The 72089-nt window shown below is 32.5% G+C and overlaps 2 protein-coding genes across 3 annotated transcripts in view; one reads left to right on the forward strand and one right to left on the reverse strand.

Annotated features, from left to right (window-relative positions):
• Window positions 1-1937: 1937 nt before the first annotated feature.
• On the reverse strand, window positions 1938-36066 carry LOC123696000. 2 transcript variants are annotated; one of them, XM_045641980.1, is made up of 6 exons: window positions 35807-36066; window positions 7332-7453; window positions 5581-7201; window positions 4455-5227; window positions 3978-4107; window positions 1938-3141 (listed from the first exon to the last, which is right to left on the reverse strand). In XM_045641980.1, exons 2-6 carry the CDS (start codon window positions 7417-7419, stop codon window positions 3093-3095), a joined length of 2661 nt encoding a protein of 886 aa, XP_045497936.1. In that variant the 5' UTR covers window positions 7420-7453; window positions 35807-36066; the 3' UTR covers window positions 1938-3092. The 2 variants fall into 2 exon arrangements, with proteins under 2 accessions (XP_045497936.1, XP_045497944.1); XM_045641988.1 differs by lacking the exon at window positions 35807-36066 and adding an exon at window positions 25967-26152.
• A 33643-nt stretch (window positions 36067-69709) lies between these two features.
• Window positions 69710-72089, forward strand: part of LOC123696066 (NADH dehydrogenase [ubiquinone] flavoprotein 2, mitochondrial-like) — a 4379-nt gene continuing 1999 nt past the window's right edge. The window contains exons 1-2 of the mRNA XM_045642072.1: window positions 69710-69829; window positions 71408-71595. Of these exons, the coding sequence (XP_045498028.1) occupies window positions 69713-69829; window positions 71408-71595 (305 nt within the window). The 5' untranslated portion in view covers window positions 69710-69712. The remainder of the gene's footprint in view (window positions 69830-71407; window positions 71596-72089) is intronic.

The raw sequence follows: 72089 nt of genomic DNA on the forward strand, positions 1-72089 counted from the left end.
ATGTAATCACACATCCAATAAAGTTAGGTACCTATCTACCTACGTAATAATGTACGTTATTAATTATTAAAGGTACCTACACAAAGCCAAGTTCAATTTATATTGCAATATAATAATATACCTTACTAAATTGCCCACCAATAATACGGTGATATTTTTATTTATTCCACAGATGTTGTACGACTCAATAAATGTAGATATACATATGAACAAGGCACGCGATTAAATAATGTCCGCTTCCGGCCCTTGAAATTTCGCTATCAATGACTCGCACCGCGCACGCGACTACAAAAAGTTTTTATCAAAATCTGCTAACGAGAGTGAAAGTTTCACATCGCAATCGGATTCAATCGAAGAAGCGAGAAATCAGGAAGTTATGTGAATCAGATGATATTTAGCGATTTATGATGCGGAACCTATTAACTAGTAAAGCATTAACTATATTATAATATAATATAGTTATTATGTGCTATTAATAATGATAATAATCGTCGCGTCGTTTTATAAGATTGAATAAATAATTGTTATCGTTTTCTAGCGTATCTGGTCACAGATATGTGATTTAAGAAAACACGTTGTTCAATTACCTACCTAATGTTTAGGTATACGTAGGTATGTTTATACTACTGTAAGATTTGCTATGCTATTTAAATTTATAGGTACCTTAATTTATGCTACTTTTACAAACTTCTTTTGCAAAGCTCAAAAGAATTTTTTCTTTTTTCATAGTATAAGTTTTAACTTTAAAAAAATAGATAGGTTATGTATGTAGGATAGGTATCAAAAATAATATTGAAGACCTTTTAAGATTAGATAATTAATACGGCGGATTTACTCGTGTTTACTCATGTAAAACCTTTAGGTAGGTACTACATATTATTCTACCTGTATGCAAGTACGTCAGTTTAGGTAAATATTATAATATAGGTATTAAAATGTTGTATATGTATTTTTTAAGATTCAGTGCCAAATATCATCCTAAAATTATTATCAACATTTTTTGCGTAAAAAGTTAACAAAAATGTATGAACCATCCATCCATCTTCACAAGTTCTTCAAAATATTAGGTAGACCTACCTAATATTTTGAAGATCTTGTGTACCTGTACATAATAATATGTAATACCTATTAGCACAGACTAATAATAATATACTACGTTACATACAACTATTAGCATTTCTGTATTTGTGAATACTGCTGCCATCTATGGGAATTCTACTGCATCATGCATGTCGTTTGTCTACTTACTTAGTACATACTACATACTTTGATAGTTCCACGCACAGTTCCACGGGTTCTAAAAAGTTTATTAGTTCACATATCTACATCTAGATGTCACTTTTTTCAAATTGCTACTGAAATCTTTTCTTATAATAAGTAATTTAAGACTGAAAATTCTGTTTGTTTAAACATTTTAATCTCAAGAACTGCTGGACTGATTTCAAAAGTTACAGATTATATTATAAGGTATAGATATATAATATGTACCTACCACGACACCACCGCACCACGGGCAAACCATGGGCGAAGCCGAGGCGGATTAAAAGAGATGAGAAAGACAATTAATGTACATAAAAATCAGGGATCACAATCAGGGTCACATTTTATCATTATGATTGCAATTTTGACATACCTAAAATAATATTATTGAAGAAAAAAATTAATAGACCTACGGTCTATACACTGAGGATACCTAAAAAGAATGACGTCATATCTTTATTTCTATTGAACTATATTTTGTGTTATTTATTACGTATTAAGAATTAAGAAATCTATGTTTAGAAGGGCATTATGTGAATTAGGTACTTGTTCGTGTTTTCATGAGAATTATAGCTTTTCTTCCAAACCGACAATATGCATTATGTATTATATTGATTCAGGTAATTTTATTGTTGTTGAAAATGTATAGTGATATGGGATAAAATAAAACAATTCAATATATTTTATATAGTTTATGAACAATAATTTGCATTTAATTACAATAATATGTACAAAATAAGTGGTATAAACAGTAATATTCAAATCTATAATCTATAAAAAGAGTGTAAACATGCGCTACTCCAAATAATTGTATAGTCAAATATAGTTTATCGAAGTTATATGAATAAATATGTCGCAAAATGATTAATCATGCAATTAAATAATTTATATACAAATATTCTGGCTACCTATAGTTCAATTAGATGAAAAATCAATAAGGAGTTTACATCATAGTCTTATTACATAAATCAGATCATATTATTGCAAGATTTCAATAAATTTCGTTCTTTCTATGCTGTATTGGTATAATTTTGGAATCAAATCGCACTATAAATTCTTATTTTTCTTGCATGAGAATATAATTTTGAGTATTGCACACAAATCTTAATACAAATGTCAGAACAAGCTAAGTTACGTATATTTTATCTATAACGTAGGTACCGAATACAATTTCATACAATTAAATACATAATATACAAGTCTAACTTGTGCATTTGCTATATCATTAGGTATACATTAAGACTGTACTATTTCATGCTTCATTTTACCTAATTAAGAAATACAGTACGTTATATACAAAATAAAATACAGCGGTACACTAGCTAACAGTTTGTCAGATATATTTTGATAGTTTAGAAAAAATTACATAGACAATGTTAAAGTAGATTTAAACTAACAATATCTTTGGAATTATTCTTAATTAAATTGTTAATTTGTGTGAATTTGAAAGATAACTAACGATAGTATGTCAGGTACTGAAAAAACAATGTTTTGATTGCATGGTGCTTTCTAAGAAATGTTGTACGTAACAAGAAATCGGACCTATACATATTTTTAATTGATGGCACTTTAATCTTCATTATTTATTTCATTATGTCAGTCTAAATGTAACGATGACCTTTCTTCGGGAAAAGGGAACAGGAAAACCATTTTATCTATCTTTCTGGGCTGTGTTTGTCAAAATTCCCTTGCTGGTTACACGGAGGAAATAATAGCAACTCCATTTAATAAAGAAGTCAAGTCATGGTGCACTTGTGGAATTTGTTTTCCTTGTAATGCCGTTTTTCGGCACATTGTTTCTAATTGGTTCTCGAGGACTTCTCTTTTGTCGTTCAATCATCGTCATTGAGAAGATCTGTACAGGATTTTGCTTTAGCGGACCTGCAAAAGACGAAAATAACATTAACACACATGGCAATGTTTATCTATACTAATATAATAAAGCTGAAGAGTTTGTTTGTTTGAACACGCTAATCTCAGGAACTGCTGGTCCGATTTGAAAAGTTCTTCGGTGTTAGATAGCCCATTTATATAAGGCTATAGGCTATATAATATCATCCCGCTAAGACCAACAGGAGCGGAGCCACGCGGGTGAACCCGCGGAGACCAGCTAGTTATTTATATAAGGCAATTACTTTACAAGTTGTACGTTGTCTCTTACGTTCTTACTAGAAACTTTACATTCATATACTATATACTTTTATGTAGGTTTGAATAAAACTTGAAGAAATAATATGATAATACAAAATAACAATTAATTGCATTGATTAATTGACGCAATAACCAACAATGTATGTGAGGTTACAGAAACATTCGTACCTATCGTGTTATAGTACTTTGCCCTTATGAAATCATATCATTTGTATCGAGGCAGTTTTAACAATTTATTATGCCTAGAATAAAATTGTAATAACTGAGTAGAAACAAAAAAATAAGATGCATATGGAATGTCGAACGGCTCTCGTCACAATGCAATGGAAGCTAACAAAATCAAGTTGCATTAATGTATAATTATAACTAAATAATTTTTAGTGATTTCATGTTTTACGTTACTTTATCTATGAGTTTAACAAGTTTGTAATCAAAAATTAATATAATTTTAACTTGTATACATGTCTGCGCAGTTCCATTATTTACAAATTCTTTCATAGATGTTAAAATTTTATTTGAAAGTAATAACTTAACTCAATAGATAGCAAACGAAGTAATACACTTACTGATTTGTTTTCACTCTGCGGCATATTCTTAGCTCGATGGATCCGTTGCGAACTGCTTTAAAAAGGGCCAAAGCTTCAGTGTGAGCTAGCTCATGGCATGCTTGCCCATTCACAGCCAACACCTCATCACCTGGAAATAATATTATTTCTATTAATATCCACTTGTACATTACTAGATACTGTATAATTAATGATTTATAAGTATGTTTATAGTAATGGTGCAATTATTACGCATTCATGAATTGAAACTTTAACGATAGAGAATTAAAGTTTGTTTACACTCGTCATGTTTATATGATATTTTAGAATAATATTATGATTAAAATTCAACAAGGAATATTAATTTAGTTAATTGAAAGATTATGGTACCCGTATCTTTATCTAGAAACGACAATGCAACTTCCGATCCTTATCAAACGTTCAATGTTTTAAAACATTTATATGAAATTGTTGAACTATAATATAAAATAAACGAACCTGCTTTCAGTCTTCCATCGTCTATTGCTTGACCCTGGGGTAAAATACTTTTTATGAAGATGCCAAGAGGACCTCTTGGAGAGTCTCTACCACCTACAATTGTAAATCCTAAAGGTTTCTTGCCGTGTCCTTTTTCAAATGTAATCGTATGATAAGTATGTGTTGGTGCTCGCGGTCGACGGGGTAAAGTGCAAAAGTTTGCAGCATTAGGGGTTTGTATTTCATTGTCGTCCTCATTTTTCACTGGATTAGTTTCTGTCACTCCATCGGGTGTATCAACGTCCACTATATCACTAGCACAACTCAATGTCAATCCCTCCTTATTGGAACCACCGTAACTAACAACTTGCCGGCGCAGGAGTTTGTTATTCATGCTGCTGTAGTTCGCGTTCTGTCCTTTCAGGAAATGTGAATGCGTGACTGGCGCGCTTGCCGTTTCATTCGCCGCTGATAACGCGCTTCGATTATAAGCGGTTTCATCCTGGGACTGATGACGCAGTATTCTGACGTCATATTTATCGACGCCTCTTTCCTTCCCTAATATAACAGCATTCTCATAGTCGACTGAACTCTCGCGCATAAGGACGTTATTTCTATGTGGGGGTTCCCGTTGTCGCGCTTCTATCGATGTCTTTTCTCTTTGTCTACAGATGACAATGTCTATCTCAGATGCCCCCGACCGCAATGCATCTTTGGCTTCAGACATAGTTAGATCTCTCAGTCTTCTACCATTGACGTTGAGTAATTCATCGCCGATTCGTAACGAGCCTTCCCTGAAAACAAGAATTATTTAAAATAAGAAATATTTATCATGTGCAGATTAAAAACCTAGCTATACTTATATACTTCCAATTCTTTATTTATTATTGATCTTAGTGAACTTGTAAACAGGGACCATGTGTACGCCACTATGACTCATTCATTGGATGTTGTGTATAATGAAATAAACAGAAATAAACTCCACAATTAAAAATTTTATATGATACATGAAAAATACCGTGATTAAAGAAAACTGAATTGAAAACAAGGTTATTTGTTTTAATTATTATATTAATTATTAGGATTAACGCTGATCTTTACTATAATTAGTTATAATTTAATAAAAAAATAAAGATAGGTAACTTACTTTGCCGCTAAACCTCCCGGAACAACATGTGCTACTAAGTAGCCTACGTGCCCCTCATCCGACAGTTTTGTTTTCGCAATAAATATGCCTAATTCGTCTATCGGGCTATTTCTCATTATTTTCACAACTTTAAATTCCGCTTGTAATTTGTTAGAATTTTTTATTGGCTTACGACACGGGGGAATCGGCGGAATACCACAATCGCCTTGACTAGCATCCCTTTGCCGCATTTTTTGTTTCTCGGTTAACTGAAGATACTGAGGCTCGTCATTATCACAGTTCTTTGGCATTCGCCTTAATATTTCTTTACGATCTAATGATAATGCTCTTTGGGAATTCCTTGGTCTCGGCTTGGGAACTTCATTTCTTTCCCTACTCCTTCTATGGGAAACCCTAGCTTTCGCGTAACTTTGATCTCCCGATACACTTCTGCTATGAGATGGAATTTGGTTATTTGTTTGTGATGCGGAACTTTCACAGCGTGTTGATATTCTATCATTCTCGAATAATGAAGATGCTGCTGATTCATTTACTAATATACCAGAATCTGCATCTTCACAGTCGTGGATCAACACGTTTTCATCGTCACAAGAAATATTGAAGACGTCATCGTGGAACACAGAGTTCTGACCCTTTTGGAATTCATCTAAACCAGGTAACGCGCCATATGAAAAACTCCTGAGTTTGGCTTTAACACCACCTCGTTTTTTACGACTTTTACTATTTGCACAACTTGACTTTGATCTATTTTCATTTGCACTAGCTGCCCCTTCTTCATCTTCCCCATTCTGTCGATAAAGTTTTGATAGAAATTTATTTGTAGATGATTTCAGATACCTATCGGACATCGCTCGTAATTTGGCAGATAAACATGAATTCGGTCCAATTGTATCCTTATCATCTTTACTCTTAAATTTATCAGTCTTTCTTTCAGATTTTATGGCAATTGTTGATTCATTATCGTAAGGTTCATAGTCGTCATTAAAAATTTGATCACTAGATTTAGATAGTTTTGTTACTGTCTTTGGAATAACATGATAGCGGTCACATTCTGAACCTGAGCTATAGCATCTAGTTCCGCGGTTTGTAAACGATTTGCCTTCTCGCCAATTACATTCGATAGGGCTTTTGGCATAAAAAACCTCGTCGTCATAATTTTGCATTTTGACCCATGGATTGTGATTTTCAAATTCATTGTGAGTTTCAGGGTATGCCTCAGCAAAACGACAATGAGTTACATCGTCCACATGCCCAAAAGCACTACATTCACTACCAGATGTAGATGCGGCATCTTCGCCATGTCGAAAGGGTCCATTAGACTTAAAGCAGGACAGTTTCGTGTTCTTAACTTTATCCAATAATGGATTTCGTCTTTCTCTAAAAACCATGTACTCTTTTTCTAAAGAGCCTCCGCGGTTTTTGCGACTAGAATTGCAACTTTCTTGCAGTGAAGTGGGGCTGTTTTGCAACGAAATGCGTCGGGTAACTGGTGTTTCTCCGTTGCGGTGACATGGGTGCGGCGACTTTTCAACTATTATAACTTGATCGCTTAGATTGTAGAAGTTTGTCTCCACCGAACTGCTGCTACTTTTTCGATTGGAGTAGCGTACCGGGGATATATCTGTAAAATATTAAACATATTGTTAATTAAAAATTCAATAAGTAAAAAATAAAAATTTTGTTTCATTTCTTTATTTAATAAGGTTATCATAGTTTCAGACAATATAAAGATTCATTTGCATAAATCATACCTATTCTAGACCGCCGCGTGTTTCTAGGTTCCGTTTCAGGCGATACGGCAAGCAGCCGCGGCGGCTCACCCTTTCTGAACCACCGCATTTTGAAGATTATCGCTCCATTTTATAAAACTTCACTGGAAAAAAGAAAAAAAAATGTTTTTATTAACCTTTTCATATTAAAACATACTGTCTTATTTACTCAGACATAAAAGTCCTAACTTAAAATTTTTGTAACTACAACTGGATTATTGTTTCAGTAGGTGTAAAATATATAGCAGCTGTATATAAAACAAAATGTTGGCATTGTTAAATTACCAGTATGTGGGTTTCTAACGTTGAATTTCACAATACTTCGAAATATATTGCTAAGCGAAACTTGTACAGTTCAATGCTAAATCTTAAACTAAATGATTAAACTCATAAAGGCCTTAATAAAATATCGATTCCAATGTTATTATTCGCAAGAAGGAATGTCGTTTGCCTACAGATTGAAACAAAACACATAATTATGCATTTAATATACAACTTTTTCTGTCGTAAGAATTGAGAACCGTCGATATAATCACGTAACAACTCTTAACCTTGCTCGTGACAACAGATTATAATATTGTGTAATCGATTCAAATCATTTCTTAGCAATCTCTCTTTCTATTGCGATATCTTTATCGAGCATAAAACCCAAAACTGAGAAAACATTTTAGGCTGTTTCATAAACAGTTCCCTTTGGCTTGATTTCACTAACTGTGTGGGTTAACCAATGGGTGTCATGATATTCTGTATGACATACCTATATTTTGTAAATAGCTTACTATGTATATTATAATAAATATGTAGGTAAATATATATTTATCTGATCAGTCGAATATAATCTTATAAAATATTTATCCAAAATGTTAATTAAAAATAATAATGGTTTAAAAAAACTAAAAAACACGCTTTTTATAGAAAACCGAACTAAAAAATAGAAAATTTTATCAAATTAGTGTATTGTCATCGGTCCTCAATAAATCTACAAAGTTTAAACGAAATCTGGCCGTTTAAAGTGGGTCAAAATCGCGCCCAAAGAAGTCGGTTACAAACATACAAACATACAGGTGAAGCTAATATAAAACGTGTTATATGGGTATGTTTAGTTATACGCGTTAATATTCGTACATATATTATTTGTCAAATAAAAAACCAATATTCGAGTACAAACATCTTGACCGTTTAGTGAACCTTCCCTTTTTATAATTGACAAAAAATATGACCGGTCTCGTAAGTCGTACACCTCAGGTACAGAATCAACGACCTTTTGATCTAAAGCGTCCCTGGCTTGCGTCCTCAATATCATAATATAAATAATTTATGAATATTGCGATGCATGTCGTTAGCGCATATTCGACTTCGGGTTATCAAGTGTTATGTCGCAGAATATTATCAACAACTTTGATTATTTGCATAATTGAGTTCATTGTATCGTTCAAGTATCCTTTATGTATCGATTTTAGGATGTTGGCGTCAACGTTGTTCCATAGTAACGTTTTGATTTTCTTACACCTATACTGAATTTTTTCACAAGTATTATGCATACGATATTCAATTACGTTTATATTACTTTTAATAAAAAGGTAGCATTTCTTGGTATACATATATATAAATAGTGTTTACATTAGCAAATTTATTTTATAAACAGGATAGCGGACTGTCCTTTAAAAATAACTTTGACATTATCTTAATTGAAATTTGAATCCATTATAAGGTTGATAAGGAAAATGGTCGTCGTATTCAGGTAGTTTGTATGCGGATTACGGTATTTCCTTGTGTTTCTTACAGCGAGGAAGTGACAAACGGAAGAGCCTATGTGAATACTTACAAGCCAAATTGCGTAAATAGCATTACATGTACAGAGCCATTTGCAAATGGAATTTGAATTACAAAATGCACTTACAAGTCAAAGAGCACTTAGGAAATGTTTGTGGTGGCAAATCAAACACGCATTAAAGTTCATTTGCTTACATGTCTTTGAGAATATCCAATCAAATCAAACATGTCTATTTTCAACACGTATGGAATTAACGATTTGGTACAGGTATATTTGATACGGCCAGTTGAAATTGTAAGAAGTATTGTATTATGTACCTACCTAATAATAAAATTGAAAATATATTTTTATACCTTATTATGTATATTGTATGTATAAAAGCCCTTATCTTAAGCTTGTGTGACACATAACAGCATCAAGTAGGAACATCATGAATTCATGTTTTTAAAATAATGATAAGGCATGATAAGTAAAAAATACGTATGTTTTGTATGTTTTACATTTTGTAGCGGTAAGGTGATGAAATAATTATAAGCACGACACAGTTTCATTAATATTTTTCTATGTTTATTTTTAATTTTAATTTAAGTTATAAAAGTAAACCGAATTTGAGCCTCATTTTTAAAGCTACAGAAAAGCATGAATACTTGAATAGATAGCAGGACTAAGGGTTCCTTTTTCCCACTTAGGTAAGTGCTGAGTTCCAAAAAGGAATAATTCTAATAAAACTCTGAATGATTCTCATTAAAATTTACAAAAATATGCAAAACATTTAAATTCAGGTCACAGTTTAAAGTACTAAATGCTGTGGGTTAAAGTTCGTGTTATGTTTTGCTTTTAATGAAATGAAATCGTTCAATGTTTCTATCCGTTCGTGCAATTTTTCCAGATTGGATAATGTAAACGTTTTTGCATAGCTGTAGATAGATGTAGATAGCGTCTTCTTATCTTTATGTAATCAAATTGCTTTTATAAGAATAGGGTTAGTCATGCCAGTTCCAATATACTGACGACATACATAATCTATAAATGATAATAATTACATATTATATAGGTACCTAATTATAAAAAAACTAAATTATAATATTATATAATATATTTCTCAGTTTAGAATAACATCTTTCTATTCTCTGTCTGTTTTTTATTAGTTTGATTGAGCTAAGCTTCCTGCGGCTTAATTAAATGGGATTTTCACTTTAAGATATAGAACAAAATATTAGTTTTTTGTTCGTATTCCCACGGTATGAAGATTAACGCGAGAATAACCGCGTCAGCGCGTGAACTTCCATGCGAACGTCACGTCTAGTAAATAAATGATTTATGTAGGTACTTACTACGAATGCCTTACTTACCTACTAGATGTTCGAAAAAAAGGGAATGTGGTAACTCAATAGCAAATTTATATTTTCTCTATGGTTATTTAATAATATCAAATGCTTCAAACATAGTCACATAGTAGAGGGCGACAGTTGAGAGTATTTGGTCAAGTGCGTTGGAGAAAATAAAATGGCGACTATGATTTATATAACTTGGATAATCTGGTTTTGTCCTGGTACTGGATATCCTTCACCGATTAAAGGACATCCGCCTATTTTCTCGGACCTATCACCTAACGCATCCTAAGGCTTAATTCTGTATGTATTTAAATACACAACTGACGAAAAGTTTTAGGCCTTATGAAGCCTAACTATAATGTACATATAACATATTATTACATAGTTTTAATAAACCAATATCAATGATAAAGAAAATTTTAAGAGTAGATACTGATAACATCGATAAGAAGAAAAGATAAAGATAAATAAATGGCTGTAACTTCAATCAATTAATGTAACATTTAAGCTAATTAAGTTAAGATACGTTACCTTTAAATTCGCTTGACATTCTTTATTGCGTAGTAAGTGCTGAAAATACTCTTATTTTAATATATATCATGATTTATTATATAACATAGCAAAATGAGCAAACAAGGTTGTAAAATATACTCAATTTGGCTAGTTACCAATCGTTTAATCGTATATGTGCTCGCCAAGGATGTTATTCCTTGTATTGTGACATTATTTTTGTATACATGAATATATTTGCCATACGTTTTCCATGCGACGCGACGGTCGAAAATATTATGGATACAAGTCCATTTATATGATAGAGATTAAAATATAATCTTCTTTATGGGATATAATATGATAATATTATGGTAGGTATATAGAGAATTGGAAGTATATTTATAGATAGGTAGGTAACTAACAAAACATGGACTAACACCGGGTGTTAGTCAAGTTAAAAAAATAAAACTATTTCATACTACCTAGTTACCTACTGCCTACGAATGGCAAATTTTATAAGTTCAAGAAAAACGCACATAACATCCAGTTATTTATACACCTTATAAATTCTAAGCCGTGGCAGCACACTGGCAGACCCGCAGACCCAAACAAAATACAATTGAATCGTGCATACATTTTGTTTGCGATACTTTTTTGATACTTTTACATTTACTGCGAGTGAAACCTCTATATTTAGAGTATGCATCACGGGTAAATGTGATCAATATTGAAGTCACACAGTAAATACGTTTTTGAATACAAATGTGTTGTACGGATACAAAATCTTCATTTAGGTTAACTCTTTCCACTTTATTTGCGAACGAATATTTTAGAAAGGCTTGACACGAAACTCCCTTAAGCTAATCATGTAAAACCATTGATTGACTACCTACCTATATACTAAACTTAACACTATCATAAAGTCGAAACGCAGTATAATAATGTTATATGATATTTACCTAACGTAATATATTATCTAATACCAATTTATTGATTAAGGAGTCACTTACACTCGTTAAACTTGACAGGAGCTCTTCTAAACTAAAATTATTCTATTGCTAAATAGGAGATAGAGATTATAATATGATAATACCTATTTATTTCATCTAAGATAACGTGGCTTAAATTTTATTACAATTTGTAGATTAAAGTGCCGAATATATCTATAGTTTATTATCATAGTTTTATGATAGCTTATTAATATAAAAGAAGATAAATACTATAAAACAAAAACAACAATAAATACGTTGCTAGATTAGCATTAGATCTTTACTTATTCCTCCTGTATATAAAGAAATAATACCTGTATTTAACATCGGCGTAAACAACGCTGGCAGAATTCAGGTCGCTTAATCCGTTAACATCGGCTCGTCTTCATGGTTTAATGCATGGAATCGATGTATTGTGTGCTATGCTCATAGAATATGCAAAACTTTCGCCGGCACGTCGAACGAAAATTATAAATACCCTTTTCCTCTTCCTTTACATTTGTCGAGGCTTACGTATATAAACATTTTTCATTTCCGCATAGATACCTCGTTTTGCGTATCATCGTTCGTAATTCAATAAGCATGCAAATTGAGGAATTACCTCTTTTATTAAAAATCTAAAGCCGTGACTATAATCAAGAATCAAGATAATAACTTTATGGTGAGGCGCGGGCGATGTTAACGAACGTATTTTTTATGTGTTGTAGCCACAGGTTGTAGCACAGAACATATAAAACCTCTTTTATATTATGTTCTGTGTGTTGTAGGATATTTTGTTATTCAAATAAAAAGCAAACAGCAAATATAAATTAAGAAATTCCCGAACGGTATTCTTGTTTAGCGTTATTTTCATAGCAGGTTATGTAGGCTTAGAGCACGACTAATAATGGGTAACAGTTACACGGAATATAGGTCCGTTTCAACTGGTTATATTTTTCTTTGAAATCTTGATGGGATCGCTAGTAGATACGAAATTTAGATCACTCTGGTTGTAAATGAGATAACTTGAAGTAATTAGCGGTGTTTTTGCTCACTTAGATTACAATCGTGACAACTTGGAGGTCAAGGTGCGTCATTCTGGTGCTTGGCTAAGATTAGCAATGACGCATCCATGGGTTTAACTAATAAATCAAATAAAAAACGTATTGTTATAAAAAGATCATTTATGATACGTCGGACAGTGAAAAATGTTTGGAAGAATCTACAAGAAGAAGAATACATTAAGAAGGTATAAAATTTACATCAAATTTTTAACCAAAATTTCCTATTTTCTATTTAATTGAAAGAAATTTCTAAATTATGCGAAAAATACAATAAAATCTTAAACTAAATTTATGTTTGGTGAACACACCCACAGGGTGAACACTGAGTACGTATAGTTAGAGGTACCTATCTATTAAGACCCTATATTGTAATCTTCTCAGTAGAAGGTACATCATACTTGAGTCACATTAATAATAATTAATACAATTAACACAATAATAAAATATTATTACCCCTTTGTTGTCTTATGTTTTACTACTTTGTCTTACTGAAGGTTCTCACTAGAATTATTTATATGTATATTTTTATCCTCATACGTCTTACTCTTCATATAGAAGTAGTTTATTAATACAATAAATAATAATATATAACCTACCTTTAAAGTATAATTAGATATTTAATTAGATACCTATCTTTTAATCTGCAATTTTTTTGTATTTTAAAAAATCCAAGAACAACACTAAACGTAAAACATTTCTGACATTCTAATAAGACACCTATTTATTCGAAATCCCTAATATAATGTAACATATCTCAAACTCAAAGCACATTAAATTAAGTGTTTTGGCTCTGTAAAAAGTATTCACGAGTAAATTCAATAGACTACCGAATGGGCAAGCCATAAAGCCTCTGCGAGAATTCACGTGGACTTTTTCTTTAGCCCTGCTCGATGCGGCAGCATTTCCATTGAAACTTGCGCATTGTGCTTCGCCTCAAAGAACTAAAAGTCTATACTATACTGTATAATGGCCAAAGAAAAAACTTTAGTTAAAGGCCTGTAGACAATTCATAACAGCCTGAATTATTATTAAAGAAAACTGTAACTTAAAGGAACTACCTATGTCCTGAGGGCTAAAAATATAACTAAGGGATAACAAAATTTCATCAGTGTAATGTTTTAGAAAGTCTCTGTAAAGTTGTGTACTTATTGACTTTTTGGCTTTTAGAATTTTCTCGCAATACAATGCAAGTACGTAGATTTAATACAATAACACAGATTAACATAGTCTTCTGAGGGAACGAGGGAAATTTAATATGAAATAATATTATTTATGTCAAATTCAATACAAAATACTGTATTAAGAAACTGTGTTAATAATTTACGAGGAAAAAAAATTCTTTTAATCTATTACGAAATTACTGAGTTTACTGTTGAGCGTTGATTATAAAATTATTATAGTACCTATCACAACAATCACTATACCTATAAATAAACCAGTTGTGTACACGTATTTCAACATAAAAAGCCAATACCCATAAAACGAATTTTATAGCTCCAGGAGAATACGTTTTCGGGGTGAAAAGTTTTTACGACCTAGGTTTTTGGTAGTCATGACATTGTCGACTATTTTATGCTACGTGCAGAATAAAGAAGTCAATCACAAACGAACTTAAAATAAAAAAATCTTTATTTTTATTTTTTTCTAGAACTTCGACAGAACAGAATAAGGTTGAGTCAGCTTGCAATGTAATTCTCGTAATAAGAATGATATTTATTTCATAAATAAATGTTTGTTGTTTTTAACACGTTTACTGCCTTATTGTGAAATATGAGTACCTACCTACATATTATGTAGGTGTACTATTATGTCATGCGTTTTCTAAATTTTCTCGTAAACATTATAAATCTTTGAATTAGCTTAAAAACAGAATCAAGAATTTTGACGTCGCGCGTCGCGATGAAACAGTAATTAACTTAAAAGCCGATTACTAAAGTTCGTAAGTTTTGGGAAAGTTTGACTTTTGACGAAAAAGGTCGGTGTCATCGCTTAGATCATTCGACTGTTAAGGGCCCATGGACCGAAATTCATGTTTCTAAATCATGTTATTTTCAGAGAAATCATCATATTTAAAATCCTAAAAAAATATATAGTACAGATAAACGTTTGATCTAGTGGAATTTTTGGATAGAAACACAATATTAAATATTTAACTCGATAAAAAAAAAATCAGAAGTAGCATCGATTTTGAAAGCATTTTCAGTTTTATGCGAATTAGGGAAACGCTATTTTTATGTACATTTCATTTACTAATCAGGTTTTACAGTGAAATTTTTGGATAGATTTATAATTTAGCCCCTATTTTTTTTTATATAAAATATAATACGTAATATGCGACTCGCGCGCACCACGCCAGTGCCGCCAAAGTCCAACCGGACGCCATCGAGGGAGGACCTGTGCTAGTTTTGCTCCCGACCACGTTGTAGTCGCCGCTCGTATAATTAGAACCGAGCGGCAAGTAGGTACAACGGCGAGCACGCCACAATATAAATAAATCAGTAGTTTGATTTTATTACCTATCCTAGGATTGTAGGTGTAAATAAATTAACTTCTTATTCTATACTATTAACACGTTCGCGGACAGTGCAATCTTACAGGTTGAAGCTAATGAGACACTACTTTTTTTCATACATTGCCCAGGGGCGTAGTGTAACAACACATGGTTAAAAAACCATATGATATGACAGAACGGATATAGGCGTAAACGTCGTAAGCACTCAGCATCAGATTCATAGTCCCCCAAATGGGTCTTGACTCGATTCAGGGGTAGACGCTGCATCAAACAGGTCTTGAAGACGTTTTTGTTCTTTTTCGAACGAGTCTCGAGACGCCATCTGCAAAAATATTCGTTACAAATTTAGTTAAACAAAATCGTGTTCACAACATAAATATGTTGTTTACAAAAGCAACTAGACTTGAATTAGTATGTCCAGTATGAGTAAAACAATTAAATTACGTTGGGAACAAAATACTCACTTTCTAAATAACAATTGCGCGCGAAAAAATGCAGCGACACGCGGGATCACCGCAGCGGCGCAGTACTCGACTAACCGTATGCAAACATGGCGCCCACGGGCGTAGTGTGCGCGGGAGAGGGGTATAAAAATATGAATGTGTGCGTGGAAGTACCTTCCTTTGACGAATTTTTGTAAATAATACAGTGACAGTACAAAAGTCGTAATTATACCTGTCAAGACAGTACAACATGCCATTCTTTATGATAGTATGAAAAATCGCACGGCGTGTGGCGTACTGATTTTATGCAAGTAAAAACTGATACGTCGACAGACGTACTGTCGTAACACTTTTAGCTGTATAGACGCCTGTGTTCGTTACTGTCCGCGAACGTGTTAAACGAGCAATATTTGAATATTTATATATTTGTTTGTAAATACAGTGTGGAAATTTTCGATGGGCCCTGGGTGAAAGTACCAGAAATACTAGGAGATAGCAAATTTTGCTGAAAGGAAACATTCCTTTATTTTTAAAAAGAAATAGAACTGCATTCAAAGATTTTCAAAAATTCATTTTCTTCGACCGGGAATCGAAAGAACTAAAAATGTAAAAAAATAAAATTTTCTATTTTATTCTTCAAAAATCAAATTTCAAAATCAACACAAGTTTCATATTACAATAATTATTTGTAAATTTAAAATTATGTTTTAAAAATTACCTTGCCTGAGATCCTCTTTTTTATAGGAATAGCGATTAGCGGCAAAGTTTTGAAGTACTAGTAGGAAGACTATTATGATGTTGGTTGATCTGTATGAGTATGACAAATATTATTTTTATGAAACAACAATCCAAGATGGCGCCGACGAAAATTTGACTTTTTTTTGTGATGGGTGTCATTTTCATGGTTTTTGGGGTAGCTATTAACGAATATGAGGTCAAAACTATAATCCAAGATGGCGCCGACGAAAATTTTACATCTTTTCGTCATGGATGTCATTTTCATGGTTTTTGGGGTAGCTATTAACCAATATGAGGTCAAAACTAAAATCCAAGATGGCGTCGACGAAAAATTTGACTTATTTTCGTGATGGGTGTCATTTTCATGGTTTTTGGGGTAGCTATTAACGAATATGAGGTCAAAACTATAATCCAAGATGGCGCCGACGAAAATTTTACATCTTTTCGTCATGGGTGTCATTTTCATGGTTTTTGGGGTAGCTATTAGCGAATATGAGGTCAAAACTATAATCCAAGATGGCGCCGACGAAAATTTTACATCTTTTCGTCATGGGTGTCATTTTCATGGTTTTTGGGGTAGCTATTAGCGAATATGAGGTCAAAACTATAATCCAAGATGGCGCCGACGAAAATTTTACATATTTTCGTCATGGGTGTCATTTTCATGGTTATTGGGGTACCTATTAACCAATATGAGGTCAAAACTAAAATCCAAGATGGCGCGGACGAAAATTTTACATCTTTTCGTCACGGGTGTCATTTTCATGGTTTTTGGGGTAGCTATTAACGAATATGAGGTCAAAACTATAATCCAAGATGGCGCCGACAAAAATTTTACATCTTTTCGTCATGGGTGTCATTTTCATGGTTATTGGGGTAGCTATTAACCAATATGAGGTCAAAACTAAAATCCAAGATGGCGCGGACGAAAACTTTACATCTTATCGTCACGGGTGTCATTTTCATTGTTTTTGGGGTAGCTATTAACCAAAATGAGGTCAAAACTAAAATCCAAGATGGTGCTGACGAAAATTTTATATATTTTCGGCATGGGTGTCATTTTCAAGGTTTCTGAGACAGCTATTAACAAATCCCCAATATAACCGTCGATAATTTGGTATATTTTTCTTACAACCGTTTACATATTTTTCGAGCAGAATTCAAATTCTGTGGAACTGTACACAGATAATAGCCTTTTGAAGTGAAACTTCTTTAGACGCATTGAGAGTAAAATTTCAAGATCGCGTTATGGTAATACTGTCACGTTATGGAGCAAGGCTTGGTGATTTTGGTATCTATAAATCTCGCCAAAGAAGTTTCACTTCTGACACGTTATCTCGGCACACACGCTCTTTATTATTTTATTCTCTTCGTTTTAATGTTTTAGATGAACTTTATTTTAAAAAAAGTTTAGCGAATATTAACATGATTGCCACAGAGTTACGTTTTATTATATATTATATAATTACATTTCTAAATATGCATTTCAATGTTCTTTAAAATTGTTTTTAGAAAGACTGTCTACAAAACTGTAGTTGTAAACGTTTTTGTTATTTTATTTAAGTTTACTTTAAAGGAGTAAGAAAAATATACCAAATTATCGACGGTAACATTGGGGATTTGTAAATAGCTGTCTCAAAAACCTTGAAAATGACACTCATGTCGTAAAGATGTAAAATTTTCGTCGACACCATCTTGGATTTTTGTTTTGACCTCATATTGATAAATAGCTACCCCAAAAACCATGAAAAAGACACCCATCACGAAAAGATGTCAAATTTTCGTCAGCGCCATCTTGGATTTTGATTTTGACCTCATATTGGTTAATAGCTACCCCAAAAACCATGAAAATGACACCCGTGACGAAATGATGTCAAATTTTCGTCGGCGCCATTTTGGATTTTAGATTTGACCTCTTATTGATTAATAGTTACTCCAACTCTTTGAAAATGACACCCATGACGAAAACATTTCAAATTTTCGTCGGCGCCATCTTGGATTTTAGTTTTGACCTCATATTGGTTAATCGCTACCCCAAAAACCACCCACATTTGCTACTTAGGAAAAGTTCAGATTTAAAGATATCATAGGTAATTTGACGAATATAATTTATTTCATTCCGACCGTTTCTCGGAATAACATACATTTACTAAGAAGGGTTTAATATATTGCCGGTAACATAATATTATGATGTATGATAATAATTCATAATTCATAAAAAAGTATTTTATACATTTCTTAAAAAGCTTCGATATTGTATACAATAATACAAATCATTAATTGATTATTATTCAAATTGTTGTAAAATAGTCACACTTTTTTAAGTTGGTTGAATACACTAACATACTTATTACATACTTAAATATTCAATTATTATTTTGCCTTTTTTATTTGTTTTACTTTTAATTATTATTACCAATATTTTTAGAAGAAAATAAATTAATGTATCCAGAAAGAGAGTTTCATTTTAAACTTTAAATGTATTTATAAAATAGACCAATAAACCAGAAGCGTTCTTTATGTTTATGTTGATTCTACAATAAAAATGTTCGATTCCATGATATTTTTATTTCTAAGAGCAAATATTTTTACGAGAAATTAACAATAAATTATCTTTTATATTGTCCTTTCAGAAAAATTTGCTATCCCTAGTATTTCAAGAACTTTCCTTTCAGGGCACATCGAAAATTTCTACACTGTATATATACAAACAAATATATAAATATGCAAATATTGCTCGTTTAATGGTATAGGATAAGTAGTAAATTTATTTATTAACAACATTCCCACGATAGCAAATAAAATCGAACTACTGATTTATTTATACTGTGGCGTAATCGCCCGCCTTCATAGGTCACCGGAGTTCATGTCGCGCCGGCTCCTGCGCAACGCGGGCGCGAGAAGTCTCAGTGCCTAAAATGCCTAAACTTTCTCTATAAGGGCCCCTTAAAATCTAGTTAGTATAACAAAAAGAATAATGTCTTGACAAGCAAAGTAATAATGAATATTCATTGTTTCGTAAAGTTTTTGTTTGGTAAATAACATTTGAGTCGGGAAATTGTCGCATAAGACAAGAACATGAAATATTCACTAGCCGCTTTGTTCCTTGATGAAGAAACTTCTCTGTAAATATGGTCATTTGCAACATAAAAGATTTTCAAAGTGTAATAAGAATGGAGGAAATTACTGCTGTTACACATTATTCAGGTTTTGAAGTAACATCTTGCAACACGGACTGTTATATTATATTATTACTAACGGTCCGCCCCGGCTTCGCCTGTGGTACATATGAAAAATAGATGTTGGCCGATTCTCAGACTTACCCGATATGCACAGAAAATTTCATGAGAATCGGTCCAGCCGTTTCGGAGGAGTATGCAGACTAACATTGTGACACGAGAATTTTATATATAAGATTTATCTCATACCTTACCTATTTATACAAATTTATATTTTGTTATAATTTACTGCGAGACTATATATGTAGCTTTAATAATTTACCTGAATATTTAACATTTTTATCAAAATATTTATCAGATCATTAACATGGCGTACCTACCAAACTAGTAATTGCTCCACATTCCGAACAAGAATAATAACTCAGCAGGATTATTTCAACCTGCAAGCTTTGACAAATTGTAAGAAAATCGCAAAATAATAAGTTTGAAGAGACAGCATCGAAATTAATGAGAAAATCCGACCTGCGTAGTTTGCAGGATTATTAAAAACAGTATTCCGAAGCATATTTATTTATGAAAATAAATATCATCCGAAAAATGTTGGATGGATCAGTTAATAACTGGTCCATGAATATCGCGGCATATCCTTAAAATTATTTTATATTTAAAGTAGATGTTTATCGCCTAATGTACGTAGGTATAATTCATTCGAATAATGTATTGGAATTAAAGATACAAAATAAACAGGCTCATTTTAATTTGTACAAGTGTCAACATTCTCAATGTAACTGGTTTCAGCGACTATTTCGACAACTGCTAGACCACCTGGCCACATAGCTATGGACGTAGTAGGAATATTAATTGTATATTTAATCGCCTATGCTGTTATAGTTTTTATTGATTTTGGTTTTTTGTGAAGCGATCATAGACGCGGATTCGGTATTTCCACCTGGTTGAGACATCCTTTTATTTTTAAAAGAAACAAGTAATTGTGTGAACTTGTTGTTCGCTTCTTGAGTTATGTTTTAATCATCAAGGACTATTGGAAGATATATTGTATAAGAAATATAATAATATCGACTGTACCAGTTGATATGCATTGCAGATAATATAGGAGTTTTTTAAATTATGTGTTCTACGAAATACTTATCAAAAATAAAGCATATTGCACTAATTATATATTAATTAGTCAATTATTAACAAATAGGTCGACAATACTAATGGTAGGTATTTCTAATTATTGAAGTAGTTATTTTACAGTATTATAGCTACATATGATAAGTCTCAAGAAAACGAAGTCTCTAATAGAAAATAATGAGGTTATAATAAAAGGTACAAAGCAGGAAAATATGAAAGAAAGACCACAAAGAAAAGTGAAAACAAATATCGCAAACAATACCCTAACCGATGTGTGGTATTGTTAGGTAAATTGACTCTTTCCGTTTTCTTATTACAATTCTGTGTTCATTTTTCATAGTTTACCTAGCCAATTAGTAAATACTTTATATTACACGATGAACTACTGATCAAATTTACTTACTCATACTTTTTGGTATAATAATTTATTTTTCTAAGTATGAAGTAAAATAAACTTTAAAGGTAGGATATTAAGTTATCTTTTCACTCACAGATTAACTGGAAATCGTAAACAAAATTATATTCAATAAATTAAAAATTTCATTTGATTTTTATTAATGTATTTTCCTACTATCAAATGAGATGCGGTTCGAGAAAGCCTATAAAATTGCTGTCACCGATTAAATAACAAGCATTTAATAGGTACTGTAAAATGGAAACTTGAGCATAATGATCTGTAATACTTGGAGAAAGCTATAAATCTGTACATATAATAAATCTGTAGAAGAGTCAATTCTGTACATTGAAAATATTGAAAAAATAAATAGCAGGAGGTGTTACTGGATCGATACCAAACCCAAATATGTGATTAAAAAAATTTTTGTCTGTCTGTCTGTCTGTCTGTCTATCTGTCTGTCTGTCTGTCTGTATGTGAAGGCATCACGTGAAAACTAACGGTTCGATTTCGATGAAACTTGGTATAATTATACCTTATTATCCTGGGCGTAAAATAGGATACTTTTTATCCTGGAAAAATACGGAGAAAAAAATTAATCTTAATTTTTCAGTTTTATCCATAGACGTTGTTCTGTAGAACCGCGAACACACGTTGCGTATTATCATAGGCCTAGCCGTATTTGGGTACAATAGATATTTATAAGATGTCATTGTCAGAGTTACTCAACATGGATAAACCATCCACGCGAAGACCGACATCCGCGCGGACGGAGTCGCGGGCGGAGGCTAGTATATAATAGTTGGATAACGTTTGCTATATTTCGATTAAAGTTCAACACTCTGATATATATCACGATAAATGAAATATATACATTTGCTTAAGATGTATGAGTATTGTTGAAAATTTCCGAGACATTTTAATGATACAAATTACAACATTAATAATAATTTAACAGCGCAGTAATAACAATTAATAATGTACTTATTACAATTTTTATTTCTTTGTACGAAAAGTGATCAACTATACAAGATACAGGTGTATTCAAACCAAATGCAATTATCTTTATATTTGATAACTAAATAGGGAGGACCAAATACCTAATAGATAATAATATAATATGTAGTAGCAATAGAAGCTAATCTGTAAGTTGTAAATGTTTCCTTTTATTTTCCAGTTTAGTAAGAGTCAAGGGCAAAATATTAGACTTTGGTAAATTATTAAAACTATAAAATAATGCAACAATAAACTTGTTTCACTCACGCCTTTTTATGGCTTTATTTCTTTAGACATATTATCGTCTGGTCGATAAGGTCGCTAGCGTTATTTTTTGCCACTCCTAAGTAGTTTTTAGAAAAACGGCAGCCACAAGCCTGCCATCTCGGCTCCGCATACGCTCAAAGCAAAAAGCCATTTGAATACGGAGGATTAAACTTGTTAGCTGGAGATGAACCTTGATTGCGTAAACTGCAAGAATCTTTCCGCAAACGAGTTTCATATATAAAAACGTGGTATAATATGTAAACATCAAAAAAGAAGTCCGGCAGACGTCACCGGTCACGCAAGGCCGGTTTTATTAGTAAGTTCATGCATACTGCTTTATTTACACGGTCCAACTGAAAGGAATTTGTCATTAGGTGATATTACGTTATTAATCACGTTGAACGTTGAATGACCGCCTCTTTTGCGCAGTGGTTGAGTCGTGAGCTAAGAACCAAGAGGGTCCTAGGTTGGCTCATTTTCAATCGAAGAATAGAGTTACAGGATACCGAAGCTTATCACTTGTCCGTAAACAGTATTGTTTTTAAAAACTCTTAGGATTTCACGATTAGTTCACTTCAGGGTCACTTTTCACTGCTACTAAGCTGTCGTAAACTCGCATTTACTTGTTCTGTGATATGCTTGACAAGCAATAATCGTAATAAAGCGTAAAATATTTGTCAAGGATTGTCGCCGGCCTATTCAATGGGCCGAAACCAAGGCAAACTTGCGGTATCGTAAAATAACTTGTAGTTGATATTAATTAGTAACCAATGCACTTGCATGGTAATTATTTAATGAAAAAAACCTTTGATATTTTATTTAATGAGATAGGTACAAAGACTACAAATACAGTGATGGGTATTTTCCTCTTAGAAAGTGTACGATATCCAATTAAACTTTACTTTTTTAATTGCAACTGATGCGATTATTTCATTAAGAAGAATCTTACAAGAGGAATTATTAGTGCGTGTGATTATGATCGGTAAATTATTAAATTTTCTGCTCTTGTTATTTCATTGAAACGAATTGTAGTTAATAGTGGTTCAAGAAATAAAGTGGCACTTGAAAGCAAAGACTAGCTGTAATCAATGTTGTGCAGTATTCATTACATATTATGCCGCCGTAACTATGGAGATTGTAAACAATGCAGTATCTGCTGCTAAAGCTAAAGGTAATGACGATAGCATAGCAACAAGTGTAGCGATTTATATAAACGTAGGTACTTGTTCTATATAATCACTACTTCAAAATTAATATGAGTCAAAATTGAAGGGAAGCAATGAGATCATAGCAAGCACATTTATGTTAGAAACAATTTCAAAGAAGTTTCAGACAACCGCAGCATCTAATCAATAACAAGAAATTAAATAACTACCTATATGTTATAAAACAAAAAACAAATTGAATCAATATCATATTAACTATGCAAAGATTTCAGAATTAATACGTAGGAATGCAGCTTCTCTTTTTGGAGTTCAACGATTCATTTAAATGAGTCCTTCTAGGAATATTTATTCAAATAAGAAGACTTGCAAAATTTACCAATGGCACTCGTTAATTTAGTAGTACTATTCTTATCTCGTCTGCGTTAAAGTTTTACACTGAAATTTAATCGTGCACAATTAAAAATCACAGTTAGGTATGCGTGGACTTAGATGTGGTTTTATTTATTCGTTCACATGATATCCATTTCCCATTAATATTAAATTACATTAATTATAAGTGTACCGGTGGACAGCCGCATTGTTTTATTGTGATTGGGATTATGAATCACGAGCGATGTGTCAAGAACTTGATTGACACAGATTTTTGAGGTTAAAATGTGCCTTTAAAAGTATGGAATAATTATTTTTACTAGTGTATTTTATAGATAGATTATAAGATTGTTATATTGGCGATTTAATTATACCTTGGAAAAATGTTATCTAATCGAGAATTTTAAGTTTTCGTTCATAATCCAATTAAATGAAAGTGATACCTTCGAATCGCGGTACGCACTAGCATATTAAAACGAGTTTCTATCCCTCCGAGACTACGCTAATAGGCTGATTTTCCTTTATGTTAATCCTCACTTACACCAGATTTAACCTTCACTATTTAACCTATTTTACCAGCAAATGGGAATGTAAGAAGCTAATGATAGTATTACAAATTTAATATGCAGGTAGGTAGTTTATTATTCTTATAATAATTTGTTACAATTTTATTGTCAACTCATTACGGCTAATTTAATTAAGGAAGTGCCCTTGTAATCAACTTCGTGTAATACACAGCTAGTAAAACAGTAGCTAGGTAGATACATTACAGAAAAAAGTCTGTTCTTTTGTATCAGAAAACGAATATTTCAAAAATACAGAATTTCTCTAATATAGGTAGGTATAATATCTACCTACTGTTTCTTTAGCATATTATCTCATACCTATAGTTTAACTATCATTATTATCATATTACGATCATATAATATTTTGTATCATTACGATTTAGGTAAAACTGTACATTATAGGGCGTGGAGTTGAGAGTCGACAATTTTTTTGTGGTTAGCTATTGTCCTATGGAACCCAAATCTGAAATTTCACACCAAGGAAACTTTTAGTTTTTGAGTTACGAATTTTTGAAAATCGGAACATTACTATAGAAAGTTACTCCATCTTGTTTTTGTTACGCATATTTATTATTTTGTCAATGTCAAATTTGGCGTAAAACAATTCGAGACGCTCCGCTCGCTGCGCTCGCTCCGCTCGATTGTTTAAAAAAAGTCTAACATAACCTAACCTAACTTGTTTCGAGTTCGGAGAGTTTTTTTTTTCGTAAAAAGTTAAACAAAATAAATTAAGTGTCAAATTTGGCTATTCATTTCACGTAAAACAATTCGAGACGCTCCGCTCGCTGCGCTCGCTCCGCTCGATTGTTTAAAAAAAGTCTAACATAACCTAACCTAACTTGTTTCGAGTTCGGAGCGTTTTTTTTTTCGTAAAAAGTTAAACAAAATTAATTACTCTACTTAATGGTTAGAAATGTTGTACTTGAAATGAATCACACTAAGCAGGTACTGTGTCAGGTTGACATTGACAAAACAATAAATATGCGTAACAAAAACAAGATGGAGTAACTTTCTATAGTAATTTTACGATTTTCAAAAATTCGTAACTCAAAAACTAAAAGTTTCCTTGGTGTGAAATTTCAGATTTAGGTTCCATAGGACAATAGCTAACCATAAAAAAAATTACGACTCTCAACTCTACGCCCTATAATGTACAGTTTAGCCACGATTTATCTTATTTTATTCTTAAACTGAAATAAAACAATGCATCCTACCTACCTTGAAAAATATGAAAATTATTTCCCCAGGAACGTTAATTAACACTAAAAACACGCACGCAGCACTCAATATCTTATCACTACACTGTTAATTGTTTTTGAGACAATTCTCACTCATCAAGTGATCTTAAAATTGTAAAAATGGTCACTAGCGGACGTTTACTTCGATCAAAAGATTGGAATCAACTGAAGTTATTTGACGACATCGCGACTAGCGAACAATGTCTGTTGGGAAATTATTACTGTTAGGCATACATTGCAGCTTGTAATTACTTTGAAAATTATTCATGCAAAGAGGAGCAGCAATGGATGGGTTGAAATCAGAAGTCTGTGTGTACTGAATAAAATGTTATGTTGAGGTGAGATTCCTTAATCCTTACACATGAACGAATTCGATTTAAGAATTAGATTATAACGCCTAGGTGAAGTTTGATCTCCTGCGGTATCGTGGCGGAAAAGCTAATCGTGGGAAACATTTTCTGGAATTCTACCACCCGAGAGTTATTTTCGTTTAAACGTCCTTATTTCGGCTATAAATTTTAGAAATGTATAAATTGTTAAAATTGATTTTGAGATTAGAAAATTTTTAATTTAACAATTGAAATTGACTTAAACAATCAACCTAAAACTACATAGTAAATACCTAAGTAACTGAAAGTACTGAATATAAAATATAATTCTTGGTTTAATTGATCTTTTAATGCCCAATTAAAGGATTCAATCCATCCAAAAATATATAGGTATATGACTAAAGTAAGTACATGCATACAATTTATAATTACGAAGATTGATGTCAAATAAACTATTCTCGGTTTCTGCGCATTTCCTCACAAAGTACATTCAATTTGCATGTCTGAAAGCAAACAATTAGTAGCGTCCATCTTATTTATATTATTCTATAAACAATCAGCCACCTGGCAGTGTATAAGTTGGTTTCGTGAGAAAGTATACAATACGATAAACATATCGTGTTCAAAGTGTTCGAGCAATACCATAACGGATTTATTGTTTCCTTAATTTGAACTCTTCTTAGAATCTTTGTATGCACAAACTAAGAACGTGACTTACGAAGTATTGACCATGTTATTAGCGAATTTTTGTATTTTTTACACGTAACGTAATTTTTTAATAAATTTTTACGTCTTTGGAATAACGTTATTCCTGTCTGGTTTTACATGTACGATTTGTTGTGCCTGTAAGCTATTTCGAATTTTTATGTCAATTTCAGAAAATCATTAATAACAATGAAATTCCTTTCTTTTTCAATTAAGCGAGGAAAGTAAATAAATAAACATGATAACGTAAACGTCGTGAATTCGATTCATATCGGTAAAACTGCCTAAAAAGGCTTACCTACGTAATTAAAAATTTCTAATCAATACAATTTCCCCGCGCTAACGCCGATCGTATGGTAATTTGCAAAGGGAAGTAATATGGAAACATGCATGTAGGGAAAATGAAGGTTCATCGAGTTATACTCACGATTGAGCTGGGTCACTTCCGGCAGGTCAGGGGAACGGATGGGAATCCGATTATCTCCATCGACTGGGCTCACCCACCCATTCAGCCTTATTCTATAAATATCATTGAGCCTGTGTAAACGGTGCTACCAACAATGACAACTTTTATTGCAAAGTTAGCGACTTTGCAACTTGGACATCTGACGCAATTTCCGCTCGAAGCCGTATGAAGTCGGACAAAATATACACCGCCTCTACGTTGATACTAGGTAATGATATAGTCATGCTTTTCACGTCATGTAGAAAAATTCTTAGTAAAGGTGCATACTTAATTCAAGGCGTGTTTCTTGTTATTTGGTATTGATTATATTTATCAGTTTTACCCTAATAAGGATAGGGAAATTAGCTAATAAATTTAACCTTAATTGAATTCATATAATACCTCTAATATCTTAATATTTCCTCGACGACCCTACAATCAAATGCATGCATATACATAAGACCTTACTATACGAGGGCAAATATAACGGTGAACTGAATGTCTATTCCATTTTCTTTTCAGTATAATATAAATTAATTACATTCGTCTTTCAAGAGGTATGACGCAGGTCTATTTTAGGTGAACATTACATTGTAATGAAACACTGATGTAATGCTGTAACACGTAGTTTTAAGTACTAGGCTGACCTATTTCTCCAGGGTCTATACTTACTCGGTATAATGTGAGTAAATATTTACAATAGAGCAAAATAATAAAAGTTTTATATAACGTAGAACTTTGGTATAACTAATCATAAATTATTTACTACGGGGAGAGACTAGTATTTTGGAAATAAAGGGTGGAATTAACGATGTTTCACTATTGTTTCTTCTTACACATAACAACAACGTACGTTATTCCAAAACACACAACAAAGTAGAAATAATTCCAGATTATGACCGTTTAAGACTCAATTAAAATTGGCTTTTAAAAATACTATCAATAATTCGTAATACTTAGTTCTTGATTGTTCTGGTAATATGATTACCGATTAGTTAATGTATAAATGACAATGACAAAATGATAGACACCTTTCACTGTAGGCACTTTTAACGATCCATTTGAACCGCTTAGCTTGCCTAATTGATAAACGCGTAAGTCTTAACTGAGAAGGTGAGCAAGTTTATTTCTCTTGGAAAGGTATTGCGTGCTATATTATGACATGACTATTAACTACATCCACACCTTTATATATTTCAAATCTTAAACCTGTTTAAAAAAAGACGAAACGGCATTGCAACTGACTTTTAACAGCAATGTAATAAATTGCGTTCAAGAGAAATGTTATTTCTTATTGTAATACCTATATTTAGAAATATATCATTCGCCCGTCAAAGCCTTCTTAAAATCATGCTGAAATATGGAAAGTTATTTTTAATGATATTTCAAAAAGTATCTTTAGTACTGTACAGGGAATATTTTTAATTAAGTTTTCTTAAAATAAACGTCGGATTGGAAAGCTCCAGCGGCGGTGTTTTGACACCTGCTCCACGTTTCTAGTCTGGAAATAGAGTTCCTAAAATTACGTCTATAATAAGTCTTCCAGAAATCGCCTTACGTCTACTCCCAAGTCCCAATAGACTCTTGAGAAACATCGAGAGTCAGCTTAACGAGGGTCATGATTGATTAATCACCTTTGACATGTTTCAAGTTGATTTCAAAAGATTTTTATCATTTATTTTGTTTAGACTAGAACAGAACACAATTAAGTACTTTAAACTAAAAGTGAAGAATTATTTTATGGTAAATTATCTTTAATCAACAAAAACAATATGAGCGTCTGAAAGCAATAACTTTATATTTCGGTTAACTGATCAATACAATTTAATTTCCTATTCAGCTTGAACACTCGGATACCATACTACTTGCTCAGATCTCTGAAGATAGATATCCGATTAAAATGTTACTCAAATAAAAATTGTAAAGGCGTTTTAAGTATAATGACAGGTATTTGTGTAAATATTTCTATGGTACGCAATGAAGCCTTCGTTTATACGCGACTGAACAAATCGGGGTCTATCAATATGTCGAAGAGCATGTCGTAGACGTCGGTCCTTGACCTCTCAAGGTTGTACGCCTATCATACCTTTTCAGGTTTATGTGTGCGTGACCAATTATATTATAATTCGTTTTATATTTGGATGCGGGAATGTTTATTGTGAATAAACTCTTTATGGGCTCTCGCAGACTGCATTGACATCGTTTTCGATTATCGAAACGACTCCGCAATTTATTATGCGTTGTTTAATGTTTTCATCGTTCATATGACCCAATAAAAATGATGATGAGTATTTATTAATTCAATAAATCATACTTATCATTTTTTGATGCTAAAAAAAAGAGCGTGAAATGACACGATCAAAATAAAGTTGTAACTATGTTCAAGTTTATGTTTGTTTTGTATTCATTATTGGTGTATATTTGACCTTATTTTTAAGTTATATACCTAGTTAACATCTTTATAGGGAACATATTTAGAAATTTTTAACGTAGATAATAAAACGATTGAAGATCATTGTTTAATCAAGAAACGACAAACTTACAAGACAAATTAATTTCTTTGTGAATAAATTATTGAACTAATAAATGTATGTATACAGTAAATACAACTTTATTACACACTACCATTGCCCAGGGAATAGGAACAGATAAATGTTACAAGACAACTTGTGTAATTTCCTTTAACGATTTGAGAAGCTACTCACTTAAAATATTTACCATATAAGGTTTGATCGTGTATTTCTGTAAAATCGTTTTCCAAGTAGACTCATATGATTAGTCATGAAGTATCTATATTTTAAAATTACAAAGTTCAAATAGTAACAACGTGACCTAACTATTGAAGTATTCGGAAAATTTGATAGACACTTAGAAATCTATTAAAAGTAAGTTAGAAGAAATAGTCGATGGAATACAAATTGTGCAATCAAAGAAATTGGTGACTAATTTGTTAAGTGCAGCGAACCATCGTGGCGTCAGTTCGTCAGGCTTCATAGTTCACGTCCACAGATCAAAATAGATTCCCGTGATTGAACATTCAGAATGTGTTAGAGACTAAAAGAACTTTGTGATGTTTATGAATTTTGATAATTATAGCGGTAATATTCAAATTCTTCAAAGACGTTCCTTGGCAGACACAGTTATCAGATTTTGATAACGAACAAGAAATGTAGATTTATAGAATCCAGTATGTAGCTATGTACTTTTTATTTATCATTAAAATCTTACTTAACCATTTTAATTGTAAAACAGTCTTTCTCTAAAACAATATTAATTTCAAGCGGAGATACGATCACAGCCTATCTCGCTATAAAACTTTGATGAGTTGCCCAATGAAATTAAATAACATAGCGGTATTATATCAGCTTCATAAAACAAAACCATCTAGAAAGGAAATGGTGGATACTTTAACCTTTTCAAGTAATAACACAAAGCGTGACCACGGCGACCACTCGACCGAATATAACGAATTAACCATAAAAAGTGTTTAAGAGAATCGTTTTAAATTCAATTTCCTCAATAGACCATCAAAATGATTTTTAACAATTAAAGTCATTTAAAATCAAAAGTTGCAGACGTAAAAAATATAAAGAACAGACAATTAATTAAGTAACAACTAACAAGCAACCTGAATGCGCGATTGCATAATCTCTAACAATGGATTAATTTACAAATTTAAAGTAACAATTAAGTTCTCATCTCTACCCCACTTCGAGATTCCCATAAAATCATTTCTTTTAAATGATACCATGTGTCATAATAGCGTGATTCCTATCTCGGCTATAAACGCACGGAACTAATGTACATGTGACTGAACCTCAGGTGTGGGGAAGGAAACTTGACAAAGTTCACTGCTCCTGACGCTCTTGTCTACACACGCCATTGTGAAATCTGCTCTATTACCTAACACGTAAATCTCTTTTACATTGACGCAATAGTGGTGTTTCTACAAAACTGGAGACAAGACCACCGAAGTTGGACATTAAGATGTAATTAAGATTGAAAAATTTGCACTAATTCTGTTAATACCATATGGGAATATTAACTAGATACTTAGCCATAATATACATTCTACAAATATATAATGTTTTTGCCGAGTCGTGTTCTAAAAGCGGTTCCTAGAATTTTTTGTGCGCAAAGCAAACAAGGAGACGTGTTTGTTTCTCGATAGTGAGTGAGACTTATGGGTCACCATTGAAGCATCCAAAATAATAATAATTAGCGCGGATGAGTTGCCAAGCGTTTTTAAAAACTTTTCTTTTGTACTGATAATTCATCTCTTTATATTTCTATTTAACGAATTGTCAATTATTTTGGGTTAAGGTAAAAATATTTTAAAATTAATATTAAATATTCATCCTAAGTATATCGTTAACTTTGTTCTTAATTCAATACAAATTTAAATAATAATAGTAGGTGTACCTATACATAATATATTTAGCGTAGTAATATTATGCGAAGTTATTCATAGAAATCAAAGCAGTACCACTTTGCTTACGTATTCATTTTTGCAGGTGTCGTAAGCATGTATCATGTATGGGCTCTAGTTGCGCCAAATGTGACATCGTATGTAATGTTGCTAAGTACCTAACAGGTATCTAGGTTGCGAGATATTTATGACCAATCTTTTAGCGACTATTTTGGTTCCTAAATACAGGTCGCCTTATTTTGATGTCGGCCTAGCTGACGCTTCAAATTATGTTTGAGGAAGTTTTTTTCAGGGAGGTACCTATGTAAAAATCTCTTTAAATTTTTTCCTGACACATATACATTTTTCAATATTTTTAGTTTTTTTTTGTGGATAAAGCTTGAATTATTCGAACTCAACATGAATTGCTATAAATAAACATAATATATGTATATGACAATTGCAGCGGCAGTGTTGAAAATTAAGCACCATTAAGCTTTTAATTCATTTTGTTTATTATTAATTTAAAATCAAATTAGCAACACATAAATTCAGTTCAGAATATATAAGTGTAATAAATAGGACAACATATTAAACTATTTAAATCATCACAACCTGCTTACTTATTTAGCACGTTAATTAGCAATATTTTTGTTATGCAAAATCTCCAAACGTCAAGTGCTTGTGAAATTTTAATTATAGTACAAAGTAAATCCATGTAGCGTTTGTTCCCATTGAGGCAACGAACCGCAACCCGGTCAGCAAACAGACCCAGTGAATTAGCGCAATATTTATAACTGCCGACCCCGGCCAGGTGCAAACTCCACAGTTTTTGTTCAAACTCCACTGCGATGGGGAAAATGAAGCAAATACACCCATCCTATTATTCTGAAAGTTTATTTGTATGTGTATTTAATTAATGGTTTTGAATAATCAAAACGATTCTGCAATCAAACGTTTTGGAATAGACAAGGGTAGCTAACAATATAAGTTACCAGAGCAAAATTAATTTAATGTTCGAACAATGCCTTTACAAATTAGAGCGTTGATTGACTTTCCTTTAAACTTGTAAAGGTACTTAATCATTCTTCTGTACTATAAAAATATATTATGTGTAATATTTCTCGTTCCCGCCAAAAGCGTCATTGTACTGGGTTATCAAAGCGCGCTTTCGAGAAAGTCGCATAAATCAGCCCTTCTCTTTGTCTTACTGCCGATCCTGACAGTTTGTATTCTGTCCGTAAGCGACAAGGGGAAACGCGGAAATTGCTAGAGTACTACGCAAATTTCGCTGGGCGCGTCGATTGCCCCATTCTAATTACTTACACGACTGTCCGGTTATATAACTGCACATAAATTATTGATTATGTTCACTGCATTATAGTAAAATAATAAACGACCGATACTGTTATTGTTGTGGTGTAAATTACATGGGATTTGCAGTAAATAGAGCGAATCTAGTAGTGAGCATTTGTTATATATAAAGTAATTGTTAAACGGTTGTTCATTGCCGTACGTGACAATACGTATCGAAAATACGTAGTCATTATCTACAATTTTTTAATGTGTTAGAAATATTATCTTTACCGCAACAACCTACATGAATACATGACACCAAAAATATAGATACTTGCTTAATAGTCCATTGAAATTTGAAACGTTACATTTTTTAGGCCAAATCTTAAGTTTTTTAGAGGACGCAATTTTATTTTTTGGATGTGTAGGGAGGTCAGTGTGAAGCTAAAACCAAGTTTGTGGGGTCGCCACCCTTGTCCCACGGCCGTCGGCCACCATCTTGAATATAGTGGTTGAAATGGTTTTTACGATATATCACTTAAACTATTTATCTGATAAAAAACATAGTTAGCATTATTTATTGCAAATTAAATTCTCTACAACTTTAGTCCAGTAACTTTTTGTCGTAGAACTATAAATAAAAAAGTTATAAGCGAAAATGTTCAGAAATTAGAACTATTTATATTTTTCGATATTTTATATTTTATCATTTTACGAAGAAATTGTATCAGACCAGTTTTGTAGATTGTTTTTCGAGGAACAACTTTTATTCACAAATTTTTTTAATAACGTCAATAGCTATGATTTTACAGCGCTCTGAAGTGAGTACTATTTTTCAGTGCTATTAGCTATACATTTTAATATGTATTATATGTGTGTACTAATAATAATTTGCCATCAGTAAATTTTGTTTTTTCTGTTATAATAATATTTTAATAATTAATTTTGCAATATTATTAATAATTAATTATTGACTCTTTTCCCCACCACCCAGGAGGTAAGAGTCTGGAAGCACGTTTTTTTTACGTCAAAAAGCAAGGCTGAAATGTTCTGCAGTATGCTTCCATTGTTCTGGAGTCTGGGAAAAGAGCCAATAGCCAATTTATGTTTAGTTTTGAAAGCGTTTCTGTGAATATTTTAATTTATCAATTAACTAAATAATAAATTAACCTGATTTTATTTGATGCTATAAAACGGATGTCACCAGGACATTGCCTCCTCTTATTATTCCTTGAGGATAGATACGTCAACATATATTTTATTTATTATTTCCCTTGCTGTCTTAAGTCGAACTTGGTCGAATATTGCTCAGAAAGTGTTATCATAAATAACAGTCCATAAATAGGGTACTTAAATATTTGTTATAGATAATGTCTAAACCGTAAAAGTCAATATTAATTCCGGTAGACTGTTTATTTTTATAATCGAGTAGGTAGGTATGTACAAAACTGGATCATCCATTTAGTAAGTAGGTAAGTACCAACTGTAGGTAGATATGTATGTGCCGCTACTTTTTTATACTTAACGTTAATATTAGTAAAAAGATTTCACTGGATCTTTCTTTCATGTTTTCTATTAAAGTAACTTTGCCTTGAGAAGATGAAGCGAAGATTACATTATAAATTTAATTGATACGAGAGTGGCGATATTCCTTGCGATAATAAGATTCCATGCTGTGAAGTCTAATGAGAAAATTTGCTAGATATATTTTGAAATATCCGTGTACTGCAGTAAGCTTGTACGTGTAAATAAAGGTAGGTACCTACCTATAAAATGTAAAAATAAGGATTATAGGTACCTACCTATCACCTTTTACTTTTTCTTCTCAATTGCTAATATCTACAAAGTGTGACAAAATAGGTAGGTAGGTATGTATTTAACTATCCGTTTTTCAAAATTTTACAATTTCTAAAGACATTCTATGAATTAGTATGATAGATCAGTCGGAACTCGGAACTCGGAAGTTACAGGTGGAGCAATATTGTGCTATCTGTCTAACGATCTAATAAATATTAACGAATTTTACTTTGACCGTTGCGAGTGCAGTCAGGCGTAACTGGAGTTACTGGACGCATTCGAACCCCTAGTTTATCTTTTATTCTTTACCACATAATCTAATGCAAAATATTCCGATAGTATTATCTAATAGATAATTAGGTAATAAATGTTTTTTATTATTGAATAAAATAAGAATTACTTTACCTTATATCTTATACCTATCAATGCTAATGTTCTCACTACGTCTTATAAATTACACATTGTTTCCTCTTCCTGCATGAGATCTATTTCACAGCCTTTAAAGTGCAACGGTAATTAATAATTAAGTCGGTACAGAAGTTCTTGTATGTACAGTCACGGCAAAAAATAATAACAAACTATCTGACAAGGAACAGGTTCAGCAGCGGATGGGGGCGCTATAGTTATAACATGCGAAGCTTTTATTGTGTTATAACATGGATCAAAGAAATAATAGCTTTACAACTTGTACGTGTTGTAATGACGCTATCTACTATAAAAATAACGCATAAATTTTTACTTCTTCTATGTAGACTACGCCATAAATAAAATAACGAGCGAGTTCATTGTAGTTTATTAGAAAAACACTTGGATATGCAAACAGAAATAAACTTCACTTACCTCCGCTAACAGCAATTAGTGCACCGGTATATCCTCCGCACACAAACAGTATTGTTGCTGGGATACAAAAGTCCACAGAATATCAATATTCGTACACTTTCTGTTAGTTTTTAATTCAACAATTTCGTTTTTAAATTCGTATAACTAGGCACTTCACTGATGACAAAACGTGTGCCGAAGGGAACAACTTTAATCACGTGCGCCGTGTGAATGAGACGTAAGTATGGTTCGATCGTTCGTTTCCGACTGATCCGGGTCCCGGGATCCCAGTCGGTCGCCACTCGCTGCATACGGCTGGCTGGCGTTTGTTTCGCCGTCATTCGTTCACGACAATGAAGCTTTGAGTTCATAGGGTGGATTAATGCTTCCGAACTTTTAGTTGCCAGCCCTGATGCTCGTTACCACTTTAGAATGTGTCTAATCTTCTTCGGAGAAGAACTTGGATAAAATAATGATATGTACGCTACGCGAATCAAAGAAGTCATTTTTGTTATTATACCTAGGTACCTACCCTATTACTGGATTGATCAAGAGTCAATTATCCCATTGAGCCCCAAGCGGCCCGATCGGTCCACGACACGAATAAAATATCATTTCGATAAAAAAAGATACAAAGCCAAAAGACAACTAAAACTTTTTTTTTGTCTGTTTTAAATATAGAATACTAGCTTTCCACCCGCGGCTTCGCCCGCGCAGTCAAAGAAAAACCCGCGTAATTCCCGTTCCCGGGGGATTTCCGGGATAAAACCTATCCTACGTACCGGGGAAAAAGTAGCCTATGTCCTTTCTCGGGTATCAAAATATCTCTATACAAAATTTCATGCAAAGTGGTTCAGTAGTTATGGCGTGATTGAGTAACAGACAGACAGACAGAGTTACTTTCGCATTTATAATATTAGTATGGATATACCTACAAGGACTACAATTATTAAACTTACAAAATTTTGGAACACGTTCTGAGCAATCGTTCTGAAATCTAGCTGTATTTAGCTTAAAAAGTTTTTGCTATACATAAGCAGCTCATTCGCTCATTTCACAAAATGCCCAATTATTTTTAAGAATCCACGCTACGTTTAAATAAATGCCTACCTACAGCGCTATATAAAGCGTACTCTGAACTGCATACTATTTAAGCGACAATGCGTGTGGTGAGTGCACTTTTCTTACTTGCACATGTGCATCGACGCAAATCTTTATTGTGACGTCATTGTTCTTGGCATATGCATTGCACATTGATGCGTATACACTATAGAAAACACGTCAATGCTAATAGCTATAATATTGAGCTATTTTAAAGGGGAACAATGACCTTTCAAACAAACTTGGACGCAATAATGGACTGAGTCTGTGAATATCTTAGCAGAATTTTGGTAGAATATAAAATCATCTCATCGAGTCTCTTTTTTTTAATATTATAAACTTTGTCCTTAAATAAAATACCTACCTAGCTCACAGAATTTCTAAATAAATTTATTTACAAAGTTGTAGGTACCGTGTACGTTCTTTATAGGTAGTTTTATATTATCTGTGATAATTGGATCTAAAAAGAAAAAAGACTATTTTGTTCCAAATTTAAACTCGCGACGCGTTTTTAAATCAGACGAAAAAGAGGGTCAATTGTTGATTATTATTTTGGTGAATTTATACCTAATTATTGATAAAGAATTTATAAATACTGTCATAATTGCCTTATTTAAGGATATTATGACAGTATTTTTTTTCCAAAAAACTGTTTTCTATAGATTGTTTGAAAAAGTGTTTGTTGTGGTATTTATGATAATTTTGTTTTATGGTTTTACCACTATCAATTTTTATCTTACATAGATTTTTGTTCTCCAGATGCAAGAATACGTGAGCAGTACAAATAAAATTGTAAGGTATGTTTATTTTATTAATCTTTTGGTGTGGATTTAAACGGTTTGTTGACAAAACCTAATCGTATAATGTATAACCATATCGGTTAGTATTATCAGTAGTTTTATCTTAACCTGTCACTGGTATATTTGGGTCAAACCATTGTGTAAATTGCTATGTGATTTTTTTTGAGTTATGTTAGTAGGTAGCTGATAATACATTAAACGTATAGAAGTTAGAATTGGAGTAGTGGATATAGTGATGTTCCGTGTCCCATAGGGGGGGGAAATGCATCATGCTCATGTACCTAACATGTTTAATTGATCGACTTTATTAGGGAAATCTTTATGTTTCCTGCTAGACAGAGACCTTTTTGCCTCGTCGCCACTGAAAATCGAACCCAGTACTGACTACTGACTTACTGAGTGGTGCTGGGTTCTACGCTCACGCGTTAACCGTTGTACGATGTGTAATTAAACGGAATAGAACATAGTGATAAATGTTATACTGTGACAAATGAAAAAAAATGACTGAAATTCTATGAAATTCAATATGGCGGCAGTTCTGGCGCGCTCTAAAAGCAATGAAAAGGAAATCTCTAATGGATGTGCCATTCACGCTGCCCAAATGACTGATGGTGTTAGTTTTGCATGAATGCTAACACATCAAATCTGAGTTACCTAGTTATTTTTAATGTAACGTTGTTTTTATAGATAGCACGTTTCGCATTCAAAATAAGTGAAGAAATGTACCTAAAGCTCAAAAATAAATCATTGATTGAAATTCCATAAAATTGAAGATGGCACCAACTTTTAAGTGTTTATCGATTGTTGAACCATTATTATTAAATAAGTTTCATATTTTGAATAATAACAAATGCTTATATATATAATTTATTACTATAGAAAGACAATATAGGTTATCCTTTAAACTTTAAAGCCTCACCTATTTAGGTCCTACCATATTGACTTAATGAAGTAGGTTCATTATAAAACATAACATGTTGAAGCACATTATTAAACTTCACTTAGGTACCTACTAGTTACTAGCATTACCCGTCTTGCCTGTGTCAAGCAAAAAACTTCGTAACAATGTAGCCTACCTATATACATATGTACGGCTATATCCACATTTTGTAATAGAGCATAATCTGAACTTTTAGCTAACTCGCGTTATAATTACTGCGCATTTACTATTTCAAACTTTATAATACTTATCTCAGCTGTCATGTTGTTAAAACAAAATACTCCAAAGTAGCTCGGAAGAAGTTCTCAAGGAGTTAAATGTGCACTCGTTAACCTCCACTCGTCTTAGAGGACAATAGGCTTCCATGAATGGATGGGGAACAAAAACGCGGATGCTTTGAGATTTGCCAGCTATAAATAATTACTTGGGCATGTTGTAGCGGGGTTCATTAGATGTGAATCTGATTATGTTTTATAAATTGGATATCTTTTTCTTATTGACTTGCTGATGGGGATTGATGAGAATGCAATAATACTTTTCTATATGGGAGAAGTTCTGAAAAATCTAGTTAGAAAAATTAAACTTAAGTAAGGTTTCTTCTAAGTAGGTCTAGGTTTTCAGCGGCCGCAGCGCGGGGCAATGACACAAGCATATATACCTATGCATAGTAATTGCTTTGAACACTCTAAAAACAGAGACTCTATAACACATTCATTATTAAATGTCAATAATATCCCACCAAAAACATTTTCATGTAAAATGTTGCCAAGACGAGCCCATATGACTCGCACTGTCAAAAAGTTATCAGATCTCATGTAGAGCGAAGCTTCTAATACTACACGCCCTAACTCTACAAGGCCTAACTTCACAAACTCTACACATTAGTCAAAATATGTGGCTTGGCCATTTCGCTACAATCACATCGGCGCGGCGTAAGGTGAAAAATTAATTCACTGTGCATTACTTTTGTGTTATACAATAGTTCTTGTAGTAACGAACGGCCAAGCCACATATTTTGACTAAGGTGTAGAGTTTGTGAAGTTAGGCCTTGTAGAGTTAGGGCGTGTAGTATTAGAAGCTTCGCTCTACATGAGATCTGATAACTTTTTGACAGTGCGAGTCATATGGGCTCGTCTTGGCAACATTTTACATGAAAATGTTTTTGGTGGGATTTAATTTCTTTTTGTAAGTTGTTTGTAACAAAATTTTATAAGTATGTCGATTAAAGTTTTAATTTTTTTTTTAACAAGGAGTACCTATACATATATATATATCTAGGGGAACCAAGTTTTAGATTATTAGATTAGACCTCTAGCGTCATCAAAATTTAATTTAAAATTACAGGTCTCATACAAACTCCCATCCCCTAGTTTAAGGGGTTGGGGGATGAAAGTTACAAGTTTTATAATTTTTTTGTTGTTTGTGTGCTAATACTAGCTTACATACAAAATTTCAGCTTTCTAGGACATTAGGAAATACCTTAAGAATTTTGATGATCATCAGTGAGTCAGTGACGAAATTAGCGTTTTTTAGATATAAATAAAATCTGAAGTATAAAAGCTAATGTAATTAAAACTTAATATGTTCAATAAGTCCGCTATTGACAATATATCCCGAAAATTTTGTTGATCTAGCATAATCCAAACCCAAGTTATGAGGGTTCAAAAAAACGTCGAAGCGCTTCGAGAAAAGGTAGGTAGTGCCCGTGCTTGTTCGCTTGGCTCGTCTTGGCGGGGGCACTACCGTGCCCCCAGATCCAAATTTAAACTCGCGACGCGTTTTTAAATCAGACGAAAAAGAGGGTCAATTGTTGATTATTATTTTGGTGAATTTATACCTAATTATTGATAAAGAATTTATAAATACTGTCATAATTGCCTTATTTAAGGATATTATGACAGTATTTTTTTTCCAAAAAACTGTTTTCTATAGATTGTTTGAAAAAGTGTTTGTTGTGGTATTTATGATAATTTTGTTTTATGGTTTTACCACTATCAATTTTTATCTTACATAGATTTTTGTTCTCCAGATGCAAGAATACGTGAGCAGTACAAATAAAATTGTAAGGTATGTTTATTTTATTAATCTTTTGGTGTGGATTTAAACGGTTTGTTGACAAAACCTAATCGTATAATGTATAACCATATCGGTTAGTATTATCAGTAGTTTTATCTTAACCTGTCACTGGTATATTTGGGTCAAACCATTGTGTAAATTGCTATGTGATTTTTTTTGAGTTATGTTAGTAGGTAGCTGATAATACATTAAACGTATAGAAGTTAGAATTGGAGTAGTGGATATAGTGATGTTCCGTGTCCCATAGGGGGGGGAAATGCATCATGCTCATGTACCTAACATGTTTAATTGATCGACTTTATTAGGGAAATCTTTATGTTTCCTGCTAGACAGAGACCTTTTTGCCTCGTCGCCACTGAAAATCGAACCCAGTACTGACTACTGACTTACTGAGTGGTGCTGGGTTCTACGCTCACGCGTTAACCGTTGTACGATGTGTAATTAAACGGAATAGAACATAGTGATAAATGTTATACTGTGACAAATGAAAAAAAATGACTGAAATTCTATGAAATTCAATATGGCGGCAGTTCTGGCGCGCTCTAAAAGCAATGAAAAGGAAATCTCTAATGGATGTGCCATTCACGCTGCCCAAATGACTGATGGTGTTAGTTTTGCATGAATGCTAACACATCAAATCTGAGTTACCTAGTTATTTTTAATGTAACGTTGTTTTTATAGATAGCACGTTTCGCATTCAAAATAAGTGAAGAAATGTACCTAAAGCTCAAAAATAAATCATTGATTGAAATTCCATAAAATTGAAGATGGCACCAACTTTTAAGTGTTTATCGATTGTTGAACCATTATTATTAAATAAGTTTCATATTTTGAATAATAACAAATGCTTATATATATAATTTATTACTATAGAAAGACAATATAGGTTATCCTTTAAACTTTAAAGCCTCACCTATTTAGGTCCTACCATATTGACTTAATGAAGTAGGTTCATTATAAAACATAACATGTTGAAGCACATTATTAAACTTCACTTAGGTACCTACTAGTTACTAGCATTACCCGTCTTGCCTGTGTCAAGCAAAAAACTTCGTAACAATGTAGCCTACCTATATACATATGTACGGCTATATCCACATTTTGTAATAGAGCATAATCTGAACTTTTAGCTAACTCGCGTTATAATTACTGCGCATTTACTATTTCAAACTTTATAATACTTATCTCAGCTGTCATGTTGTTAAAACAAAATACTCCAAAGTAGCTCGGAAGAAGTTCTCAAGGAGTTAAATGTGCACTCGTTAACCTCCACTCGTCTTAGAGGACAATAGGCTTCCATGAATGGATGGGGAACAAAAACGCGGATGCTTTGAGATTTGCCAGCTATAAATAATTACTTGGGCATGTTGTAGCGGGGTTCATTAGATGTGAATCTGATTATGTTTTATAAATTGGATATCTTTTTCTTATTGACTTGCTGATGGGGATTGATGAGAATGCAATAATACTTTTCTATATGGGAGAAGTTCTGAAAAATCTAGTTAGAAAAATTAAACTTAAGTAAGGTTTCTTCTAAGTAGGTCTAGGTTTTCAGCGGCCGCAGCGCGGGGCAATGACACAAGCATATATACCTATGCATAGTAATTGCTTTGAACACTCTAAAAACAGAGACTCTATAACACATTCATTATTAAATGTCAATAATATCCCACCAAAAACATTTTCATGTAAAATGTTGCCAAGACGAGCCCATATGACTCGCACTGTCAAAAAGTTATCAGATCTCATGTAGAGCGAAGCTTCTAATACTACACGCCCTAACTCTACAAGGCCTAACTTCACAAACTCTACACATTAGTCAAAATATGTGGCTTGGCCATTTCGCTACAATCACATCGGCGCGGCGTAAGGTGAAAAATTAATTCACTGTGCATTACTTTTGTGTTATACAATAGTTCTTGTAGTAACGAACGGCCAAGCCACATATTTTGACTAAGGTGTAGAGTTTGTGAAGTTAGGCCTTGTAGAGTTAGGGCGTGTAGTATTAGAAGCTTCGCTCTACATGAGATCTGATAACTTTTTGACAGTGCGAGTCATATGGGCTCGTCTTGGCAACATTTTACATGAAAATGTTTTTGGTGGGATTTAATTTCTTTTTGTAAGTTGTTTGTAACAAAATTTTATAAGTATGTCGATTAAAGTTTTAATTTTTTTTTTAACAAGGAGTACCTATACATATATATATATATCTAGGGGAACCAAGTTTTAGATTATTAGATTAGACCTCTAGCGTCATCAAAATTTAATTTAAAATTACAGGTCTCATACAAACTCCCATCCCCTAGTTTAAGGGGTTGGGGGATGAAAGTTACAAGTTTTATAATTTTTTTGTTGTTTGTGTGCTAATACTAGCTTACATACAAAATTTCAGCTTTCTAGGACATTAGGAAATACCTTAAGAATTTTGATGATCATCAGTGAGTCAGTGACGAAATTAGCGTTTTTTAGATATAAATAAAATCTGAAGTATAAAAGCTAATGTAATTAAAACTTAATATGTTCAATAAGTCCGCTATTGACAATATATCCCGAAAATTTTGTTGATCTAGCATAATCCAAACCCAAGTTATGAGGGTTCAAAAAAACGTCGAAGCGCTTCGAGAAAAGGTAGGTAGTGCCCGTGCTTGTTCGCTTGGCTCGTCTTGGCGGGGGCACTACCGTGCCCCCAGATACAAATCGTTTTTCTTTCAGTCCAATTTCGTACAGAAACCGGATTTTTAAGCATGAGAGTTCGCTACATCACTAATTGTAGTGTGCTGTAATTACCTCATATCGAGAGTGGTACCACAATTGACCCAGATTTCATCCTACGAGAATCATCCCCGTACTACACCACTTTTATTAACAAAAGGACTCTTTGTTACAATGGGAACAATGAATCTTAATGTAATTAATTCAAAAGGTACGTATAATAGTTATTGTATACAAATGATACATTTAAAAGGATGTCTGCAACGACGTTTTAAATGGTATGTTTTTATTTATTTATGACACGCAATGAAACCATCACTTGATAGGATATTTTTGTATTTGTTATAAAAAAACTGTATATCTGCTTAATATAAAAATAATAATCCAATTAATTTAGCGGATGACATTATGTAGAATACCTACCTAATTAATTCGATTACGCGTAACCTAAAATAGATGATGTGATGTCACTATCGTTTTATAATTACGTGATCAAATTGCACCAATTCTTGATTGAGAAACTGTTTATTTATGAGAGTGGCCTTTATGAAACATCTATATGATCTACTATCGGAATACATAAACAATACAACGTGAGTCAAGCCGACCCACATAGAAGCTAGCCGATAGCTATGAAGAGAAAGTGATGTATCGCCCATGTAATCGTTATGTAATAAGCTTGTGTCGGTTTAAAGGGTGTTATTGACCCTGGGCGATTGTCTTAAGCAACTACTGTGAGAATTCTCAAATTTAAGGCTTTATTGACCCGCATTCCAAAAAACGTTTTGAGTTATTTACATTTTGTTTTAGTTTATAGATTCCATCGGCGTGTGATGTAAGAAGTGAAGACTCGATAATGAGAGGGAGTCTGCTCTCGCAGAATATGATGTAATACTTGTGAACTGGTAGAAAGCTTTTAACAAGTACAGTAGCGTTAAGTTGTGATCAGATTCCGTGTGTGGTAACCAACATAGATAATACTTCCTCCGTGGTATACCTCTTCTTCAAATCATGTTCTTGCGAAATATTACCATTGATAACTAGTTAAGTAGTTATAACTTATATGTCGACATTTGAGGAATTGAGATGTTATTGTAATAAACATAATATTTCCATTAGATACTATTGAACACAACAACCTTTGTTGTGTTCAATAGTATATTAGATACTATTGAACACAACAACCTTTGTTGTGTTCAATAGTATCTATTATTATATGTATTACAATATGTTAGTAGTAACGTTTGGAAATAAGCTAAGTATCCAATTACATTTTCAAGATCCAGAACAGGGAAATACAATGCGACTGCACATAAGGTTGCTATGTCAATGTGAGGGTCGCATTCATATCAAAGGCTTTAGTTCAAATAGTCAGACAGAAACCTCGCACTTGAGTCAATATTACCCTCGTAGTTCAAGTGACAGCGATAGGGCTTCAGGGTGTAACTGTAAACGCTACCCACTTTTATGTAGGCGCCTGCCGCTTACTGAAATGTGATATCTATACAACTCATTTGTTTCCATGTACCTACTCATGATCACAATTTTTAGGTGAGGGGCAATAATGAAACCCTTCGAAGTTAATTAATGTAAGACAGGGAAACACAATAATTTAGTATTTTATAATTGGATAAATATTCTAGGTATATTTTAATTTTTATGCAAATAAAAGTTCTAAAGCATTAGTTTACCCTTGGATGATTTACACTATACTACTTAGGGGAGTATAGTTTTATACTAGCTAGTACTAATACCTGTAAATTATGTAAAACGTGCCTTCATCATCCCATATTTATACTGTGTATGCTAATAAGACATGATTAAATCAAAATAAAACAGAATAATGTTAAATTAATCGTATATTTTTATGTTAATGTTAACATCTTAAACTCCAATTTTACCGCTATCGTTAATTTTTTTATGCTTTTCGGATCTTGTTACATCAGCGGCCAAGAAGCGTTTAATTTTGGAAGGTGTGTCCCAGACGTGTCTTCGGGCGAATATAATCCGATCGATTTTCGTAGGTCATCTGATAACATAATCTTACATACGTTTCGTTTATCACGATGACCCGAGCAGCAGGAATCTTGAGGTCCGTTATAATAATTATCCGCATAGTAGGTAGGTACCTTATTATGTTGGTACAGAAGTGGGTCTAGTTACGTTTTGTAGACGATTACACGCAACATTACGTAGGTTGACGGCATAATGAAAACCAAAATGCTATTTTATGCTTCAACAGCTACAGGAAATAATAAAATATCACTCGGAAATTGATTTATTTTATTCGTGCCTAAATCAGACACCTACTAAGTTACCTAATGGAGACTGACCTATTAAATTTTAAGCTGGTTTTGTAGGAACGAAAAATATAGGTATTTTATAACTGGTATGTTAATACAGTTCTAATTTACCTACAACTGAAATCTGAATATTAATATTTTATTTTTTTTATACAGGTCTTCCATTGTTTTAATGACCTTCAAAAACAACGAAATAATAATTTACTTTATTATTTTGTTTTGTCGAATAAGATTTGGGTACTTAGCTAAAACACTAATATATTATACAGTCATAAAAGGCAAGATGCATTCATTCAATGAAGTGTTTTTCAGAACATATTTCTCAACTTCTGTATAATATGTCAAAGGTAAACTTTCTCAAAGCGTCTAAAAGGTTTAATTATAAATTCCCTTTTACTGAGTGAAATACACCTAGTTTAATAACTGGCAAGTATTTCACAGACGCAGCTACGCAGCTCTGAGGTTGAAAGGAATGTTGTTCAAAGGGTCTCCGTTTAGAAGACATTCAACTTGAGGAACGGAATCTTTGCTAATGACGGTTATAAATTAAGTCATTTCATAAGATAAATATTTTTAATATCCAGCCGCGATTTAATTTTTTCGCTACAGATGAAAGCGATTGCGAAGTTCTTAAGGGGCGGTAAGAATTTTGCGAAAATAATTATGTATTTACTTGTAATTCGCTCTTGTAGTATTAAATAAGACGTCGTAATATTTGGTCAATAAAGCTTGGTCCATGTACCTACTTTGCATTATTTTTTCTATACTTCTTTATAGGTTAGTTAGATTAAGTATTTGAAATTGTAATTACTGATAATTCTGCATCTAAAGCTGTGTGCCACGGCTATCCAGGCTAAAAATTGATCTGAAATTCCTTTATTTTCTTACAGAATTCTAATCCCAACGATCCCGATCTTACGGGTCATTTTGCTAAAAAATGCATAGGCCTTCGTGTAACCTGATGCACCAGTTAATGAGGACGTGACTGCATCCGGCCTTCTCATTATTGTAAGCTAAGGTGACATGAATATTTAGACTGTATTTGACGCGTGTCGTGGTTTTGGTCAGTATCATGTGGCTCGGTTTAATGTACGAAGATAACACTTATATATAACAATGACACCGTTACTGCAGTAAAGTAGGTGATCATAATAAATAATAATGTATACATTAATGACAAACAGCATTAGCGATGGCGCTGTTGATGACCTTGTCTATCAAGGGTGTGGCTTATGGAACATTAGTGAACATCATTTTGTATCAATTTAGTTATAAATAACATTTTTAATACGCATTGATTCTATTGTAAAAGGTGACTTCACTCTTAATTCTATCACAATATATTATTAATATGTTATAATATACATAGTTTAGCGAAGAACTATTTTAGCTGAAGATAAATTAAATTACCTATAGTAATTTACAGCAGTAAAGGAAGTAGGAATTCACGGATCATTTTATAATTAAATTTTCATAGTTAGTTAATTTTTAATTAGTTTGGATTGGATGTCGAATTTTCGACTGAAACGAATCTAATATTTACGGTTTTTTCTTCTTGAAGCAGGTTTCTAGAATGCCAAGTTGTTTTTATCGTAGGTACTTATAGACTAGATATACTAATATCGACTTATGTATAATATTGACAATATAATTCAATTTACCTAATTTATAAGTAGGTACATAAGAATTAGGGTGGATTTTTACTTAGTCAATTTTATATCCAGTAGATAGGTAACTAGGTAAGTAATTTAGAAAAAAAAAACATACTGTATCCCATCTAATACCTAAACAAGTTATTATAATAAAATACCACCGATAATCTTACTCACGTACCTATAGGTATGCTAATGAATTTTAACCTGCAGCCGTTAAATAAAACTATAAACGTATAGAAACTTAAAAACCATAGCATAAAGTAACGGGATGCTGGGAACGGCTTCCTTCGGTTTAAGAATAAAGATATTTTAACAACATATGCATCCTCATTCCAGAGTAATTAATGTTTTAATATGGCATCAGGTAGCTATTTGCTCCCCATGTCATGAAGGCGTCAGGGCTTCGCGGACGTTGTTTTTGTAAGTGTTTTTTTGTGAACTGTTATGCTTTTTCAGTTATTTTTATAGGTTTGTATATAGGAAAATATATTTCGTTATATAAATCCGGCAAATTGAGTATGGACAAACGGCAGCTCACAATACTTACACTACTTGATTTTAGTAACGCATTTAACACAGTTGATCACGATGTGTTGTTGAGCTTGCTACGCGTTTCTTTCAACATGTCTCCGGCAGTGATTAATTGGTTTAGCAGCTATCTCGAGGGCCGCCGGCAGCGCATTCTACTGGACGAGTGTTACTCATCCTGGTCTGATGTTACGTCTGGCGTTCCTCAGGGTAGTGTGCTCTCTCCTCTCCTGTTCTCCTTATTTATCAACTCCATCACTTCGGGTATATCCAGTCTCTACCATATGTACGCGGACGATTTGCAAATTTATTGCCATTCATCACTGGAGGACCTAAGTAGGAAAGTTGCACTCACGAATGATGATCTACGTATTATTAGTAATTGGAGCCGCGACCATGGTCTATGTATTAATCCGAAGAAATCGCAGGTAATTATTATTGGAAGTCAGTCGCTTATTTCTAAAATTGATTGGTCCTCTTTACCTAAAATTTGCATAAATAACACTGACATTCCTTACAGTTCTACTGTTAAGAGTCTTGGTGTTTTTATCGATGAAACATTATCGTGGACAAATCAGCTTAAAGAACTTAGGAAAAAAGTGTTTGCAGCAGCTGGTTCTCTCAGGCGACTTAGGAACTTTCTGCCTATTCCCACTAAAATTGTTCTTGCTCAGTCCCTTCTCCTATCCCTCTTTGATTACGCAGATGTCTCCTATCCTGACCTCCTTGAATTCCAACTTGATAGTCTTGAGCGTCTCCAGAACTTCTGTGTGAGATTTGTTTTTGGTCTGCGCAAATATGATCACATTAGTGAATTCCGCACAAGACTCAAGTGGCTCCCTATCAGACTCCGCCGGAATGCTCATATCCTAAACCTATTGTACTGTATCCTTTTCTGTCCAAATACGCCTTCCTACCTTAAAAGTAATTTCCAGTTCCTGAACTCCTCCACCCGTTCCCCGCGATCCTGTAATAAACTCCTATTACATGTTCCTATTCACAGATCTAATTTCTATGACTGTTCCTTTACGGTCCGTGCTATCAGGCTGTGGAACAGTTTGCCCGACAAAATCAGAAGGGCAGGGACATTAAATGAGTTTAAAAAGCAGCTAAATATTTACTATTTATCTTTATAATATCCGTATGTATGTATATGTATAATATATGTAGTCTTATACTTATTTATTTAATGATTTTTGTGTTCTGCACCATCAACCTCATCATAAAACGTAATTCTCATGATCCTCGACTAAAGGTTGCCTGGAAGAGATCGCTGCTTTAGCGATAAGGCCGCCTTTTTGTACGTGTTTGTTTGCATGTGTTTTTTTTTTTCATATTGTCTCCTTGTGTTGGTGCAAATAAAGTATTTTCATTCATTCATTCATTCATTCATTCATTCATTCATTCATAAATCCATAATACAATCATACATTATTATACGTCCGACCTGTGCGTCCGACGACGACGCGACGCGACGAATCAATGTACTTCTAGACATTGTCTGGCTTGTCTGGTCTACACACTTGACCGATTTTCACAGATTATTTATATAAATTGGGTTTATTGGTGCATTTGTTGCTTTAGTTTAGTAGTTCTCAATTCTCATAGCTATGCTATGGTGTTATTGTTCCAATATAATTATAATCAAAGAGTTGTGCCTTATTAAGTTTATTTCGTATTTTTTTTATCATAAAAAAATCTGTCTCCCACTTAGGCATTCAACTTAGTGATATAAAGTTCATTCAAAATTAATTTTTAATGTAAATAACATAATCTTGTTGAACACTATAACCTTAGCTATAATCCCCTTTTCCTTGACTTCAAAATGCATACCGCAAAAGTATATAGTTTCATATCGAAGATTGTATCAGCTGCACAATCAATTTGCGACAATGCTATACGGGTCGCTTATTTCATTCAGCAGTTGATGGGAAAAAGCAATCATTGGCTTTCATTCTACCCTCATTCTTTGGATTTGTATGTACATCAATATACCGACAATTTCTTATAATGCCTATTGCGTATTTAGCAAAATCAATTTAATATTTAAATCAAGATTTAGGTAGGTACCTACACAATACAAAACAAAAATAATTGAATTCATCAGTGTTACAGACACGTTACAGATTAGGTACTTTTTCGCCTAGTGCAGTATTACGGAATTTTGTCTAATGAAAATATGATAGGTACTCCGTACTAGATATAAACCTAGTACAGTCTATATATTGCATAATATTATATACCTTCGAGAAGGTAGATACATAATTATCATGGTAGAGACGATAATAATATTTTACCACTTTTACTTTTATAATAAAATTAATCTCAGATTAACATTATCCACAGTTCACATAGTTACATGGATGCAATGCAATTGATGCGTGCAATAAATGCGTATAATTTTATTTATTACACAAAAGGTTTTTTTTAGAACATGGGGAAAAAAACAAAATAAGTGCATACAAGAAAAACGCCATCTATACCTTACTCCCAGTTACTAATTTCGCGCATGGAGCGACATCTAGCGGTCTGTAAGTTATTTACATCCAAAGAAGCTTTGACGTAATAATAAAACAGCAATTAGTATTTGAATCTGAATATAGATGGCGCTGTAATAAAATATTTTAATATTGAATTTTATGAATGTAAAACTTTTTTTTAAATAACGATGAACTGTAAAAATGGAATAAAAAAGTAAACGATGATATTTTAGTACCGATTCGATTTTTTTCTCTGCTTTGCAACTTGCTGCTTCTTCGCTGCCTTGGCATGTTCACACTCATTTTCATTCGATACCTACTTAGGTAGGTAGGTACATATTATTTGCATTTTTCTTCTTCAAATTATTTTTACGAATTTAAAAAGCAATTTTATGCCTTTTTAATTCTAAATATGTACCTACCTCTCCATAAGTACTATCCTATAAATTAGTTCAGCTGATTAGATTAGCTGCAATGCGTAGAGACAGTAAGTACCTAGATAATATCCAATAATTTCTAAAACCGTCCTATTAAGAGAAGGCAAATTCTTTAGTATTCTATTGTTGTTTACTTCCGTGTCAGGAACAGCAATTTGTCGTGTCATTGAAAGCCACTGACTGACTGCACGGGCCTGACTGAACCGACTTTGCGTCTGCTACTAGCCATTTATCACGTCATGAAATGCGAGAAAAAAATCACGGGTTTAGTGACCCGTTACTTTTCCATTTACTGAGTGTTCTAGCTTATCTCATCCGTGTAATACTCTTTAACTTCACCCCGCTTCGACAGTACGATGTTCGAGGCAATACTGTGATAGTTTTTACCATTGTAGCAATAAATCACGTTAAGGTTTTTAATCTTGTACTCTGTCAGACTGCTTGGCAACGTACCTTTACGATGTACCTAAAGGGTAAAGCTTAGTGAAGATAGTAAAAAAGTATCGGAGGATCTCAATTTCGATGGCTTTACGTAAAAGGTACCTAGGTACGTAGTTTCTTAACTCTTTCTCTGAAATGAAAATAATATGAAGTGTGTACGATTGTAGGATAATCTGCATCAGCATAAATTTAATGTGGCGGATGTAACAAGATAACGAATAACTTTTCGGTTTGAGACCCCGTTGATAGGGATATCAAATGGGAGATCTTAATGAACGGAATTTGCTTATACTTAATAGAAGTTTATGTAATTTGTGTCTGTACCTACGGCACATAATTTGCTTTTTTAATTATTTTCTTTATTATATTATTTTGCTGTGTTTATTGATCCATTAGATACTTATTCATATATGTACATACCTAATCCCTACCTATAAAAATAGACAAGGCCTTTTTAGACGAACCGGACGGTACTTACCTACTCGTTTCTGACGTCGATATCATGTCGATATTTATATTCTTTCGGATACCTCTAAACTGATCTCAAGGACAAAGACACAAAATTTTATCTTAATATATGAATAAAAGCCCATGGATTTCCCTTTGAAGCCAAAAAGTGAACAATAAGGCATTTTGGGCCATCAGATGATTTTATTAACCATACAAAATGTCGTTACGTGAGCGATATCTGAAATCCAATTTAAAATCTGCGTGAAGTCTCCGCCAAAGCCGCTCGGTTATATTGGAAGTACGGAAAAATAAATATGTATTAAAAATTACGAGCTGCGGTATATCGGATTTAAGAATATTATCTATGCATTTAAGTGTTAGTTTTATTTATAACTTCAACTGCGAGGGTTGACTTTAACTGCTAGTGACCCCTGAGTATTAATTTCCTTATCCATTTAAGTGTCTATAATAGAGTAAAAAATGTTGCAGACTTTCCGGAAACTTATGGGTCATGGTCATGGTCAGAGTCGAATGAAATTCTGGACAGAAAAAGTTCAAAGAAAGAAGTGTTATTTGGAGACCCAGATTATAGGTACTATGTGCAATTACTAAATATCAAAAAAAATTATGAACAAATGCCCAAAATAGTTAAGAATTTAAATGTGCTGCGTTCGTCATGTTGTTAAGGTAACGCGCCCTCGAAATATACAAAAGACCTTAACAGGGCTAGGATTCATAAAATATTCAGATAGTTATGTATAACAACGTCACTTCATATCTGGGGTAACGTTCTGAATCCTAAAGCGAAAGGAAACGACCGTTCCAATGAGGACTATGCGGGAACCCTTCGTGCGTACCATTTCATGGCTCCGCGGAGAAATTCCGTTCTTCACGCGAGCGTAAAGAAAATATTTCATTTGCCCCACGAGCCTGTAAAGCCTGTCTTGATCCTTTTTATGACATCACACGTTACTAGTATTCTGGGCAATGACTGTCCTGATTTTCACAATTTGTTCATAGAGGGTTGTGAGCCACTACCCGAATCGTGCTGTTTAATATTTAATTGACGGGATAAGGCCGGTAACACACCCAGAAAAGATTAAGTGCCTTTATGACTAGAATAATTTTAATGTGAGGTTGACTTTGAAACATGTTTCATTTATACATTTTACGATCTAGTACCTACATTTCATCGATAATGGTGAGTCCTAGTTATTCTCACAAAGCGTGAAAATAAATTTATTATTCTAATACCTATGTTTAAGATGATCTAAATTCTAAGTGATATTTTTATATAGATAGCTGCTATATTTTTCAATCTGGTAATGGTATATATATCTAGTCTTCTAGCATATCCAGTTTATCGTTTTAAAAGTGCCACTCAAATTGAATTTCAAAGGAAGTGATAGACGATTGCTATTTTTATTATTTTAGAAAGATTATATCCACGTAACAGAGACGTGCAATTTTCCACCCGAGAGGCTTCTAAAGAGCAGGATAAACCTTACTTGTGTGGATAAACTAGCCTTAATCTGATATTTCAGTAACATGCTCCACTGAGCTCTATTTACATAGGCTTTGTAAATCGCTTTCAAACAAATATAGATTTGTTCCCTTCGTTTTGTATTTGAATATAATAGGGCTGTAAATTGTCGAGAGAATTAAAATTAGTGAACGGTGTACGTGCGCAAATAGGAAAATAATTGACGATAAATAAATGAGTTTTACATATATAGTGAATAAATTAATTTAATTGATACGTGATTCATTCAATAACCATTTAAGTGTTCTGTATATTGTTTTTAGATAATTTGAATAATGCAGTTAAATTATCTATAATATGATATAATATATTATTGAAATGAATTTACAAACCACAGTTTTACCACTTTACTGTTAGATTTATTTGATCAAGTATCCATACTAATATTATAAATGCGAAAGTAACTCTTTCTGTCTGTCTGTTACTCAATCACGCCTAACCTACGGAACCAATTTTCATGAAATTTGGTAAGGAGATATTTTGATACCCGGGAAAGGACTTACGCTACTTTTTATCCCGGGAAAATGTCGCAATCCCGGAAATCCCACGGGAACGGGAACTATGCGGGTTTTTCTTTGACTGCGCGGGCGAAGCCGCGGGCTGAAACCTAGTATTGAATATGTTGTACCTGTTAAATATGGATACTGTTAATTTATCCTATAATATTAACTCCTGATGTTTGCCTCATACGTAAAAATAACTAATGTAGAAACTGTATCTTTTTTATACTGTGCTGTAAGTGAGTAAATTCTGCAACCAAAGCTGCATCCATTTTATTGTCAATAGAATGTCTCCTTTTCTAAGAACGGATAGTAGTATAGTATTTTATTATCTCTGGTACAATTTTTGTTTAGCCGATAATATTCCAGTATAGTTCTAGGAAGACAGAAGGAAAGACGTATAAATTAGACTATTTCATTTCTCTATATCTCTTGACCACTTGACCTTGTAATGGTAAAACTCACGGAAATATTAAAACACATTTTGATGTCTCATACTGTATCTTTTGCAATATAAATGATTGAAGGTTCTCCCAAAAGAAAATAAATAATCTATTAAAAGCAATACCAAACCAAAATTTTGTAAAAGTAAATAGTACGAACTTTATCTCTTTGACAGTCTTCAAGTACGTTGCAGTTCATGAATTTGACATCGCCTGTATCTTTCTCGAAGGTTCACTACGCTTGCTGAATTTTTATTGCTATAAAATATAAAAACCTACCTAACTTCTAGCTTCTGTTTATCGGGTATTTTGAAAGTGTATACAATATTTTATAGATGTTTATTAGAACTTATACATAAAAAAATTATACGTAAGATGATTAAGAATGTGATGTCATAGATTTTATTATAATTTATATTCATAACTACTTGTAAATATTTTGTCAGGATTTCACATACATAGAATAATCTAAATACTTATAATTTAAAAAGGGATGTGTTTTTAATTTTGTTTGCGCGGGTATTTGGATATTTGCGTCGATTATAAACGTAAAAGGTCGGCGTCATGCTGTCAAACCGTACGCACGTCTGCTTTATTGTATGCTTTGAGTATAATATAGTAATAACTAATAACATATTGTAATGAAATTAAGAAGAAGATCAATAACATAATATAATGAAGTTAAGAAGAAAAGAAAATTCAAAAAGCATTACGAAGCTTACAATTAGTAGTCTGGTAAGATTATAAAATTACACATAATATTGAAAATACCTTTGACTAATAAGTACAAATTAGATGGCTTAAGCACTTGTATTATCATAATTATAATATAAAAAATTGTGTATGAATAAAAATATGAAGACAAAATAATCAGTAGAATTTTTATAAACCAAAAAATAATATTGAAAGTAATAAATAAACTATCTACCCTTACTTAGACAATTAGCAAGTTAAATTGAAAATTTTTAATATACATAATGAACTCACTAAAAATACATTCCACATAAATTGAGTTCATTTTATTAAATATCTTGATCAAATTCAATAACCTTTTTAAACTTTATTAATATAATAACATTTCGACTGGATTGGATATAAAAGTTTCACTTAACAAATTTATCAAATGTTATCGCAAGTATTCCAATAAGCAAAAAAGTTTCATAAGTATTTTTACGTCCAATGTTTTTAATCGTGAAATTAAGTTGGATTTCTCCAGGATAATTTTTAGCTTTTATTTTATATACTAAACTTTTTATTCTTAGAAATAATAATTATGGGGGAAAGATAAGGGAAAGATGATCGCTTCCAGTAATAAAGAAGATACACGAATTTCTAATGAGATTTTATAAGATGACAGATTTGTAATATGAAATATTTCATGTATAATGTTATTATACTGATGTAATTAAACACAATAGTTGCTTTTTTATGGAAAAAAAAGTGTATTACCCAAAAGTGAAAAAACAAATCTTGTGAAACAGTTTATTTTTTTAATGGGCCATTGAACTGATACAAAGCAGCCCAATCGTTATTTTAAAGAGTTGGTAATTACGTACATTTTAACAAATTAATAGAATGACTGAACTTGTTTAAAAAAATTACTAGTCCAAGTGTCTTTGTCAGTGTCTCAGGTCCTTTTAAAGTCTTATGAAGTACAATGTATAAGCACGTGGTAACTGGTTACGAAGAAAATCGAGATGCTGGTAAAATTCAAATTGGGTAACTTTTAAAATTTATGTTCACAGTTTCGAGCGCCCATTATGTCTTTACTACACGATACACGCGTCCTTGCTAACCTTTGACCTACCTCATTATGTTTGAACTTAATATTGCCATGTTAAAATTATGCATCATTAACATAATATTATATACAAAATGATGCACGCCAAATAATTTTGTAAATAATTGGTCTACGTTTATATTTAATGGCGTAAATGAATGTTCGAAACTGTAACAGGTAATTATTTTCATAGCTAACAGAAAGCCGCAGGCAATTAGTTTTGTTTTGTTTAGGCTTGCCAAAATAACATTTATGTGTTATTTATTGATACAACCGATATAAATATCAGGTAAGAATTTCTACATACCTATTGTAGTATAGTTTATTACGAAATATAAAATAAGATGTCAAACAAGTCCTAATAAGAGGTAATAGAACCTTATTCCTCAGGTTACCTGCTGCCTCTTAAATGTACTGTGACACTCGACTTAGTAACTGAAATAAGTAAGGGCGTATTCAGAAAGAAAGCTTGAAACTTATAAGCGCTTATCGGCGCTTGTCAATGCTCAAACCAGCTTGTCAAAACCAGCATTGACAAGCTTGTCAAAACCAGCATTGACAAGCACCGATAAGCGCTTATAAGTTTCAAGCTTTCTTTCTGAATACACCCTAAGGTATGAATAAGTTGCTATATTTAGGCAGAATATTAATTTGTAATCGTAAAAAACTTTAGTAATGAACAAGACAAAAGAATCAACACAAGTGCAAAGACTGTAAATTTCTTTAATAAACTTAAAACGTTTAATCCGTAACGACAAATAAATCCTTTCGTGACCTCCTTGAAACTTAATTGCTTTTTTCATTGCAACTCTAATTTTATTAACCTACTGTTAAATCTACAGAGAAGTAATATTATTCTAATTTAAGCGTTCCTTTTCCTTTGATGGTCTTTTACTTGTCATCCACGAGTATCTTCCTCATCCAAGTAAATCTTGATAAAAATTAAATTCTAAAAAAAGTAGGATCATAATATACTTATCTAATTTTATAAGCATTTTTGCTCTAACAATAAATCGCGTCAATAGGAAAAATGAATATTCTTATTGATTTCTAATTCCTAAGAAAAGTTACAATATAACTGCATGAGAATAATTTTCCTTGTTGTAAGTAGCAATCTGGTCCAGTTTACCAACAAACGTGATTTTGTTTTAAACATGTTCGTTTATCAAGAGATATACACGAGGTATACACCAATATATAATATATTATACCTATATACCAAGAGGAATACACTATATAATATATACTACACTATAGTTGAATCGTAATACTAGAATAATAAAGAATACTATTCATCTTTTCCATATGAATGGTAGACGCACGAATACAGTTTCCGCGTAGTGTCTTACTTGGAGCTATAATTTACGATTGTTGAGAGAATCTTTTATTCAGGCACGACGTAGGAAAAATGATAGAATGCGTGCAAAACTATAATGAAAGACGTATATTTATACCGTATACATCTGCGTGGGGGAAATGAAAAGGTTTCATTATTAGAGACGTAACGTTTTTACAATAGCATATTTTTTATTATATTCTGGGAACATAATCCCTCACTAAAGGTATCAATGGTATTAAGATATTTAATTATACAAATGTAATACAATTAGTTAGAGCACGGAGCGTTCGCTTTGCCGGAATAAGGCTATGATCATATTTAAGGTCTCACTAGATTTCGAGTAAGCTCCTTTGAACGTAGGCGATGTCACAGCCACAAGGGTTACCGCAGTCCGCACTCCCCACGGGTCGAGGGTTAAAGCAAACAGAACGGATTAATGTTTCGACCTCTAGATAAAGGCACAATACAGATATTACATTCGATACTCAATTTCAGAAAGTTTACCTGTTACGAACATGGTGTGCTCACTCACTATAGGTACTAGTCTAACTTCGACGAAATGTTTGCGTTGATCCACCAAAATTTTCGTTGTGTAATATTATGCAGATTTAAATTAACAAAGCTCATGTTCATGATGTCCAGAAACTTTAAATTAAAACATAATGCTGAAATGCACTTTAATTGGAGCCTCGAGGATTTCTGGATGTCAACTACAAGTTATATTGAATTTGGTGTAGTGTGTTATGTACATCATATTTTCCTTACATTTTGAACTTCATAATTATATACTTTTTTATCAATATAAGCTTTTAATAAAATTGATGAAATATTTTCACAATTACTATAAAAAATGGTTATACAATTTAAATTTAAATATTGACCTTCCATTTGTTCCACGCTTCCAATATTTAATAACCTTTTACCATATTACTACATAGAATATATCTTCAGCGTACCCTCTATAATTTGAAACATTTAATGGTACCTATAACTTGGTTTCGAATAATTAAGAAGTACTAAAAGCTTGTTAATGTTTCACGCATGGGAGGAACTCCCATCTAACGGGGAGGGATTTATTCCTTACGATTCCGTCCATGCGTATTACTGTGTCTTAACTCACAAGTATTTCGACATTAATTGTACTGAAGAAGCTTAAAACAAATAAATTTCCTTATAAAGAGTTCGCTCGTCTTCAATGTAAATTAAATGCTCACTTTTTTGTTTTATTTTTTCATATTTTATAATTAACGGACATTGTACATATTGCTTTCAGAATTACTTAAACACTATTGTTAATCTATACATATAATAAAATCGTAGGAAAGTCAAAACTGTACATTGAATATTTTTTTAAAAGAATACCTGGGCCGTGATCTATAATCGATATAGAAGCCAAAAACATAGTTTTTAGAATTTTTGTCTGTTTGTCTGTTTGTCTGTTTGTCTGTTTGTCTGTTTGTCTGTATGTTTGTCCGAGCTAATCTCGAAAAGTACTGCATAGATTTACTTCAAATTTTGCATGAATATTACTAACAGGACGGGTGAGGCTATAGGCTACATATTATTAAGCTATCACCTACGGGGGAGGAGCTGTGAACCTTTATTTTTCTTACGTATTCCGTGTATTACGACAGCGTACAATCTAAAGACTCATGTTTAAATGTTGGTTTCGAGTAAGCCATGCTATTATCTAGCTTTACAAAATAAAAACTATGTCATTTACGTAATTTGGGCAGAGAAACAGTTTAATGAATTTAGTAGTATAAAGACAAATTAGAAACAGCGCCATCTATTAAATGTTATAAAAATCAAATCAATTTACACGTTAACTATTGGAAATTAATAATCAAATGACGCATATATAAATGTTGTTTGACAATATCTAGATTGACACTATAAAAAATTATGCCATTTAAGTAACTTGGGAAGAGAAACATAGCTTAAAGAATGTAAGTTGTATAATATTGTTAATTTTGTAACAGCGCCATCTATGAGATTTCGTAAAAATCAAATCAATTTACATGTTAACACTACTGAACACAATGTTAAAAATTAATAATTTAAATATAATTATGTTATTTATTTATTTAACTCTTTAACCCATATCTGCCGTCCCCTATAAGATATATTTCGTGTAAATAATAAACTACATTTTTTTTAAAGTGAGGGTAGATGTTTATTATTTTAAGTAAAAATAGACACCATATTATCTACAGTTAATCTAATGATTGTGTTCCAAAGAGTATAATAATATATTGTTGTGTTCATTAGTTACAATTTTAAAAATCTCCGTGTTTTATAAATTTACTAGCTTAACGCCCGCGGCTTCGTCCGCTTTGTCTAAAACCTAATAAATTATGTACTAAAACCTTCCTCTTGAATTAGTCTATCTATTAAAAAAACCGCATCAAAATCTGTTGCGAAGTTTTAAAGATTTAAGCATACAAAGGGACATAGGGACACAGAAAGCGACTTTTTTTATACTATGTAGTGATATTTATAAAGCAATTGAATGCCATAAAACAAAAAATATCAAATGCAATCTTCGTGTTTTGTGAATTTTCACCATCATGCGTTCCCACAAAAGGTAAGTTGTTGTTGTTTGTTGGTAAGTTGTTAAATGAAATGAAATGAATGATTCTTTTATTATTTTGAGGTGCATTGGGAAAGGAGTTTTTGATAAAATTTTATTTGTAAGTAGCTTTTTTTATAGATTTACAGTTAACTTTTGATTTTTTTATTTACAGATTCAATGCTAATAAAATTATATCGCCTTTGGAAGACGATTTCTGCTGATATTTTTACTACACCACTTGAAAATTGATGATTTGATGATAAAGACAGTAGCAGCGAGGATTAAGTGGAAATTAGTAATCATCCGCTTCGTCAATTTTTGACTGAAGTTAATGTCCAACGTCCAATGGTTCAATCATTGGAAGTATCTCGGGAAATTTTGGAGGATATTTTTCAGGAAGGAGAGGAGGGGCAGCCAACCACATATCAAACTACTACGTTTTAGTACCGAAAAAAATGTTATTGCCAAATGAAACGTAAATTTTGCACTCACAACTTTACAAGTAATGTTTTAAGTTATCAGATAACCGCAAAGTCAAAATTTTATTTTTATTTTGACTTTGCGGTTATCTGATTATAATATTTATCGTTATGGCTATCGACGTACCGACCGTACTGGGATCAGAGTAGGTACATGATATACAGTTCATCATCCAGGATTGCTTAGAGCATTTTCACACTGAAAAAGATGTTTTCTTTGAATCATAGTTGCTTCATTTATTTATTTTTAATCATTTTACATAATATGTTTTATATTTTATAAATATATCATTTTCATTATTTAAGTAGATAAAATAAATTATGTAACGGTTTTATAAGAAAACACATTATATTTGTTAGGCGACGGTGATTTCTTCCAGGCAAAAGATATTCATCAGCTCAATAAAATTGAACAGTATGTTGTTAGTTATTCTTTAGATTCACAATTGTAATGAGCATTTCCGCATGCAAGTTGTATCGTGGTTTAGATATATCATAGTTTTTACATATTAAAGTTCCAACAAAACCCTCAAATTTTTTAGTAGAGTTGAGCAAGATAATTTGAAAAATGTGCCGTGTTAAGTATTATAGAAAAGGTTAGTACGTTGGTAATTATTATTTCTTCTTCATTTACATGTTGTTAGTAAAAATAAACTTTAACTTACAGTCAAAGTAGTCAAAGTATATTTTAACTAATACTACTTAAGTAATATCTATTATACTTATGTTCAGTATTTATCTGTATTATTATTGCTTGACATTTAATATATTTTCATGTCGTATACCAAATTATAAACATAAGTTTAATGTGTAATTAGCTGGATTTATTTTTACACACTCACAGACTTATATTTTATGTTAAATGATAAAAGAGTGTTAATATGTAGTGTAAATCATAATACATTTTTTCACAATTAAAAACTTTACTTACTCAATATGAAGACCGTTTGACAAATGATAGGGTGCATCATAATAAGATGAACATGAGCATAAGCAATGACTAGAGTAGGGACGCGAATATTACAATTATATGAGACAAGAACGATTAATAAGTTTGTTTAATGAAAGATTAAGAATTGAAACTATTCGGTCTCTGGAAACGTACGAATAGCGAGAGGCCCGTCTTACTGCAGACAGATTTCGTCATAGTCTTAATGTCTTGAGGTAAACAATCTACGAATTCGGTGGTGTGGTCTGACAAATATAAAAGTGGGTTTGCTTATAACCTCACAATTGATTACAGATCATCTTCTGTATAGGCGATATTAACGTAGTATGTTCTTTTTGTAATGCTTTAAAGTGTAGTAAGGCGAGTCGGCTTTCGTTTGAAGATACACCGGAACCTTTGAAATCACTACTTTTAGAGGAACATACTGTGCAATTAGCGTTTAGTATTCTGTATTATGTATTCTGTGGTGCAATGTAAACTGTTATTAGACAATATTCGCTCTTATAGTAGTGCGTTTCAAATGATCCTTTGGTGCTCAATAATTATCAGAAGATCCGTTCATGCTTACTTTTAAGATACAAGGTCAAGTTTACCATTTGATAGGATCCCTTTTGCCTGAAGGCCAAGCTAAGTTTGTTTAAATATATTTTGTATTCGACTACAACGAATAGTGGAATACAAGAAATCAATATTTCTCAAATTTAAAACTGAACTCATTTCACAATTTTAGAACAGGTTAATTCGTATGTATGCAGTTTTAAATCGACATTAGAAGCTTTTCCTCAAGATGGTGATATCGGCACTCAGGAACTCCCTGGACGTGTTATAACGCCCAGGCCACAGTATTACAATTTTTCCTACAGTAGGGCGACGAATGTATTTTCGCATAGCAACGGAGGGGAACTCGCGGGGGGTCAAGTGACGCGGGCCACGTACCACAAACATGCTTAGTTTGTGGTATCGAGCGCGAAAGATAGTCATCGTGTTTTTAGTAAAGTTACTATGTAAACTAACGTAATTTAATACTTAGGTACATATTCTATAATGGTGTGCTCAAACTGTTAATCTACATTTAATTTAGATTATTATTTGATACTAAGTAATGTAGAATTTAAACCACATTCATGTTTTCTTCAGATTATAAGATTTTCTTATCAGAGTGTTCAATTTTAATGTAGTTAAATTTTATAAGAGACAATAGGTAATTAAGAAAATTTTAAAATAAAGTGTCACGTATTTTTTTTAAACGACGAATGACGAAAAACGACCTAATCGCGGACGAAGTCGCGGGCAACAGCTAGTGAAATACAAAATAGCTAGAATATATGCTAACGGACTCCTGAATAAAATGTATTTTAATGATTTCAAAGGCTCCTATTATAATGTCAAGGGGCCAGTAAATATACTAATGAAATGCTTTCCATAATGCATTCGTTGCATAACCGAGTAAATGTGCATTGTTAAGCATCATTCAGTGAGAGTTTAAACGTGTGAATTTTATTATTATTTTTATAAAAAATTATGGCCTTTCAGTTGATACGATTATGTTAAAAATTTCTAATTGTTTTCCATAAAAGCCCCTGCTCTTGAAAGAGTTTCAATTAAGTGAAATGTCTTTCATCAGAGCTATATTTAAACTAACTTTTATACCTCACTTCATCATCAAACACAATTTCTTTTTATTCTTTTGGATGAAGGCACTAGCGTTTTTATAAGGCTAAGGATTTGCCTTAAAGAAGTGGAACGTGAATCATTTTGCAAGAAAAATCCTTAAAGTTTCAACTTTGCATCTTTACAGTTCTTAACAAAGCGATGTTTTCTTCTAATTTTTTTAGTAGAGCGTAATATTATGTTCAGAATATCAAATATATTTTGTTTAGGTAATTGCGTGATATTATGCTTCAAATATTCTGGCTTTAATTTATATAATTTAGGATGTTCTCTTTATTCAATGTCAACTATTAAAATATCACTAAAGTTAAGTAATGTTCGAGTGACAATCAATAGAAGTCCGTCCATTTTAAAAATACTATGCATATTTCAAGCAAACCTGATTTCGTCTTGGAGACAGATTTATTTTTTTACACTTTATTTTGCTAGCGGAGATATATCCTTAAAATAAAAATTTAAAACTAACCTATAAGTATGTATTGGTTTATATTTACTAAATCAGCTATATTTTATAATAGTAACTAATGAAGAGTAAATACACAGTAATATTAATAGCTATTTTTGCACATACAGTACTAGATCGAACGTTAACGTTACGAAGGTAAGTAGATTTTACATGTCAAAATAAAATCCTTCGCTCATGATAAAACAACTGAAAGCCTGAAAGGTTCGGATTCCGATGCATGAAATTGTTTTTAAAACCCGACTCCGTTTTAATATTTCATTCGATATGAGGTAGCGTTTCATCTTAGCATACGATGTTCATATTCCGACGCTCCTCAAAGCGCCTGCCGGGACAGATAACACTGTAAATGTCAATCTCTGTAGGTCTGCTTCATTTTGAGAGGATCAAAGTTACGAGTGGGGATTATAAGGGTCTAAGATAAGCTTATTTTCTAAATCCTAAATTTGTACCTAGCTCCTTTGTTGAGAAGATGATGAGTCTACTTTTTGTAAATGTGCCCAAGGATTCTCGGATTTATTTCGCGAACGAAGATTAAAGAATGGAGTTTAAAAATGTAATCTATGTATTTTGTGCGAAACGTTTTGAAACTTGGGTTTATGAGAACAGTTCAGAATTTAAATATTTTTGGTAAGTAGGTAATGTAGATTAAGGATTGGGTGCCACATCATTCGTAAGTTGAGCACTCGTAGCAGGTAACCGTAAGGGATCCATAAGAGAAAAGTCAATAAAATCAAACCTATATTACACAGTGGATTAACTTATTCCATGTGTTATTCTCGGCTATGATTAATTTGACAAATGTCTGCAGGTATAATACAGTTCTTTTATATTTAAAAATAACGTTATTTTAAGAAAACGGTAAAATAATAAATGTCAGGATTAACCTGATATCTCTCAATGTTATGGGTCGCATCCATTCGTTTCGTAGGACGTAAATACCACAGAAATCCTTGGAGGTTATCAATCTGACGTGTAAAACCGTTTGAGGCTTTTTCTAATTAAAGCTGAAAAATGTAATCTTTAACGGAATGAAAGGCAATCTCATTTCGCTGCATGCATAAGTTAATTGCTTTATAACACGTTTATCCTTGACAAGGGTCACCGGTCAGGAAAAAGCAAACGCTCACAATGTGCACACCAATTTTATGTAGCGCTTTTTTCCTATTTGAATATTTATAAGAACGGTGTACCAATTGATGAAAATAAATATTTAAACTTTTAAATGGGTTCTATACTTTACCAACATAAATTAAAAATAGGTACTGATGTAACAATGTGTATAAAAAACATATTTTATAATTGGCAGTTTGAGGAGACATGTCTGATGCAGTTAATTGGTAAAGGCTTGGTAAGTTCTCGGCACCCGCGGCCTTAGTACGATCTAACAGAAAAGATTGAATAATCTAATCTTCTGTAAAGAAAATAAAATTAACTGCGTTAAAAACAACCGACTTCAAAAACGGAAAAGTAAAAAATAAAAAAGATTTGATATTATTAATTACTACATATTATTTAGATGTGCTATTTATTAAATAGGTTTGATGTCGGTGCACGGGCTTAATACTAAGTGCTTAGTGTTTGGCACCGACTTCAAACCTATTTAATAAATAGCACATCTAAATAATATGTAGTAATTAATAATATCAAATCTTTTTTATTTTTTACTTTTCCGTTTTTGAAGTCGGTTGTTTTTAACGCAGTTAATTTTATTTAATACTTTTTAGTGTAATTTTCAACACGAATCAAACGAGCCCAAACTCGATAAAGTTGAGTCAATATATTACTGAGTTCCTATGGCCACCTTCCGATTCCATCATCAAATCAGCTCTATGTCATGATAATGTTTCATCGCTATCCAATTTACACACTTATACAAAATTTCAGCTCAATCGGTTACCGGGAAGTGAATCAAAGTTACTTGCTACATTCCAATTAAGTCATCGAGTACAGACAAAAATGCTCATAAAATAAAAACTACTGGGCCTAGCCGAATAAAATTTTTATGGGACCAATTCGACACCATCCTGCATCGAACAAAAAAAGAATCACGTAAATCGGTTCAGAAACCTCGGAGTAATCGGTGTACATACATAAAAAAAAAAAAAAAAAAATATACCGGCCGAATTGATAACCTCCTCCTTTTTTTTGAAGTCGGTTAATAATTAACTAAAATAAAATATTATACAAGACATCAAATGATTTATGTAACAAAAACATTGAATATTATACAATTGATTGTTTGAAATCCCGTTGTTCGTTTCGGTCTAACGCTAATTTTATTAACAGTTTCATCAACAAAGTCCAATCCACTCTCATTTAAGTTAAACATTTATTGTTGTAAACATTGTAAACTTTGTAATTGTTTTCTATTACTTGTTGATAAATAAATACGATCACAATCGGTTAATATAACGTAAAGGAAGTTGTTCAAAGTTTAAATGGAAAAGTTTTACTTCGGAACAAGCTGCTGGAGTGCACTGTTAAAATGTTTAAGTTTTTCTCTTTTAAACATCGAGGCTTCTTTTAGACCGCGTTTTAAACCAATCCTCTTTATTATTCAATTTGCATTTAATTAAATTGTCTGCATATATAATATTCAGCGTCGAATTGATTTATTCTGAGAGGAATTAACAAGGATCGTTAGGGATTTTCAATTCAATATTTAAATGTTCTTTTATATTTCGAGGTAAAAATCTTACTTTCAGTGTCGTTCTTGCGTCCCTCTTTCCTTAATCTAATATATAAAAATCAATGCCACTTTTCGTTGTAATTCCATAACTCGAGAACGGCTGAACCGATTTCGATAATTCTTTTTTTATTATATTCCTTGAAGTACGAGGATGGTTCTTATGTAGAGAAAACGTTAATATGTACCACGGGCGAAGCCGGGGCGGACCGCTAGTTGTCTCATAAAACAATGGGGATGAATCGTTTTGCGTCTCTCTTTCTCGCATTTTCTTACTATGTTTCACAACCGATTGAACACCGGGGTAGACTATAAAACTCATGCAATACATTTACTAATAGTTCCAATCACATTATGTACAAATAACGCATTTATCGCCTGTATTCTAATTTGGTGTTTACAATGGGAACTCAATTGATAAATTATATTTTTTTTAATTATCTTGAAATACTTTAAAAAATGTATCCCTAACGGTAGATATAGGAGTATATAGGAGTTTTTTATACAAAGACCGATCACATTATTTTACTATTTATAAATAACTAGTGGTCCGCCCCGGCTTCGCCCGTGTTACATATTTCACAATAAAAGGTAGCCTATGTCCTTTCTCGGGTATCAAAATATCTCCATAACAAATTTCATGCAAATTGGTTCAGTAGTTTAGGCGTGATTGAGTAACAGACAGACAGACAGAGTTACTTTCGCATTTATAATATTAGTATGGATTTAGGACCAACATTATGAGGCCTTTCTTATTTTATCCTCATTAAACATCCTATGAATTAAGAATGAACTAGAACTTTCTATTTCCAAATATAGCAAGTGCTCATGTCATACTATTCTATTATTACAATAGTGAATTATTAGAACAAATATCTAGAAGGTTGATGGAAAGGGTTCGAGGAAACTCGATCGCGTAATACGAGTACGGGTTGCGGAGAGATTCTGATGTCAGGGCACTTTTAGGAGACTCCTTTCATTGCGTCAGCTTTATCCGGGGCTAAAATAATTTCACTTGAGCTTTGGCTATACGGGTTTTATCCTGGAAAATAATAGAATTTTTAATTAATTGATTTAAGACTTTGTTGGCGGTTATTAATTTTAATGTTGATTTTAGAGGTTTTATTGTTGGTTTTAGAGGTGAATATGGAACTTGGATTTTTAAACAATATAAATTATAATATACAGATGTAATTCAGTATCTTTAAGGCCTTCCGTTTAGTTATCTTGCTGAAAACTTGTTAAGTAATATATTTTAACTATGTACTTTTTTATGTGAAACCCTATAACGTGTTTCTTTCGATCAACAAAAAAATATAGATATATCTTATGTTTAAATAAGGTATCTACTTACAATTACGATAAATTGCTGCTTTTCTTTAAAAGTTTGCACATTGTCTGAGTTAAATAAAACACGCTGTATATCTAGAGGTCTGGCTCACAATTCACATCTCCGCTAAATAATGATCATACTGTAGACTGGACTCTGTCTTGTCCAATAACTAAAGATATATAATATATATGATTCTCACTTTGCTATGTTCCAGGGAATTTTATAAACCTATTTTTAATGAGGAGGTATTAAATAAAAGTACTTTGGATTTCAATGGCTGCTCTAGGGATGAATTAATCAATGTTTCAATTAATTCATCCTTACTACAGAATAATTATTTCAATTCTTAACTCTAGGAGGTAGGCAAACTCGTAGTCTAATGAACTTTTCATCTACACTAATATTATAAAGAGGAAAACTTTGTTTGTTTGATTGTAATGAATAGGCTCATAAACTACTGGACCGATAGTAAAAATTCTTTCACCATTCGAAAGCTACATTATCCACGAGTAACATAGGCTAAGTGTTATCCTGGAAATCCCACGAGAACGGGAACTATGCGGGTTTTTCTTTGAAAACGCGGGCGAAGCCGCAGGCGGAAAGCTAGTAAAAAATACAGACATACCACGTAATAATATTTACTCGTTGTTTAGTTGATTTGCAAATTTTAGAGGAGTTCATAAAAATTTCGGATAGGATGTTTTATTTTTATTAATTGTATGGTTAGTCTGTGTTATGTTTTATGACTAGTTCTATTATACTTTTTTAATGTTATTTGCTGAGTTAAGAAAAATATATTTCATAGTTTTTTGTCGTCTTTATAAACCTTGTTAAGATAAAAATAAACAAGACTTGTTTTGTTAAATATTTATAAGCTCTGAATTAATCGCATTAGTCACGTTCGAAATGAAAATACTTGTAGTTGTTTGAAAAATGTTTCAATGAAACAAGTAAAAGGAACGGCGAAGTCAACAACAAATTGATTTTCGGATGAAATATTAACGTCTTGTTTTCCTCGAAGCACGGACTTATTAAAAACAAAGTTTCTGTAACATGTTCGGTCGTTTACGGTAATAAATTGGAGGTATTTGTCAAGTTCTTAAAAACATCTTTGTTTAAGCAAAAAAGCTGGAAAGAGCGCAGCCGGGTTTCATAACAGCAAAATGTAGAGGTAAATTGATAGTTCTCATTGACCAAAAGCCTGGAGGCTAGCACTAATAGTCGAAGCGATCATATAAAGATAAAGCAACCAGTTCAATAGTTTATAATTTATATCATGCTTTAAACATATTCTTGTTATATTCATATTATTTCTGCATGTAATATCTCGAGCAATTAATCGAAATTCAATGCAAAAATAGAAATCTACATTATTACAAAAAATCGTCATATAAACTATAGGTAAATTCTCACCGTTGTTTAGTTTATTAAAAATGTAAATTTTGAATACATATGTACTGTATTACATAATAATGTGGTATAATATAATGCTCGAACACATTTTATCGAACCATAATAAAGCAGCGTATACAAACATTATTCTAAACATATCGAAATAAGGGTCAGTAGGTTGCATCGATAAACATCACTTACGATGTTAAAACCGCTTAAGCTGTGCTTCATCGGTGAATTTCTATGAGGTCAATAACGTACCCGAGATATTTGCTTCGGCGGCTTTACGGGAACGATCCTCTATATTGCATCCAGCGATATTAGTAGCTAGTGATCCGACAACTACCACCTTTTAACAGGCTTAAGATATTCTACAATGCAGGTATTACGAGCGAAATAAATTTGAGCTCTGTTTATTTAGTTCAACAGGTTAAGGGATTATAGCTGATGAAATTGCTGTGAGATAGAGGAAAATAAATGTATATAAGCCGCCTTAGTAAGCCGCAGATATAAGCTCTTTATATAAATTCTATGTTGACTCTGAATTGCTTTTAATTTTTCTTGTCATAGAAAAATTAAAAGCAATTCAGAGTCAACTGTCAGATACTGTGAAGGAAATAAATATTGGTATCTGTCGCACATTTTATAAATAAAATTTATGATGAGACTGATTAGAAACAATTTACGTATTGTTAGTATATCAGTCCTCTTATTGTCCTTTTTAAATTGTAATGATAAGCCTTAAATACTTTTAGAAGAACACTCTACAGAAGCGTTTCCTGTGCCCACACATTCTAATTCCCATATTATTATATAATGTTATTTCCTGCTTTGTCTAGATTCCACGAATGCTGCGACAATTTTCCAGCTCGAAAAGCCTTCGAAGTGAAGAGCTTTACGTTCACCGCGATAGCAAAGATAACCACGCGGGCACGCCCTTTGAGTTTACGGAGGCTAATCTGACGGTAAATGTGGAACATGCATTATAATGGGATAATATGCATTTTGGGATACATCTTGTTTTGGCTACATTATATTATAGCAGATGTGAAAAATAACTAATAGGTAAAATACGTAGATGAAAGAAATGGATTGATAAAATATTGTCGAAAACAATACCATCGATAATAATTTCTAACCCTTCCTTTATCTCTAATAATCCAATTATAAACTGGAATATGATATGCAGATGATAAACTATCGAAATTCGATATTTTCACTCCTGTGACTCCCACCTGCGTTCCATACTGCACACATCCTGATGAAACGTACACTCCTCAGATCTGTATTGTAATACGAAAACATACTCATATACGTGGAGGAAACATTCCAAAATATGAACAAGAAGACGAGCCACTGCCTATATTATAGAGATAAAGTAATATAGGAAAACAGATGTAAAATCCTTACGCATAAATGTGTACTATAGAAACAAATTCAAAAGCGAATTCTTGCATCTATTTGAATGATCTCATGATTAATTAATCTTAGGATGAAGGCACATTCCGAACGGGGCAATTATGAATTTAAATTTAATTTCGTACAGGTATTAATCGTAAATCATGGCTTGCGAATATTACTTTTCAATTTAACAAATGAGTACATTAAATTTAATATCTGTTATAACACAATAAATTATCTGTAGTCGGAAATATAGTAGCAGAATATAACATTAACACTTTATTTACTGGGTTTAACAACTATACATTACAAATTTAATTTTGTAGACATTTATTTTGCACATTTGTTGTAGAATGTGATATTTTATCGTACTCGACACATTGAGTGCATTATTAAAAATTATTTATAATTATATGTGGCTGGCAAATGTTAATGCGGCAATCATCAATTTTGCATTGAACAAGGTTGAAATATTCGCAGTAATTAACATCGATTCATTGTAATTATGTAATTACATGCATCGTTTGTAATCAACGTATTGCACTTGACTGAACTCAAACATGTTTATAATTTAATAAATAAAATTTGACGCCCCTTCAATAAAAACTTGATTAAAAACCAATATATTGGTCTTATTATCTAAGCTTAGTTTCCTTCCGTGGCTTCGCGCGTTTGCACTTAAATACAAATTAATAGCAGTTCTTGTACCCATCTAGTTTCATTATATTAAGTTAGCACCCAAAGCTTAGTTTTTCAAGCTTCTCTGCTTTCTTTAATTTTTTTAGGTTTACAGGAAACTATTTCTTTATGAGACTGTAACAAAATAAGGAAGGGCAGTATCTTATATTTATTTTATAAATAAATACTTGACAGCGAATTTAATATAACACAAGCTTTCACAGCGTTTCAAATATTTTACAGTGAGCGTAGTCCCGTTTTAACAAGACTACCCATGTAGTTTCATTTAATTTTAGTAGCTGATTCCCGTAGGGCGTAGACTATTCTTTTGTAAGAAAGATACCAAATATTATGTAGTTACAAGTGGTATAAGTTCTGTAACTAATATGACTTCCTTTAATATTATGAACGTTTACATGTATGACTAAATTCGTGTATATCAAAATAAGACTGCATCTTTCCAGAGATTGTGTGCGATTATCCAGAATTATCCCGTGGGCTGCGAGCGGTCAGCGCTCGGGGCGGCCCTGGACATCGTACAGAGGCAGATGGGATGGATCCCGATATCAGCCATGCACCGGGTCGCGGAGATCCTCAATGTGCCCCGCGTGAGGGTTTATGAGTGGGCCACGTTTTATACTATGTGTAAAAGGTTTGTTCTAAGCCTGCTTTACATGCATAGATGCAGGTAATACCTTTTTGAAAGTCAAAGAGAATGGACATTGAAATCTACGTAGTTAGCTTGTATATAATTTTAGTTTTATTCTAAATTTTATACCTATTTTCTCCTGGTTACGCTGCGCTAGGCAACGCTAGGGTTTGTATTTATTTTACTTTTCAAAATCTTTAAAAGTTAATATTAGTAAATGAAGGTAGATAGGTAACCTCAACAGACCAAAAGTCAATAAAGCCCTTCAGCATTTCTTCAGCTAGAAGTGGTTTAGGCAAATTACACGAATTTCGTTTATACAGGTATATAAAGAGGGATATTGAACTTAAATATTATAAAGGATAAATTAATTCAAAAAATTACATTCAAATTGATTCCTATAATGATGATAACATAGTATAGATACATAATACCATGAAATAGATGTGTAATCCTGCTGAAGAGTTACTAAAATGATTTTGATAGATCATTGAGAC

The sequence above is a fragment of the Colias croceus genome, chromosome 1 (assembly GCF_905220415.1).
Source record: "Colias croceus chromosome 1, ilColCroc2.1".
Classification (NCBI taxonomy): Eukaryota; Metazoa; Arthropoda; class Insecta; order Lepidoptera; family Pieridae; genus Colias; species Colias croceus.

Coding starts and splice junctions, on each gene's coding strand:
- LOC123696000 (XM_045641980.1), bottom strand. CDS start 7,419: ATGCGGTGGTTCAGAAAGGGTGAGCCGCCGCGGCTGCTTGCCGTATCG. Junction 5,228..5,580: donor CCGGGAGGTTTAGCGGCAAA/GTAAGTTACCTA, acceptor TCTTGTTTTCAG/GGAAGGCTCGTTACGAATCG. Junction 3,142..3,977: donor CGCAGAGTGAAAACAAATCA/GTAAGTGTATTA, acceptor CGTCTTTTGCAG/GTCCGCTAAAGCAAAATCCT.